General features: G+C 39.9%; 4 protein-coding genes and 3 long non-coding RNA genes across 13 annotated transcripts; 1 reads left to right on the top strand and 6 right to left on the bottom strand.

Annotated features, from left to right (window-relative positions):
* Nucleotides 1–11,111: 11,111 nt before the first annotated feature.
* Nucleotides 11,112–16,915, bottom strand: LOC307019465 (uncharacterized protein). Its single transcript, XM_079650417.1, has 3 exons — nucleotides 16,443–16,915; nucleotides 15,915–16,156; nucleotides 11,112–15,804 (listed from the first exon to the last, which is right to left on the bottom strand). Exons 1-3 carry the CDS (start codon nucleotides 16,891–16,893, stop codon nucleotides 15,625–15,627), a joined length of 873 nt encoding a protein of 290 aa, XP_079506543.1. The 5' UTR covers nucleotides 16,894–16,915; the 3' UTR covers nucleotides 11,112–15,624.
* Nucleotides 16,916–17,128: 213 nt separating this feature from the next.
* LOC307019463 (uncharacterized protein) lies at nucleotides 17,129–21,103 on the bottom strand. 2 transcript variants are annotated; one of them, XM_079650414.1, is made up of 3 exons: nucleotides 20,982–21,103; nucleotides 18,768–19,997; nucleotides 17,129–18,498 (listed from the first exon to the last, which is right to left on the bottom strand). In XM_079650414.1, the coding sequence occupies exons 2-3, from the start codon at nucleotides 19,748–19,750 to the stop codon at nucleotides 18,096–18,098; spliced, it is 1,386 nt and encodes a 461-aa protein (XP_079506540.1). In that variant the 5' UTR covers nucleotides 19,751–19,997; nucleotides 20,982–21,103; the 3' UTR covers nucleotides 17,129–18,095. The 2 variants fall into 2 exon arrangements, with proteins under 2 accessions (XP_079506540.1, XP_079506541.1); XM_079650415.1 differs by lacking the exon at nucleotides 20,982–21,103 and having other exon boundaries at nucleotides 18,768–20,319.
* Nucleotides 21,104–21,533: 430 nt separating this feature from the next.
* On the top strand, nucleotides 21,534–65,248 carry LOC307019462 (uncharacterized protein; the record flags this gene model as incomplete). 6 transcript variants are annotated; one of them, XM_079650412.1, is made up of 8 exons in its annotated part: nucleotides 21,566–21,705; nucleotides 22,298–23,942; nucleotides 24,118–24,211; nucleotides 24,319–24,413; nucleotides 24,730–24,848; nucleotides 51,348–51,419; nucleotides 51,605–51,670; nucleotides 58,365–65,248. In XM_079650412.1, the coding sequence occupies 6 exons, from the start codon at nucleotides 23,750–23,752 to the stop codon at nucleotides 51,620–51,622; spliced, it is 591 nt and encodes a 196-aa protein (XP_079506538.1). In that variant the 3' UTR covers nucleotides 51,623–51,670; nucleotides 58,365–65,248. The 6 variants fall into 6 exon arrangements, with proteins under 6 accessions (XP_079506535.1, XP_079506538.1, XP_079506539.1 ...); XM_079650413.1 differs by having other exon boundaries at nucleotides 58,356–65,248; XM_079650411.1 differs by lacking the exons at nucleotides 51,605–51,670; nucleotides 58,365–65,248 and having other exon boundaries at nucleotides 51,348–51,553.
* Nucleotides 24,936–36,896, bottom strand: LOC307019466. The gene is made up of 2 exons (XR_013802668.1): nucleotides 28,380–36,896; nucleotides 24,936–28,016 (listed from the first exon to the last, which is right to left on the bottom strand). It is a non-coding gene; the product is annotated as an uncharacterized lncRNA (long non-coding RNA).
* Nucleotides 37,550–46,097, bottom strand: LOC307019464 (sentrin-specific protease 2-like). Its single transcript, XM_079650416.1, has 9 exons — nucleotides 45,768–46,097; nucleotides 45,539–45,657; nucleotides 45,218–45,346; nucleotides 45,070–45,135; nucleotides 44,691–44,779; nucleotides 44,481–44,586; nucleotides 44,215–44,323; nucleotides 39,131–39,189; nucleotides 37,550–38,994 (listed from the first exon to the last, which is right to left on the bottom strand). The coding sequence occupies exons 1-9, from the start codon at nucleotides 45,982–45,984 to the stop codon at nucleotides 38,902–38,904; spliced, it is 987 nt and encodes a 328-aa protein (XP_079506542.1). The 5' UTR covers nucleotides 45,985–46,097; the 3' UTR covers nucleotides 37,550–38,901.
* Nucleotides 46,369–47,421, bottom strand: LOC307019628. Its single transcript, XR_013802716.1, has 3 exons — nucleotides 47,198–47,421; nucleotides 46,937–47,043; nucleotides 46,369–46,686 (listed from the first exon to the last, which is right to left on the bottom strand). It is a non-coding gene; the product is annotated as an uncharacterized lncRNA (long non-coding RNA).
* Nucleotides 65,249–65,360: 112 nt separating the features above from the next.
* On the bottom strand, nucleotides 65,361–70,588 carry LOC307019467. The gene is made up of 3 exons (XR_013802669.1): nucleotides 68,918–70,588; nucleotides 67,533–67,585; nucleotides 65,361–66,700 (listed from the first exon to the last, which is right to left on the bottom strand). It is a non-coding gene; the product is annotated as an uncharacterized lncRNA (long non-coding RNA).
* Nucleotides 70,589–71,611: the final 1,023 nt, after the last annotated feature.

Here is a 71,611-nt window from a genome sequence, read left to right as displayed (position 1 = left end):
AAAACACAGGAGGAGGTGTGTGGATGCTTCCCCCAGAGGTCATCTCATTGGGAGAGACCAACACATGGCTTGTCGTACCCGTACTCAGCGCGACGCAACAGAAGAAACCTGGAAACAAAAAGTCTCTTTCAGTTTGACGAAAACCAGATACCTTTTGGTGTCTGGAAAGAACCTGCTCTAAATAACAAGTTTCCTTATCTTATTTCACATCTTGCAGCCAGCACACACACATATTCCCCTTTATGGCTCCTTGTCTCTGTGGCCATCTTCCCCCCTCAGTTGTTAAAGCACCTTTCGTTTCACCTATTCTTGGCATCTTTTAAGATATAGTTGGATTATACAAATATCACATGTGAGTTACCTTAATATCCACAATACCAAGGAAAACATTACTGCTATTCTTGATACAAAGTAATTAAACACACACATATATTTATCATTTAGACTTCCCTAACATTTGACATGCTGGAGATCTTTTAAGAAGAATGTCTCCTCCCCCAGCTCTTCCAATCTACTGGAATGCAGAACTGCTCTCTGTTCATACAGAGTAATAAAACATGTTTTATCTAACCACTGCACAAATGTTGTAGCAATTCAGTACCCACACATGAAAGAACAAAACAAAGAAATCAAACAAAACACACACCCTTATCGTTTCTTAACTAATGCATGCTGGACATGAATCACTAATTAACAGGACTTTAACTGCATTATCTGAAAATGTATCTGGGAATTCCCCTGTTAATTGCAAGGACTATTGATAATTAACAGAGAGACCCGAGGGGCCTCTTCTTGGCATCTGCTAGGCAGAAGTCACTCAATGCAGAAATCACAAGTTTAACACACATTCTATATAAGGTGACATTAAAATGAATATACCAGATTGAACTTTCCTGCCATAACACGTTACTTTAATCCTTCAAATAATTCAAATAATACTTCAGGCATCAGGGACCTGAGGCAATTGTGGCAAGCATGGCATTGTCTGAAGAGCAACAGAGGGCAATTCAGGTGGCTACCACTGGTCAGCGAACCAACCCAAACTGGCATTTGTTCAGGAAAGGAAGGTTGACTGTCAGCAACTTTGGAGCTGTCCTGAGTTCAAAGTGTGTGACTGCTTCCTTTATTGCCAGGATGCTAAGGCAACAACAGGCCCTTGATGGTGTTTTGTCTGTACAGTGGGGGACTATGAATGAATGTGAGGGCGTCAGGGCATTCACCACTGCAACCCAGATGCAGGTCCATGAGTCAGATTTGTGGCTCTCCCTATCAGGATTGTTGGGGGCATCTCCAAATGGTCTGGTAGGGTCTTCCGCTGTGCTGAAGGTAAAGTGTCCCTACGGATTCAGGGAAATGACAATTAGTGAAGCATTGCAAATCAAGGGCTTCTGTGTCAGTAAGGAAGGAGAAACATTCAGCCTGCGTAAGGAACATCCTTACTGGCACCAAGTGCAAGGTCAGCTTCACCTCACTGCAAGGAAGAAGAAATAAAAAAATTGTGAATTGTTTTTAATTTACATTTACTCGCCTTTGCAATGTTGTGGTTGTTAGAGTGTTAGGTTTCCTGTCAGCTCGTCTGTTGGGAAGATATAAAATATTAGTTTCATGTCAACCCTACTTTTATAATTTTTGAATCATAAATCTAGTCACCAAAAGCTAAATGCTAACGTTATGCTATAAACGAACTACAAGCCAGTACAGCAGCAGGGTCGCACGACTTCAACGTCACGCCAACTTAAGATCGTTTCAACTGACTTTGAACACTTTAAATATATTAACATTTTAAACTGTATACCCCGGTTATCTAGGCCCTTTTTGTTTTATGTATACATGTCACATTGTGGGAAACGATATTTCGATATTTCTGGATGTATAACACATGTAGAATTTTTTACAATAAAGCTGAATTTGACTTCGCGTGCTTGCATAATTTAACAAAGCTTTTCATTTTAGCCACACTGAATTTAACTAGAAGTCATGGCTGTGTCAATTACCAGTCTGATATCGTTTTACAAAGATGACAAGAAGAGTGTAGATAGAGGAGAGAACCACTACAAGTCAGGACACGTTACAGTGCAGCCTAGATGAAGGTGTGCTTACAGGTGTTTTCAGGGCTAGCATGAGGGACAAGGTTTATAGTGTCGGTGAGTAGTGATAGCAAGAGTACCGTTAACCTAGAGTTAATTTATTCACATTAATTCCCGTCAACAAATCAATTGTATGTGTCACATGAAATCTTTATTAGGCAAGGCAAGGCAAGTTTATTTATATAGCACTTTTCAACACAAGGCAATTCAAAGTGCTTTACAAAAAATGAAAGACATTCAGAAAATGGCATTTAAAATCAGTCATTAAAAAGAAAAGCCAATAAAATAAACATTAAAAGAAAAAATACATGGATAAAAGCTACAGTGCAGTCTAAGATATGAATAGTTCAATTAAAAGCAGCGACAAAAAGAAAAGTCTTCAGCCTGGATTTAAAAGTAGTAAGAGTTGCAGCGGACCTGCAGGTTTCTGGGAGTTTGTTCCAGATATTTGGAGCATAATAACTGTACACTGCTTTACCACGTTTAGTTCTGACTCTGGGGACAGAAAGCTGACCAGTCCCTGAAGACCTGAGAGATCTGGATGGTTTATCATTTAGCAGGAGGTCAGAAATGCATTTTGGTCCTAAACCATTCAGTGCTTTATAAACAGCAGCAGTATTTTGAAATCTATTCTTTGATACACAGGAAGCTAGTGTAAAGACTTCAGTACTGGAGTGATGTGATCCACTTTCTTAGTGTTGGTAAGGACTCGAGCAGCGGTGTTCTGAATCAGCTGCAGCTTTCGAATAGATTTTTTAGTGAGACCTGTGAAGACACCATTGCAGTAGTCCAGTCTACTGAAGATACAAGCATGGACACGTTTTTCCAAATCCTGCTGTGACATTAGTCTTTTAATCCTAGATATGTTCTTTAGGTGATAGTAAGCTGATTTAGTAACTGTTTTAATGTGACTGTTGAAACCAATAACTAATTTAACCCGCTGACAAGAGAGCCCACCTCAGAAGATGACTGGCTGAGGGACAGACTCGGGGGCAGGTTCTCAGGAATTTCTTGGCTTCTCTCCCCCGAGCCAGAAGATGAACACTACAGCTTGGAAACACTTACTGTTCCTGAAATTATCAAATATGTTGGGCATCAGGGACCTGAGGCAATTGTGGCAAGCATGGCATTGTCTGAAGAGCAACAGAGGGCAATTCAGGTGGCTACCACTGGTCAGCGAACCAACCCAAACTGGCATTTGTTCAGGAAAGGAAGGTTGACTGCCAGCAACTTTGGAGCTGTCCTGAGGTCAAAGCGTGTGACTGCTTCCTTTATTGCCAGGGTGCTAGGGCAACAACAGGCCCTTGATGGTGTTTTGTCTGTACAGTGGGGGACTATGAATGAATGTGAGGGCGTCAGGGCATTCACCACTGCAACTCAGATGCAGGTCCATGAGTCAGATTTGTGGCTCTCCCTATCAGGATTGTTGGGGGCATCTCCAGATGGTCTGGTAGGGTCTTCCGCTGTGCTGGAGGTAAAATTTCCCTACGGAGCCAGGGAAATGACAATTAGTGAAGCATTGCAAATCAAGGGCTTCTGTGTCAGTAAGGAAGGAGAAACATTCAGCCTGCGTAAGGAATATCCTTACTGGCACCAAGTGCAAGGTCAGCTTCACCTCACTGCAAGGAAGAAGAAATAAAAAAATTGTGAATTGTTTTTAATTTACCTTTACTCGCCTTTGCAATGTTGTGGTTGTTAGAGTGTTAGGTTTCCTGTCAGCTCGTCTGTTGGGAAGATATCAAATATTAGTTTCATGGAAGTCACACCGTCACATATACTGTAAGAGCATTAAGACATACAGTACATAGGCTAAAACAAAACATCTAAAGATATAACCTTGCACTTTGATAAGTCTCGTGAACATTTTCACTATTTTGACATTTTTATAAAATTGAACTAAAGAAATAAATGGTAGATTAATCCATATTGAAAATAGGTGTCAGCTGCTACACTAATTATAATAGTTATATTTCTTAATTAATTAAGATAAGATATTACTGTATTGATCCCAATTTGGGAAATGTTTGTGTTGCAGCAGCATAACAAGAAAAACAAAATATAAGTTATTATATATACAAAAGTATGTGAGGGATGGAATATTAAATTGAATATAAATGTAAAATGTACATGTGATTTTACGTCCAAGAGAAGCTATGGAGCAGAGCGTTCTCTGCCAGCCAGAGGTGATTTGTTATTAGTCCAATATGTCAAACTGATTTCCCTGACTACAATCTTTAGTTACATGGTGAAACGTTATGCTGCTTGTACTAATTAGACTTATCATATAAGCCACACAGGTTTTAATAGGATGTATTCATTATCTTTACTTATGTTGCGGTCTTTTCAGCAGCGCCATCTCTAAAACGGCGATACAGTCACAACCCATCATTTACATTTCACTGTGACATGGACAAAAATGTAACGTCAGCTTACCTCATGGCACGAATCCAGACTCTCCTTTGGAAAACATTGGCCCGGAAACGATAGAACAAGCACGTTTCATGCGAAGACCTGTGGCTGCAACCCGGAGCAAAGCAACAAACCATTGCATAGCTAACTAGTAGCGCTAGCTTTAGCTAACGTTAGCTAACGAAACGAACTGCCGAGTAAAATTGGAAAACACTGGTAATTAATTGTTCTATAATTTTTAAAACTACGGTGTTAAAAACGACAATTTCAAAAATACAGATTCTAATGGTCAGATATAGATATACAGATACTAAAGATAGGCAGGTACTTGCTTTCAAGCAGAACACAGGGGAAAACAAACTTAGCGGGAGTGTTTACGTGTTCGGCGTAATGACGTACAACGGCCTCGACAATTTCTGTAGTCCTATTCAGCCACTCGGTAACAACCATCGTTTTTCAGACACGTAAACTCTTCAAAAATCCCCAGTGGGGTCACTGCTGATGTATTTAATGTCGTAGAACAAAACGTGATTTATCTCTTAAATTTTTGTCAACCACAGACCTTATTTCGAGCTATTTTCCAAAACCCTATGGAAAAAATGCATTGCTTTTTGAGGAAGGAACCGGAAGTGCTAAAAATGCTAACTTACTTCCGGGTTTTACGACACGTTACTGCGGTTCTCTATTGTACAACTATTTAAGGTAAGACCATTTTCATGTTTTAAGCTAGTCTAAAGAAAAGTGTTTGGTAAATGAAGTGTGGGCTGGCCGTCTGGTATATTTACTGAATTACGCTGTTTAGCTAACTACATTCAATGACTATGCTAGTTGCTAAGCTAACCTCTGAAACACGGGGCTTATCTCAAGGTAAAGTGTTCGTCCATCTCTCAATAAGTTAAACCAGAGTTGTGTAGGTTTCAAGTTACACTGATATGGATGGAGATTTGCCTTAAAAGTATTTCTGTGACCAGATAAATAATCCGTGTGTAAATGTTTAATGTAAATGTAAGAAATGCAACTCTCCAAACTATTTTGCAAGTATAAAACACCCACAACATTTCGCCATTTTGATTTCAAAATATGCAATTCACCTCAATCGTGTATATCCGATTAGTTATTATTTTTGAGGGGTGGGGGTTGTAAACTGTGTTCGTTATTCTCCCGTCCAGGAGAGAAGCTTTAAAAGGAGACTAAATGGAGTCTCTGTGAAAGTTAAATTGGGTACTTTAATTAAAAAAGGCGCGGGTTGGTCACAAGCATGATATTGTTCAGTCAGACAAACAGCTGTGATCCGCTCCTCGTTAGGGAAGAGAAGAGCCCAGTCTCTCCTCCAGTGCTGTTATATATCCTCTGCTGGCTCCTCCCCGCCAGCCGGCTCGCCTCGTCTCCAATGTCCGTTGTTGCATTTAAACAGAGGATTGGTTCTTTTCACATTCAATATATGCTTAACACGCCTTTTCTCCTCATATTCTCTTTCATCACTTTTCATGCAACACATTCTAAACGCTGTAATCAATACTCTAAAAAATACTTCTCGGCTCGTTTGGTTTCCGGTCATTCCAGATGTTGTCACATGCTACTCTCGTCTGTAAACAATAATGTATTCAAATAAACTGTACCTTCATTTAATATTCAGCATGGTAGTATCTCGACATCTATAGTTGTAGTGTTAAATCAGTAGGCTTCGGTTTGCACCACTCCATATCATTTCGCTACTAAATTCACCTCTTTAGGAAATCGTATATTAGCCACATGCTAAATGCTAACCGTAGATGAAGGATTTTCAGAATAAAAGCTTAACTGCTTGTGAACAAGAATTTCTGTTTTTTCAGTATAAAAGAGCATTAAAACTGACGGCATGTTTAAACTACATTTCCCCATTAAAACATTGATTTTAATTTCTAACAGTCAATCAATCAATCAATCAATGTTTATTTATATAGCCCAATATCACAAATGTTACATTTGTCTCAGTGGACTTCACAGTTTGTACAGAATATCAGTATGACAACACGACACCCTCTGTCCTTAGACCCTCACATCGTACAAGGAAAAACTTCCAGAGAAAACCCCACAGTTTAAAGGGAAAAATGGGAGAAACCTCAGGGAGAGCAACAGAGGAGGGATCCCTCTCCCAGGACGGACAGACGTGCAATAGATGCCGTGAATAAATTGAAAAGATAATACATTTGCAACATAGGTAGTCCAAATGTTTGGAAATGCATGTGTGTATATTAAGAAGATGAATCCACGAGGATATCCATCCAGGACTTATGATCCAGGACCACAGCCACGACTCAAGATCCAGGACTCGCAATCCATGACACAGGACCGCAGGATCATCCATGACTCCGGATCCCGGCGTATATAGACACCAAAAAGAAAGACATTTGGGGAAGCTGGGTTAATCGGAACATGAGAGTACACAGGTATAGACAGAGATAAGGAAAAAGTAAGATGTCCCCCGACAAACTAGGCCTATATCAGCAAAACTAGGGGCTGAATCTAATCAGCCCTAACTATAAGCTTTATCAAAAAGGAAGGTCTTAAGCGCACTCTTAAAAACGGATAGGGTGTCTGCCGTCCGAACACAAACTGGAAGCTGATTCCACAAAAGTGGAGCTTGATAAGAAAAGGCTCTGGCTCCCATTGTACTTTTAGAGACTCTAGGAACAACCAACAACCCTGCATTCTTGGAACGCAATGCCCTAGTAGGACAATAGGGTATAATGAGTTCTTTAAGGTAAGATGGCGCCTGCCCATTAAGGGCTTTGTAGGCGAGAAGAAGAATTTTAAATTCTATCCTGTGTTCTATAGGGAGCCAGTGTAAGGCAGCCAGAACAGGAGTAATGTGGTCCCTTTTCCTAACTCTGGTTAGTACACGAGCTGCAGCATTTTGAATCAGCTTAAGCGACTTGACTGACTTCTTGGTACACCCTGATAATAAGGAGTTACAATAATCCAGCCTTGAAGTAACAAATGCATGGACTAGTTTCTCTGCATCGTTTTGAGGCAAGATATGCCTGATTTTTGCAATGTTACATAGATGGAAGTAGGCGGTCCTTGAAATTGATTTTATGTGGGTGTTAAAGGATAAATCCTGATCAAATATAACACCAAGATTCCTTACAGTCTCACTGGAGGCCAAATTAATGCCATCCATAGTTAATATATCTTTAGATAATTTGTTTCGTAGAGTCTTCGGGCCAAGTACAATAACTTCAGTTTTGGTCGTGTTTAACATCAAAAAATGTAAGGTCATCCACGTTTTTAAGTCCTTGAGGCAGTCTTGAATTTTATTTAGATGATTAATTTCATCAGGCTTGATTGATAAATATAGTTGAGTATCATCCGCATAACAATGAAAGTTTACAGAATGATTCCTTATAATATTGCCAAAAGGAAGCATATATAGGGTGAACAAAATAGGTCCAAGCACTGAGCCCTGTGGCACTCCATGGCTAACTTTGGTTTGCATGGAAGATTCATCGTTGACACGTACAAACTGAGAGCGTTCAGATAAATAGGACCTAAACCAGCCTAAAGCAGTTCCCTGTATGCCAACTAAGTGCTCTAGTCTTTGCAATAGGATATCATGGTCGATAGTATCAAATGCAGCACTAAGATCGAGCAAGACAAGAATAGAGACAAGTCCCTTGTCAGAGGCTATTAGAATGTCATTTGTGACTTTAACCAGAGCTGTCTCTGTGCTATGTTGTGTTCTAAAGCCAGACTGAAAATCTTCAAATAAATCATAGTTTTTTAAGTAATCACACAGCTGTTTTGCGACTGCTTTCTCAAGAATTTTTGAGAGGAACGGAAGATTAGAAATAGGTCTATAGTTGGCTAAAACCTCTGGATCGAGGTTGTGCTTTTTAAGAAGCGGTTTTATCACTGCTACTTTGAATGATTGTGGAACATAGCCTGATAATAAAGACATATTCATAATATTTAATAAAGAAGTGCTAATTAATGGAAAAACTTCTTTTAACAGCTTAGTTGGAATCGGGTCTAAGATACACGTTGATGGTTTAGAAGAGAGAATCATTGAATTTAATTGTTCAAGGTTTATGGCTGAAAAGCATTCTAGTTTACTATCTAGTGTAATATTAGAACTTACGTTTCCGGGAGCTGTTGATAACACTATACTGGTCAAAGGCAAGAGGTCATTGATTTTGTTTCTAAGAGTAACAATTTTATCGTTAAAAAAGCACATAAAATCATTACTACTGAGTGCTATGGGAATAGAAGGCTCAGTCGAGCTGTGGCTCTCTGTCAGCCTGGCTACAGTGCTGAAAAGAAATCTTGCATTATTCTTATTCTCATCTATTAATGAAGAGTAGTATGCTGCTCTCGCTTTACGCAGTGCTTTCTTATATTCATTGAGAGTAATATGCCAAATTAAACGAGATTCTTCAAGTTTAGTGGAACGCCATATCCTTTCAAGTTGTCTCGACTTTTGTTTTATTTTGCGGGTTTCGGCATTATGCCATGGAGCTAATCTATGTTGTTTTATTTTCTTCTTTTTCAAAGGAGCAACAGAGTCTAATTTTATTCGCAGCGCATCTGTAGCACTATCAACAACATGATCAATTTGGGGTGGTGTACATTTTGTATAAGTTTCCTCCCCTACATGCAGACATGCTATCGAGTTAAGTATTGGTGGAATCTCTTCCTTAAATTTGGCTATAGCACTAACAGATAGGTTTCTGCTGCAGGAGCTTTTGGCTAATGCTTTGTAGTCTAGTAACAGTACTTCAAAAGTTACTAAGAAATGGTCGGATAAAGCAGGATTATGCGGTTCGACTAATAGTTGCTCAATTTCAATACCATAAGTCAGAACAAGGTCAAGAGTGTGATTATAGCAGTGGGTTGGTTTATTTACACTCTGACAGAAACCAACAGAATCTAATATAGAGTTAAATGCAACAGTAAGGCTATTTTTATCATCGTCAACATGAATATTAAAGTCACCTACGATAATTACTTTATCTGTTTTAAGTACCAAAGCTGATAAAAACTCAGAGAATTCTGATAAGAATTCTGAATAAGGACCTGATGCACGGTACACTGTAACAAATAAGATTGGCTGCAAAGTTTTCCAGGTCGGATGCGTAAGACTGAAAATGAGGCTTTCAAAGGAGGTATAATTTAATTTTTGTTTAGTATTGATAAGTAAACTTGAGTCAAAGATTGCTGCAACTCCACCTCCTCGGCCCGTGCCTCGGGCAATATGAGTATTGATATGGCTGGGTGGAGTGGCCTCATTTATGCTGACATATTCTTCATGTCTCAACCAAGTTTCAGTGAGACAGCATATATCAATATTATAATCTGATATTAAATCATTTACCAGTATTGCTTTAGATGCTAGAGATCTTATGTTTAAGAGACCACATTTAATCTTCCTGTTTTGTTGCACTGTAGTAGTTGTTACATTTACTTTTATTAGGTTATTATGTATGACACCTCTATTAGGTTTTACCTTAAATTGTCCTTGGGCAGACACACACACCGTTAATATTGGGTATTTTATTGGGGTCGGGATTCCTATGGATGACTGCCTAGGAGAGAGCGCAGAGAAGCGTGTAAGACTGCGACTCTGCCTCCTGGTCTCAACTCCAGTTTGTCATGGATTAAGTCCACAGAGCCCTGAAATGTTTGCCGAAATGAGATTTGCCCCTTCCAAAGTAGGATGAATGCCGTCTCTCTTAATCAGACCAGGTTTTCCCCAGAAGGCTGTCCAATTATTCACGAAGCCCACATTGTTTGCTGGGTTGAATGCAGTAAGCTGTCTGTCTGTTCCGGAGCAAAGCGAACTGCAGACAGGCTCGCGCACAAGCACAATACAGGCTTTCTCGGCCGGTGTTATGCCTTAGATTGTATCCCTGCCGTAAATGGTTAGTGCTAGATCGTATACCTGCTGGGTTTTAGGCGGAAGTGACGTAATCTGCCACCGAGGACAAGAGACGCCCTTTACTTTACTGGCTGCTGCCGTCTTCACACAAATAAACCCCTTACAACCTGTATGATTTAGTTTTCACATGTTTATTGAAATGAATTCGTCCATCTCTTTATATTATAGTATTACATGTATTATTTTCGGTTGTGTATTGAACTTTTTTATTGGATGTTGCGATTTAATTTCTCCAGGAGAGACAAAAATCACTAAAAGATCTGGTGGATATCTGACCAGTATTTCGTCATGGAAGTTAAATCAGAATCATTTCATTTTTCTGTGGAGGAAATGTTGTTTTGTGACAGTTGCTAAATTTGAAAACAAACAAAAATAACATACTTAAAACATAGCTAAATGTATATACACAAGAAGTAAAAGTGTGAATTTCAAGATAATAACAATATAATAAAAAGATGAATGTAACTATAGGAAGTAAAATCAAAAATTGGCAATGCAAAAATAAATAACATAAAACAAACAAGAAATGAAAGCAGAAATGTTCAATATGATTTTAAATAACAATATTTATGTTAAAATAAGAAGTGAAAGTAAAAGAGGGCAATACAACAAAGATATAATAAAATACAATTAAAAGATGTACATTAACATAGGAAGTAAGAATAACAATGTGCAATACAAGATAAATAAAAAGACTAAAAGGATAATGTAACCTTACAGAGTTAAAGTAAAAATGTTGCAATACAAGTTGTAATTAAATAGAATAAAAATATGTATGGATAAATAAGAAGTTAAAGTTAAAATGTGCAATAAAATAACAATATTTAAATAAAAGGTCAAATTCCACATTGAACAATATATAACAACAATATGTGATATAATAATAATAATAAAGATATGAATGCCGAACTGTACAGTTAAATGCTTTACAAAGTTAATTTCAAATTCATGCTGACCCGGAAGTTCAACCTCATAGCTTCTGCAAAGCAGCCTACCCTTTTTGTGAATGGGTGCTTTTGTGGCACGGTTTTCACAGGTAGGTTGGCCATCTCCTTCTTCCTTTTCTTAGGTGTGAACGTCAGAGGAAGGCTCTGATCATGTGGAGTGTGTAGCTTCACATCTTCCAAGATCTCAGTCAGTGGGTCATTTAACGTTTTAAGGTAATCTTCATCTTGCAGATGGTATGTTAAGTCAGTAATCTCATGCAAGAGACTGGCACATTCCCTTCTTTGTTTAACCTTTCTTGGTCTTTTCCTTTCGGGCAAAGCGTTACATGGTGACTGCATTTCCACTGATACCGGTGTATATGTATGATCTGTGATGTCTGATCTGCCGCTGCTATCCCTCTCACAAGAAGTCTGTCCCAGACATGCATTATCCAGGGAGAAGAGGGGTTTATCCCTGTAATTAGATGCCAGTTTCTCCCAACCCCATTCATGCACATGATTAAAAACAGCACATAAGTGCTTTCAGGGCAACTTGTGCTTTGCCCAGTCTTTGCAGGTGCACGATGGCATGATGATACTTTCACCAACGTTGATGTTGTGCTGTGTGCAAGGATGACTTTGGCTTTTGACATGGAACATGCCATTGCCCTTTGCAACAACGTCATTCGCTTCATAAAACTGGGCTTCTGTAAGCCTTGACATCACATGGTCTGCTACACTTCTTGGTCTGTCTTTTAAGAAGTTTGGCATGTTCTCATTGCACCTTCTGTAGAATTAGGAGTACTTGACGTTCAGTTCAATGTACCTTCAATAAGAGAAGAGAACAATATCTTAGTTCAATCAGGAGAGACGTGATGTATGAAATACATGTTTATTATCGGGTCACATTATATAAATGAAACATAATGATGACAGTTTATAACAAGTGAATGAAATGGTGTTTGGCGATTAGGCCCAGGTTTGGTAGGATGTCATTCGGGAAGGGAATAACCGTTTCCGATGAACCCCCCCGGGTCTAGACACTGGTGGTGGTGATAAGTGGTTAGGTCCGGTTGGAAGGGAGAAGGTTGAGCTTGGCCCTGACTTGGAAGCAGGAGGCAAAGGGGTGGAGGAGGGTTGCGCCTTGACACCTGGAAGACAGCTGATGGAAAAGGGGAGAGCATATATAGAGGGATTAACAGGTGCGATAATTAGGCTTGTGAACGGAGGGAAGGGATAGGTTAGCTTGAGGAGTGGCGCTCCCTATCATTTAGTGAAGGGAGCGAGTATTGCCATGACGTGCAATACGAAGTGATAGGTCTTCCTGCCTGAACTTGCGCTGAGCTTAATTTCAATCAGGAGAGACGTGATGTATGAAATACATGTTTATTATCGGGTCACATTATATAAATGAAACATAATGATGACAGTTTATAACAAGTGAATGAAGTGGTGTTTGGCGATTAGGCCCAGGTTTGGTAGGATGTCATTCGGGAAGGGAAGAACCGTTTCCGATGAACCCCCAAAAGAAGTGAAAGTATGAAGTACTGAACGTGATGAAATCTTACCTTGTGGGATGCAGTGGAAATCTATGGATGAAATGAGAGGTTAATACATGTGGGGATTTAGACATACTGATGCCTCCTAGGCATCCTCCCTGGACGTACAGGGCTTCCTGGACGTACAGGGCATCCTGGACATACAGGGCATTCCGGACGTACGGGGCGTCCTGGACGTACGGAGCATCCTGGACGTACAGGGCATCCTGGACGCACAGGGCATCCTGGATATGCAGGGCTTCCCGGACGTACGGGGCATCCCAGACGTACGGGGCATCCCGGACGTACAGGGCATCCTGGACGTACAGGGCGTCCTGGACATACAGGGCATCCCGGACGAACGGGGCATCCCGGACGAACGGGGCATCCTGGACGTACAGGGCAACCTGACTTCGCAGGGACACATTTTATACAGACCCGAAGGTTACAACCTGGACGTACAGGGTTAGACATGCAAGGATAAACATGAGCCGCGGGGTGAATATACGTGCTGACATACTAAGAACCACCACCAGTTATATGCCTACGTACCAATTTTAAGGTTGGAGAGACCTTTGGATAGCCAGCACGGCACTGAGGTCCGGACGAATGTAGGATGAGAAGCGGTTGTTGTAGGGAAGAAGAATAATTACCTTGATTGCGGCAAGTTTGCTGCACCTATCCTGAACGAGCCCTGAAATGCTCTTAAGACACCACCACCAGTTATATGCATGTTTACCATAGACAAGCTGGAGAGATCTTGGATAGCCGGCACGAGCCGATGCCCGGCGAAGAGGGAGATGTAGACAATGTAATGCGGCTGTTAGCTTGAGTACAATGATGCATCAATATCATACCCTGCTTAACATAAGCCATGTGAGCATGAAACCAAATATATGTGTGCAATATGAGCAGCATGACATTTTGTTGTAAAACAAACACACGGCGCACCGCGCACGCGAGTAAACGTGCATCGCTTTCTGGCTCCGTAATCACGCCAATGCACGTGCAATTTAAGTATCAGGTTCCGACTGGTCACAACAATTAAATATCACTCTTAAAACAAATATGAACATTTATCTATTTTGGGGTGCACGTTTTGCTGTTTGCTTTCCTTATTTCTTTATGTTAAAAACTGGTTGCCACTGATGGCAACCAAAGTCCAAGAAGTGGTTGACATTTTTCTGAATGGTTGCCAATGGCCAATGGCAACCTGGCAACCGTTATTATCAAGCCCTGATATAGGACTAGCTTAATTAGCAGTTTAATTACATGATGATAGAAGACAGTCTAATCACCCAACCAGCACTGATGTGCTGGTTGGGTGATTATCTTTCTCCCTGAAAGAAACCCCCAAAAAACCACAGATGGGCAGCATGAAGCTTGAAACTGCGGTACTTACATTGTGACGGGTAGTAGTTACCCGAACTGCATAACTCCATGCTGTAACGCGTTACACCTGACGCTGCCTGAAACTCACCTTAACCCTGAACTAAAGGCAACAATGCATAAACGAACTTCTCTCTCCTTATTCTTCTTCTCTTTCCTCCTCTCTTTTCTTTCTTTTTTCTTTCTTCCGTTCTTTTCTTTTTCTCTCTCCTTTTTTCTTCGTTCTTCTCTTCTTTTGCTTTTCTCTTCCTTGTTCTTCTTCTTTTTTCTCTCTTCTCTTCTTTCTTTTTTTTGTTATCTCTCTCTTCTTTTCCGTTCTCTCTCTTTTTCTCTCCTCCTCTTCTTTCCTTTCTCTTTTCCCTTTTGCTCTTCTTCTTCTCTCTCTTTTCTTTTCTTCCTCTCTTTTCTTTTCTTGCCTGTTTTAGCGGTGAGGCGCAGGGAAAGGAGGCAAGCCTGCTGTGCACTGAACCTGCTAGCCGTCTATGACGCATTTAGTGTCCAATACTGGCTACTGAGCCGGGAGGAGAAGTAGCTTCGATGGGATGTAGCTTAAGCCCTGCCTGCCTGCAAGAGGGGTTGTAGTTGAAGCCAGAAATGGGTGAAGCTTCGCGAGCGATGAGGGCCCGTTCCGCGTGAAGCCGGAAGCGCCGCATTAGAGCGGCCCTGATGCCAGTGATGCTCTCGAGAGAGACTGAAGGTGTGCGTCAATTGTTTGCCTGAAGTAGCCCCTTTCCATTAAGCCGGAGGAACTTCTGTGGAGCCCGATGTCCTTGTCTTTTCCTTCCGCGTCCGGGTTTCCGGGGTGGCCGGCTAGAACCGCTAGCCAACTGGGGAACGCCGCCTGTAGCTTAATCCGCAAGACTGCGGAGCTGATGAATATATACCTGGAGCTGGGACGAAGCCCTGCTGCTGCTTGCGCGTTGACACCTGGAAGACAGCTGATGGAAAAGGGGAGAGCATATATAGAGGGATTAACAGGTGCGATAATTAGGCTTGTGAATGGAGGGAAGTGATAGGTTAGCTTGAGGAATGGCGCTCCCTATCATTTAGTGAAAGGAGCGAGTATTGCCATGACGTGCAATACGAAGTGATAGGTCTTCCTGCCTGAACTTGCGCTGAGCTTCATAAGTCTCTCTGTGACAGTTTGCTTTCTCTGACCTATAGATATGGTATTTGATAATACAATCGTCTCAGAAACATGCAACAATGAACAACATCAAACAAATATGTTGGAAACAAAGCTATCGAACATTACATTTATATATAAAAATGTGTGTTGGTGTGTATGTATGTATGTATGTATGTATATATATATATATATATAAAAATATGTATAATCATAGTAATTATTTTTTAGCTCACTTCCGATATGTCCTTGGTAGGAAGTCAGTTACCAACACAGTGAGCATTTCACTGAGGCTGCAGTTCTTATAACCTTCAAGATGAGAATAATTTAGGGTTTCATTTTGTCTTTCCACCCCATTGTTGGTGTAGATGGCCACCTTGAGATCTTCATCCCGAAACACGTGCACCCATCTCTACACAAGACAAAAAAAGACAAAAACAATTCAAAGGAAGACTCTTCAAATTCAACACATTATATAATAAATATATAAAAGTAAATATAATATTTCAACTTGATACACACCTTAGCCTCTGGGAGCCACTTATTTGAAAACCACGCCCTCACTTTGTCATTGTCTTTCCAGACTTTGGCCTCCTGCAGGTTGCAAAGGCGTGTGCTGAACTCCTCTGAAGTAGAAGCAGATGCAATGCTTCTCAGAAGCGGTAGGAGACTGTCTTGTGCGTTGCTCACTCCATGATCTTTCTTCCTGCACCATTCAACCCAAGCTTTCTCCCTATGGAAGTCGCAGAGAAGCACCTTCGAACCTGGATAAAATATAAGAGATATATTACCTGCACCATGTTTTCATTTTATTTTGTCGCGTTGCTATTACATAGTATACGCAACAAAAGATAGGCCTGCTTTTTATACATCTGTCTGTCAGTGGAGGTGATGACTTTATTATATTTTGAAGTAGATTGTTGCCTACATTTGCATGTAAATTATTATATTTTGGAAGTTGGTGGAATACTATGTAAAATGTATCCTTTTTTTTAATTAACGTTTCATATTCTGTGAATTAACAGATTTCTACAGCTACTGCAATTTCACCTTGAAACTCTTCCTCCAGGGCACCAATCTCTACCTCTGAGAAATCAACGATAAAGTGGCTAGGGCTCCAGTCAGGGTTCCACTCCTTAAACACCTGGAGGGCTTCTGCTGTTGTCTCACTCTGGGTCACAAAGAGGCCAACCACTGCATAGCACACATTTGTACGCACACATAGGAAAAAGAGGGGAACAGAGTAACGACACGTCCGGTAAGTAGCATCAAGCAGGCACATCTGTTCTCCATACAGGTGGAGAAGCCTTCGCTGCCAGGCTGTCTGGTAACAAAACAGCAGCTTTGTGACAGTTCCGTCCTCCTGTAGCTGGCATGGCCTGTACTTGATTTTGCAGTCATCAACTAACCATCTGGGGGTCAGAAGCTGTGAATGAAAGTGTAACTGGACATTATCATCATGTAGCCTCATGACCCAAACATTAGGAACATTTGTTGTCATATCAGGGCAAAAACAGTTTTGAAGTTTTAGTTGCATTTTGAAAAATGGTCATACCCTGCATATGAACCAAATACTGATACTTTTTTTGCTTACTTACACATGAATTCAGAGGACAATGTATCATGTAAAAAACTGACCATGCTTGGTGAAGTCACAAACTCTGTAAGTTTTGCATTAACCACCCACAAAAATGTGCATGGCTAGAATAATATTAATACTATTCTAATCTCAGTATATTACCTGCAGATTGACCTTGTCATTTTTGGATTCACGTATTCCCTTCTTCGTTCTTGATAAGATATTCCTGATATCCTTGTCTGTGGGGTAAAACCTTCGACGTGTTCGTGGAGGTGGCTGCTCCCCCCGGAACAGCTAGTCATTTACAAAATTGAACAGGTGACGTCTAATCTCACTGAGCTTTCTGGCACCAGCCATGGTGAGCTTCACTATTTGTTGTTCAACTCTGGAATCCATCGGTTCACGCAGTTCAGCTACCTGTACATAGGGTTGCCAACTCCCAGAGTTTCAAATAAGGGACACATCTTGGCAGCGCGGCAAAACCCCCCATTTTTGGGTTAAACCCCTCAATTCCAGTCTAAATTTTGTGTCAAACACCCAAAGTGTGAGGTTATAGTTAGGTTATAGACATGAGACATGAGAAACAGATTATCGTTCAATCATTTATTTTTTCAAATGTGCAAAACAGTTGTCTTTAAATAACTAAATAAATCAGTGCAAAACACACCTTCTGAACAAAAACATAAATATACACCTTCTGAACAAAACACATAAATATAAACCTTCTGAACAAAAAACTGTGTGTTTGAGATGTAGTGCAAACATATTTGGCCTCTTTGAAAGAAAAAATAGATTAGTGCAAAACACACCTTCTGAATAAAAAACATAAATATACACCTTCTGAACAAAAAACAGTGTGTTTGAGATGTAGTGCAAACATATTTGGCCTCTTTGAAAGAAAAAAGTAGATTAGTGCAAAATCGTAAACTAAAGAAAAACACACCACCTGTGTGTGTGTGTGTGTGTGTGTGTGTGTGTGTGTGTGTGTGTTTGTGTGTGTGTGTGTGTGTGTGTGTGTGTGTGTGTGTGTGTGTGTGTGTGTGTGCACATTAAAGCAGAAAAAAAATACTATTGGCAAACCCCAAAACTGCCTATGGAACAACCAGAGACGATGTCACACAACCCTATTTCTTCCACTTGTATTTTTGTTGGCCTTTTGCAGCAGCAAGGAGTTGTCTATCCACCAGAGATGCAGTGTAAAACTCTGAGCAAGACTCTTCATAATTGAGAGTGACAATCAGCTCACTCTTAATTAGTTCAACAGAGCATCTGTTCCGCACATCTGACCATTTATTTTTCATCAAAGAAAAGACCCTCTCCACGTACCCAGTAGAGGAAGGGATGCTGAGGACAAAGGACACCACAGCCAGAATGTTTGGAAGGTCAGCTGCCCGGCCCCTGAGAACTGCTACCCACCTCTCAGCTGTTCCCTTCAGCTCCCAATCATCCTTTGACTTTGTGAGGTGATCGAGGAGGCTGTTTGCCGTAACACACTCATCAAAGAGCTCATCCATGGAGAGGTTGAGCCTGCGAATAGAGATGAAACTGGAATTCAGTTCAGTAGCATTATTAAAAACTACTGAGACACTTGTTGAATTCATTTGATAAAATGTTATATTAAAAACAACACATAAAAGCCCCGTGCATTTGTTTGCATTTAAATAAGACATGATTTGTATGATGAGAAGTATTTATGTATAATTTTGTTTTTTATTAATACAAGACAAAAGTGGTGTGCATAATATGCCAGTATAAAGGGAATAAGTACAAAGTGGTACAGTGTGTGAGTTACATACCTGGCAACTAGGTGTAGCTTCTCAATGATCTTTTCCATGTCTTCATATGAGATGTTCCCAGATGTCAGACAGAGTGGCTGCAGGTAAAAGAGCCAGTTTTCCTGAGAGAATGTGAACCACTTCTGCAGATAAGTGATGGCAGTGTTTAAGAAGGCTGTAAACTCTTCCCTGGCAAGGTTAGCTTCAGATGGAATGAGACGCCGAAGCTTTTGTTTGGTGAGGTAGCCATAGAACTGATCATCTCTTCTCTTGATTAGTTTTCTCAGAAAAGAGTCCATGATGGCATATAGGTCAGCAGATGTGGTGGCATCCCTCTCCAGTTTTTTGACCGACTCTTCAAAAAGCATCAGGACATTGTTGCAGAAGAGGAGATACACCTCTGCAAGATCAGCCTCCTCTTCAACCCCAGCTGCATCTTCTGGCAACCTCAGCAACTCTCGCAGCCGCCTTGGACATTCATCACCGAGGCTGATGAAATATGACTTCAGCGCAGTCCAGTTCTCCAACAAGCGGCTGATTGCAGGGTTGAGTGACAGCCATCTGGTCACCACATGGCGCAGAATGTCATGGAACTCTACATCCAGAAACTCACAGAACTCCTTCAGGGTCTCTCTCCTTTTGGCAGAGATGGAAAAGTGACCGTACACCTTCAGGACAATATTTTCCACATCAATTGACAGCTTATCCAAGGCATGTTTCACGGTGTTATGGACCACATGTGCATGGCAGTTGCCACGGAGGATCTCGCTGTTGGACTCCTTCAATTTTGTGAAGACAGAGTTATGGATGCCATAATTGACATTTGCATTGTCTGCACTGAATGCAGACACATGATCCAAAGTTAGACCCATTTTGTCCAGAGAACTTTGGATTGAACTGGCTATCCCTGCAGCAGACTCATCTGCATTTTCAACAAAGTCGATCAGCCTTTTAACAATGCCCTTCTCTGGATTGAAAAACTGCACAGCCTCTATTTGAGGCATCAGTTTGTAGAGAAAACTGGAGCGGCTTCACTTCACTCTTCAAATGGCTGAGTACCTCTTCAACTGCCTTTGGTGCCAGGACATCAGTGACCACTGCCTCAGCTTTTGTCTTCCCACACGACATCTTTTTTGCGATTGAGGAGTCACTTAGTGTTTGCAGGGTCAATTTGAATGCACAATCAGATGAGTTATAGCTCAAATTATGTTTGACCGTGTGATAAACATGGGCTACCTCAGCAGCAGTTACCTGTAAAAGAAAAAGAAAATATCACTATACATATAATCATTGTAATATAATATTATATATAATATCAAATACTACCTGATATGTATTACACATGTATATACTAGCTGTTTGAGTGTGTATAGGTTGTATATAGTATGCATTATTTTTTATTATGAACAGAGGTGGGTAGTAATGAGTTACATTTACTTGAGTAGCTTTTTGGATAAATTGTACTTTGAAGAGTAGTTTTAATGAAAAATACTTTTTACTTTTACTTAAGTAATATTGTTCTAAAATAAGAATACGGTTGGCTGCTCTACCCACCTCTTGAATACAATATATATATATATATATATATATATATATATATATATATATATATATATATATATATATATATTCCTTCCCTCCCTCCTTGCTTCTTTCCTTTCTTAAATCTGTACTTCATTCATTCCTTCTTTACTTCCATCCTTCCCCCTCTTTCCTTCTTTCCCTCCTTACTTCTTTCCATCTTCCACTCCTTCCTTCCTACCTTACTTGCTTATTTCCTTCCTTCAATCTTTCCTCCTTCCTTCCTTCTTTCCCTAGCTCCTTCTGACCTCCCTTCACTCCTCCCTCCATCCTTCAGTCCTTCCTTTCCCTTGGTGTCCTCTATAGTGGACACAATTAATTTCTGGGTCTCCGGAGGTGAATAGTAGTTTTAATGAAAAATACTTCTTACTTTTACTTGAGTAATATTGTTTTAAAACAACAATACTCTTACTTGAGTACACTTTTGGCTACTCTACCACCTCTGATTATGAATAAATATTAGTCATTACATCTACTTGCATCATTATATGATTAAGTTGATCATATATTGTTTAAAAAATATCACAGTGTATCAGTGTTGGGGTACTTAATTACATTGAACATTTAGCAATATGAAATTGACCAAACAAAATGTTTGTAAATGTAGGTTTAATTTAAATTCATATACAAAATTAACATCCTTATTTGACATACCAAGTTAGCCTCTGGAGTTGCTGGACGAACGAGGAACTGTGTCAAGGCTCCCTGGCTTCTCCTTTGCTTCTCTGTTTTCATGTGGTTTTCACCTGCAGCATGTTGTTTAACGTCAGTTAGTCCTCCGTGACTAACTGAAAATTGTCGGCGGCAGACAGTACAATTTGCCTTGTGCACATCGTCCCTTACGCTTTCTAGCCACACGTATTCTTTTTCCCACTCAGTTCTGTAGTAACTCTTTCTTTTCGTCTTTTTCTTCGGCGGAGGAGGAGGAGAAAAGTTGTTTTTTGCATCACTTTCGGACTCTGAGGAGGTAGTTTTGTTTGTGCTTGTCGTCGGCAGCATCTTCCATGTTGGGCAGGACGAGCAGCATGGAGGTGAAACGGTTGCTAAGATACGATACGTTATAGTGATTGGCTCCTCTGCTGCATGACTATGAGTATTGACCAATGAGCTGAGCGTGCATGCTGCTGCTCCCACAGCTCAAGATAGCCCCCCCTGCTTGTGTGTGTGTGGCTCTGAGAGGTGCGCACGCAGTCCTCAAGAGAGCGAATGACTGAGAATCACCATAACGAGCGGTCATTCTTCCACCACCCCAAAATACGGGACAAGGTGCGTCCCGTATCAGTTCATTACGGGACAGGTACTTACGTTTCCAAAAACGGGACAATCCCGTATTTTACGGGACAGTTGGCAACCCTACCTGTACATGACGTTGAACAGGGTAATTATAGATGTTTAAATCTGTCTAAAAAAAGTCCTCTTTGTACAGCACAAATTGTACCTCACATCTTGTTTCTTACAGCAGCTAAAGGAATAGATGTTGCATGGTTATCTCTCCAACAGTTGGATGGTTTTGATGGTCACTTTCTGGGGTGAAGCATGTGTGGTATTCCATGACTACTTCAACTGTTGAAGGATCAGCTGCAACTACAGCCTTTAGTGCTGCGGAGAGCTCCCTCCTCTTTGTTTTACTGTTCTCTGCAATCTGGGGAACATAAAAATGACATGGCAATTGGGATCATGACACGAGAGCAATTATAGCATTGAACGCACCTGTGCTGTGCTTGTGCTGTACCTTGAAACCGGGAAATTTCATGACCTGACTGACAGTTATCTGGGCAGGGCAATCCATCTTCTTCGTATTTTGTACAAGATGGCGTCTTGCTTTGAAGACATGGTCTTCAAGCTAAGAGAAAAAAGGTGTATAGAAATACAATATTAATTTATGTAGACATTTTCAAGGTCTGTAGTATAGTGGGACATTATGTCATTACCCCTGCATCTGTACTGTTTGTGTCTATTTATTTTTGCAGATATACCATCCCCTGTTAAAATAAGTAAAGAGGAAGAATTTGGTGCCAGGTCATGACCGTGAGCTGGTTGGGTTCTGTAGGTAAACAAAGGAAGGATATCCCCCTTTATTTTGTCTCAGAAGAGGCCATTGAATTGTGTTTCCTATTCCTCTAAAGTTTAAACGACTTATGTATTTACATAATGCTGATTTCTATGTTGTTATGTGTCACAGTGTTATGTGTCATAGAATGCCATAATGCATGTCATATTACGAATAGTTGTTTAATTTTCCTTTACCAATTATTTAAAGTTGTTAATGCATGTCAATTCATAAATATACCGCTTGTTTCTCTTTTTTTGCATGGTACTTCTCCTTTTGCCGAGTATACCTGTCCTTTCCTGGTGCCATCCATATATCTTGGTGCCCACGAGTTGGAATGGCACCCCATCATATGGTACACATTTCAACTGCCAGTATATATTTTTCTCTGGTGAAGGTTTCACGTCTGTATTGAAACATTTGTGACAAAAATATTATTTTATCCATAAAATATACATTAACACTTGGAAAGACACTCGGAATTTGAAATGTCTTAAATAACTTTACGCCTGATAATTCAACCTGTTGCTGAATGTACACTAAAGTTTCACGTATTTTTCGCTTTTATCAATCTATGGGTTATGTAGAAAGCTGAAATTACCAACCTATAATTCAGTTGTTGTAGGCATTAAAACACTGAACACCAAAATAAACATGTTAGTGGTGTGAACGCTTGTGAACTGTCAACAGGAGGGCGGGGGAGCCTCGCTGCGGGGAAACTGTGGACCTCTGTCAGCCGTTTAAAAGATGAATAAATTAACGGCTCGAACCGAGCCGGCCGGCGCCGGCCCGCTGATGACCGGCCGTTCTGTAAGCCCCTTATACGACTTAGCTACTTATATACATACATACTTATACTTAGCCTATATACTTACACTTATACATTATTATACGTATATACTTATTTGATTACTGACACAATGTAGGCCACTTGGTCATCGTTGTTTCTTACATTTCCGATCTAACCTTACAAAGGTACTATTTTCCCCGAAAACCTGTTCCTTTTTGTACACAATATACTTTGTGATCGTTGTTTCTTCCACGTCTGCGCTTCCTCAAAATCCTTCAGTGTTTGAAATATTTTATGTGAAAGCATCCTGTTTGTTGCGCTTTGGCATCCTTGACATACTTGTCTGTCTGTTGTCTGTTGGAGCGCGAGCGCAACAAAAGTTGCCGTCTCATCCACGACCACTATTACGTCACTTCCGCCGCATAAAACCCAGCAGGTATAGACCCTTTTACAGCCGACGTCATCAAAAAGTTGCGCGCGCATGTGGGCAACGGAAGTGGTGTTGTTTTCAAGCAGTTCTGAATGACAAAGACGAGGTAGCAACTGGTTAGCAAGCATTTACAAACTGTACCCAGCATCAACATGTCTGGTTGTTGCGTATACGGTTGTACGAATCGCTATTCCACCGGCGGACTAAAGTTTTATAGGATTCCGAGAGGACCACGACCATTTCAGAGCAACCGGCGGCGTCTGTGGCTGCAGGCGATTAAACGTGTGGACTGGAATGAGGACATAATCAAAAATGCTCGCGTCTGCAGCGCCCACTTTATATCAGGTAATGAGGTTATCTAGCCTACTCTTTGATTTTACGGGAGAGCCTTGTTTACATTAGTGATTGTCTGTATGATGTAGAATAATAATCAAATGCAGCTAAAGTTTGATAAGCTGGCGTTAGATTTGCCTAGTAGCTTGCTAGGCTAAACAAACGTGTTTGTGTTTTATTTTTGCAGGCAAGGCATCATTGGACTCTAGTAGTCCTGATTTTGTGCCATCTGTGTTCATGTACACAAAACAAAGGCAGAACCCAAATGCAAAGATGGACAGGTAAGATTAGAGTTGACATCCTCTCAGTCGAGCATAAGCTTTGGTGCCTACAGCTGCTGTTCTGAGATATGGATTAGTCTAACTATGAATTTCTGCTGTTACTGTAGGTACCATAGGAAAAGGAGGAGAGCTGACACTGCAGCAAATCAACGTGTTACTTCTGAAACTCCAGAACAAGAATGCAGCATGGATCATTGTCCTGGTATGAATATATGAATATATCATCTTACAATTAACTGATTGATTGTCAGGGTTCCCACCCTCACTGAAAGAGTCAATGTGCTCCTAGTGTGTGTGTGCTCCAATTGCTATGTATTTATGTGTGTGATGTGTACACTGGCCCCTGGATGGGTCAAATGCAGAGGAAAAATCTCCCCCTGGGATCGATAATGTATCTTCTCTTCTGTCATGGAAAAGTTTTGAAAATTCATTGGTAAAAATGTGTGAGAACCCCTGAATTGTGAACTTGTTTGCATTGGTTGCAGCACATGCTAATTTTTCACTTTTCTATATTAAAGCTGAAGAGGATATCCCAGTTCCAAAGAGAGAGTACGATGATCTGAACCTGAGATACAGTCAACTTCAGGAGGAATATGTCAACCTGCGACAGGAGTTTGACACACTACGAGCAGAAAATGTAAAGCTGAAAGAAGAGCTGCAAAAATCTACATTCTCCTACACCACTGTTAAGTGCAATATTGGACAATTGATTTTTCTCAAAGGACTGACCTCTGTGGTCTTTGAGTGGCTGATTACAAAAATGATGGGCAGCGTAGAAAGAATTCACAACAAACTTACAGTAGAGGACCACCTATTGATTATATTGATGAAATTAAGGTTGGGCCTATGTAATACTGACTTGGCTTATAGATTTCAGGTATCAAAAACCACCTTATCAAATATTTTGCGGAGCTGGGTCCCTGCTATGGCCTTGGTCCTCAAGCCACTCATTAAATGGCCAAGTAAGGGTGCAGTACTTAAAAATATGCCAAAAATATTCAAGCGCAACTTTAGAAGATGCCGGTGCATAATAGATTGCACAGAAATGTTTATAGCTAGACCCAGTAATCTGACTTCCAGGGCCCAGACATGGTCAAACTATAAACACAACAACACCATTAAATATTCGATCGGCATCACTCCAGCTGGTGCAATTTCCTTTCTGTCTCCTGGGTGGGGTGGACGGGTTTCAGACAAGCAGATCACTAAGGAGTCAGGTTTCCTCAAACCTTTGGAGCCTAGGGATGAGGTTTTAGCAGACAGAGGATTTCTCATCAGAGATGAGCTTGCGGCCTATGGTGCAACCCTTCGTATCCCTCATTTCACAAAAGGAAAGAAGCAGCTTTCTGCACAGGAAGTGGACACATCTAGACAACTTTCTCGTGTGAGGATCCATGTAGAGCGAGTTATTGGTCGGTGGAAAAACTTTAAGATTTTACAAACATTTATTCCTTTGTCGCAGGTTGACATACTAGATGATGTTGTTATTGTATGTGGTGCCCTCACAAACCTCTGTAAGAGTGTTGTTCCCAAATGAGTTACACATAACCATGTATGACTTATAAAGTGATTTTACATTTGTAAAACATGTATATAGGCCTACTGTACTTAAAACTTAATGCATTTTAATAAACCTCCCCACATTGGCTGCCACTGGTGTGTCTAATGGTCCTTTCCCCCCCAGATTATCTCAACAATTCAGAGTGCAGTATCACATTTATTTGTAATGCTGTTACTAACAGAGTTTCATTCCATTCAGGTGCCATTAAAGTGCCACTAAACATTAACAACATAGAAAGTAGGAGTATGTACAATATATTAGAATCAAACTGGTTCTGTATGTTGTAAACAGTAAATAATAATTTTAGGTCGCAAATTATCTCTATGGATACATATATAGCATTACAGAATAAAACTTAAAATATCTTGTTGCACTGAAGTGCATCTAGACACAGCTGTCAATAACAACATCAAATGTAAAGAAAAGGCTGATGATGAATTCATTGTTTCAACTGTAATGTAACTTTAACAACCAGGGAAAGACAATCCATAACCGACATCTAACACCATATCTGGTCTCCTATCACAATACAATACATTATATTGCCCACTCCTACATGAAGGCATTCAAGCCTCAACTCTGACATTTCCTACATAACCATGTTGCTGTCTTCCTTATTATGTGTGCACAACTGTAGTGAATGTGGTTGTTGCATTTGACACAGATAATCATTTTACCAAAATCTGGTCTTTCACAGTATTCGCAGGCTCTCTGTGACACCAAGACAGGATCATGTCTTCTTGTCAGTGATTCAGGCAACACACTCGAGCTAAAGAACTCATGTGCTTTTGGCAAAGCCTCCTGCAGAAACTCTTCATTTCTTAGGATACGTTGCACAATGAACTTCTCCTTAGTCCACAACACAAAGTCACAGTAGCTAACACCACACACAAACATGTGAAGTTGAGTTTGATAGTAGTATGTGTGTGAATGTTTCAAAGAGAATGACTTGTCCAGACAAAACTGCTTGTCTTCTGTACATCCTTGAAGGCTATTCCTGTATTTGTAGGGACATTTGATCTCTACCACCCCTTTGCCACAGCAGGTACATCTTGCTATCCCATCTGGCGATGATCCAAGGTGTGGCTCAGAAGGTTGCACTACTAAGCCACATGAGCTGATGCTGAAATCTGGATGGCTTTGGGACATAAATGCAGTGTAGGCTTGTCTTGCCGTTTCCTCCATGTTTTGACCCCAGAGCACAGATGGGACATTTAAATCTGTTTTGTTGAACTGCATTATATCATTTAGGTATGTTTTGCTGATCTTGTCAGTTGTGGCTGCATGGTGAAATTTGGTGCTTGTGATCCGACCAGCCCTATAGGGTCTGCCACTCATTTGACCTTGACTGTTTCCGTGTCACAAATTCCAGTTTCTCACATTGTTGAGGTTGTAGTGTAGTTTTTAGTTTGTGAAATGTATCCTCACATTTCACCTTCATTTCCTGTGGTGAGAGTTCCCGGAGTGTTGCATCAAATAAAGCAGTCAAGGGCTCAGGTAAGTCTGGATGCTCTTCTGAATCAGTGTCAGACGATGCAGTGTCCGTGTCACTGTTTTCCAGGCTCGTCAGCACCTGGGTACACATCCAGCAGTTCCCGGATGTCATCATCTGTCAACACTGATAATAGAGCAACAAAAAGACACAATTAGTGTGCTGCATAATGTTCACATTTTAAGAATAATGACTGAATTATTCTAAAACCAGACCAGTTAAGCTGTAGATAACAAACAATCGAATTTCTAGAATCAGTAATCTGAAGACAAAAGGACAGACATATTCAAACTAACATAACAAATGATACTGAAACTATTCAAACTGAGCGTGTATGTTTACAAAAATTCATGATGCCACGTTGGTCTGTAGGCCTTTTCATCTCTGCATCACCAAGTAACACCTTTCTCAGGCTACATTATGGTGTCAAGACACTGAGGAGAAATCCTGAGAATTAATTAAATGCACTATGGCAAAAGGAAACTTATCTAGGCTCTGTCAACTATTACATGCCTCTGGGTGTGATACTATTCTTCCTAGCAGATGTTGAAGCTGCTGGAAGTTGCCTGCCAAGCCTCTTTGGTTTGTGGAAGCTGATTTCCCTCAATGGAGCTGGTCTGACTTCTTTCCTGCTGATGTCTTTCCACATGCACAATCCAGAAGTAACCGCTGCTTTCTCTGTCCTTCCCATCCTAACATAGAGCTCAACTTTGAATAATATTGCAGCTGCATGGCTGCAGCATGACCCAAGCCTGAAAATTCACAAAATCTTAATAAACATACTGGGCTTGAAAGTAACATTTGCTCTCAGACAAATCTCGGCTCTGGCTATGAAGTAGGTAAACATCTAACTTACTAGACATGTGAGTATCCTAAGCTTAATCAGGTTTTGAATGTAACTGAATGATATTGGCTGCTGACATTTTGAACCCTGTTGTCGCTGTGTTGTTGTTCATGAACATGTTAGTTTCAAACCCTGGTTATGATGAGAAAGTTACAGGGCAAGGCATACGATTTTTGATATGGAAAGGAGATTAATAGCGAGCTGAAAGGACAGTAACACACCCCTGAACTGTTACCTACAAGCCCACAACACCAAATAATAGGCTACTTACCCCGCCATACAGGTGCAATTCGCTGTGAGGACGTAGTTTTCTCGTTGGTTGATTATGACCCAAGCCTCATACATCGTTGTCTTGTGTCCTTGTCTTTGACTAGGGAGAATTTCTGATCTCAAAATACAAAACTCTGAGTCTATGTCATGGTATTTGACGTTCTGTACATGACCACAGACAACGTATTCGTAAGCATCCACTGACTTATAGGCTCGTAATTTCTCTCTGGTGTACACGCTCGGTTTCTCAATTAAATAGGTATATATTGTTAACTGTGTTCGTTATTCTCCCGTCCAGGAGAGAAGCTTTAAAAGGAGACTAAATGGAGTCTCTGTGAAAGTTCAATTGGGTACTTTAATTAAAAAAGGCGCGGGTTGGTCACAAGCATGATATTGTTCAGTCAGACAAACAGCTGTGATCCACTCCTCGATAGGGAAGAGAAGAGAATGGATCTCTCCTCCGGTGCTGTTATATATCCTCTGCTGGCTCCTCCCCGCCAGCCGGCTCGCCTCGTCTCCAATGTCCGTTATTGCATTTAAACAGAGGATAGGTTCTTTTCACATTCAATATATGCTTAACATGCCGTTTCTCCTCATATTCTCTTTCATCACTTTTCATTTAACACATTCTAAACGCTGTAATCAATACTCTAAAAAATACTTCTCGGCTCGTTTGGTTTCCGGTCATTCCGGATGTTGTCACATGTTACTCTCGCCTGTAAACAATAATGTATTCAAATAAACTGTACCTTCATTTAATATTCAGCATGGTAGTATCTCGACATCTATAGTTGTAGTGTTAAATCAGTAGCTTCGGTTTGCACCACTCCATATCATTTCGCTACTAAATTCACCTCTTCAGGAAATCGTATATTAGCCACATGCTAAATGCTAACCGTAGATGAAGGATTTTCAGAATAAAAGCTTAACTGCTTGTGCACAAGAATTTCTGGTTTTTCAGTATAAAAGAGCATTAAAACTGACGGCATGTTTAAACTACATTTCCCCATTAAAACATTGATTTTAATTTCTAACAGTCCCTCCTTACACACCTAAAAGGTGTGTATAATACTCAAATCAATGAGTTCTTCATCTGAACTTTGCATATTACATATCTCATATTAACAAACATACAATCAAATGGAATGGTTTTACAGCCGGCTTTACAAAAATACAAAATAAATTATTGTCTGTGTTCAAACATAAACGTTTTCCCTTGTGCATAACTTCTAGTGTTTACATTCAATATCATTCTTCAAAATAGCAGCAATGGCTTGGTATCAGAACATTTCTTCGTCCCTCCTTTCACAGAAACCGTTCTCATACCACGCTCAGTGTTAAGGCACTTATTTTTACAAAGTGAAAAGAAACAAACCATTTTAGAATAGCAATGATTTTTACAACATGAGATCCACCATATTAGAATAGTATAAAGTAATAAAGAATAAAATAAAATATCTTGGATTGGCAAAGTAAATTGAAAAATAAAAATAAACTATCTTGGAATAGTGTTAAGTAAATTGAAATGGATTCACTCCATTTTAGCATTTTATTTTGCTCACTTCTTCACATGATTTCATAATGTAAAGAATCACATCAGCTGGACATTCATTGATCAATCTCATCTCCGAACATCCATATCATTTAAACTAACTCATCATTGTCATCAACATCTGTATACGGGGGTTGGTCGTCTTGTTCTGCTAGCATTTGTAATTATCTCCTCATGAGAAATTTACCCTCCCTCCTTTCATATCATTTAAGGTATGAAAGTAATATGTTCTCTAGAAGGGGCCGTCGTGATCAATCGGTACGTTCTACTCTGGGGTACGGCATTCTAAACAGTCATTTCTGGGAGAAGATTTTGGTCAGTTACAACAGTTGTAGAGTTTCATCACGTAAAAGTTCCTACTCAGTAACTTTGGGTGGTCTGTTCTAATGCAGTGATAAAGTCCCTGAAATGGTGTGAGAACCAGTGGAATATCAATAACTCATTATACTAATTTATTTTCAATTCTTGTCTACTTAAATAGCTATGCTAACCCCTTTAACAGTGTGTGGAACCTTGGGTGCTAGAGCATGTGATAATTACTCCCTCCTTTAACAAGAATTTAAAACAGAAGTCATTTCATTAATGGTTTGCAGTTCAATTCAGGAATTTACACCAATGGCAGATATGTTTCTCCTTTAAATAACATCTCTAAAAGTCAGGTCATCACTGATTGAATGGATGACCTTTAGGAGCTGGTGGCGCTTGTCTTTTAAAACTCATACTCTGGTGCCGTGCGCTCCCTCTGAAGCTGCAAGTAAGATTTAAAACATCTGCAGGGTGGATCGAGCGACCCCTTCTCCCTGAACGATATTTGTTGTAAAATATGCACCATCACAATGAGTGATCCAAGGCCCCCCATGTATTACTCCCAATTATATTAGTTTTTTTAATTAAAATGTGCAATCTCTCTTTTGTCTTTTTAAAACTCTACATCTTGGACAAAAAACAAATGTTATTTCCACCTTAATCTTCCCTCCTGAGGTAATAACCATGCTACAATGGAGAAATCAATACTCTAGATTGGAATACTATCTTTGGCTTGGTACTAGCTCTACCTTTAACATTTTCCATACAAATAAAGATTTGTCTGCTTTTATAGAGTGGTTACTAAAACCATCCCTTTAAACTGTAGGTCTATACTATAACAAGTTAAATCTTACCCAAATTCACACATGAATAAAACAACTCTTAAAGAATAATTTGTTCATATGATGAAAAGATTGAATAATATGTTCTACCCTCAGTGTGTTTTTAGGGTTATTTAAAAGTTTTCTCTTTCTTTCTTTATAAATTAACCAATTGATTAATTCATGGCTAATAAATCTTTTTCTTTCCGTATTTCTCGTTGGTGAATAAGTGTGTTTATGTGTAAACTCACTCACTCCCGTTTTCCTTCTCTCCCCCTCTGGTTGTCAAGCCACGACCCCCTCACGTTCTGCCGGACCATGCCAACTCCTCCGTCCTGTCCTCTTCTCCGTCCACCTTCTCCTCAGTCCATCCGCTCTTGGATCCTTCCGCTGTAACTCTTTTCAGTGTCCCATCTGCTTTGCTTTTCATCTCCTCCTTTACAGTCTCTACTTTGTTGCATGGAGGGCGTATTCCACTCTCATGTCCCACACTCTGCTCTTGTGTCCAAATCTTGTGGCTCAGCTTGGAACTTCATGTCCTGTGGGGGACCGATGAGAGTGTGCCTTTTTATGTCACCTGTAGTTCTGGATTCCTCAGGTGGAGATGGTTCAGCTCTGCTTCTCTGTCTGTTCGATGGAGGAGGAGGAGTCTTCCGTGGTGAGGTCTTTTGTCTGCTTGGAAGTTGGGGTCGTAGCGTTCTGACAGGCGGAGAGATAGAGAGAGAGAGATCTCGGGACGCATTATCTATAGTTAATTCTAACACACTGAGGTAAAATAAATCCAATCTTTCCCACTCTATTTTCCTAACCATACTATCTTTCTTTGATGTTAAATGTCATCCAAGCCCAGTTAATGTTTTCTAATAATTGTACCATATCCCTAAACATTGTTTTCACCCACTGTAACATGTTTACTCCAATTAACTCTTTCAGGAAACCACTTTCTTCCATAAATTTAAATACCTAGTTGCTTCAAGCACCACATATTTCACACACTATAAAGGAACGTCTCCATATTTTCTCCATCACTTTAAATCTCACTGTTATTTAGAACATAAGTAACTTTGGTGACTGGACATATCTGCAATGTCGCCACTGTCTGCTAGGAAATTTTGTTCATAGAGTTTGTACGTACAAAGCTGTACTTTTGGGTTAGTAGCCTGTTTCAACTGTAATCATTTTCAATAATTGTGCTCAGGTCACCGGTCGGTTGTTCATAAACTTAACAGGGGGTGTTTCTGCTTCAGACTAAAACATGGATCCAGTGTATTTAGAGATTCCCCTAATCTGTTAATCCCCATCACTTACATATCCCGATCACTTAAACCCATCTCATCATTTGATACAAGAACTGCATATAGGGGGGTGAATCATCTTGATTATAACCGCCTCTTGTTTGGGAACGAGTATTTCTAACTCCTCCTCTTGTTGCTCAGCTGATCTTTTGGCTCTGAGGATAAGTGAAAGTCTGTGAAACACAGCTGGAGTCTTGTTAGTGATGTGGGCATTCTCTATGAGTGAACTAATGGTTCCATGTTTTACTTGATATTGTACTCCCCTTCCAACCAACAAGGTGCCAAGTGTAATGAGCACAATCAACAATGCTATTCTGACTCTTATCCCTAGGGGACCCCACAATTGGTTTGGCTTTGTTCTCGTCATCATCTCTATTTTATCCCTGGTTGTGTCCGTTACAGAATTTAAATAATGAGTCCAAAAATAACATACAAATAATTGGACTCTTTTTCAGATGTAAAACAAAAAAATAGGTTTTCACATTAATGTACAATCTATAAAAATCTATAGACAATTTGTCTTTTGAGCTGTTTCTATCTTTATCTTATTTCTATTTATTGTTTTGTTCCAGCTCTGCCAAATCAGTCCTAACTCCCAATAATGTTCTGGAAGTTGCCAGTGAAGGGTGACAATGTGTGAGGTGGTGTCAATTTGCTCCTTTTTCTTTACCTTTAAACCGGAGCGCGTGTGAAGTTTGTTACAACCTTTCACGCTTCCGTCCACCGGGGATGAGCCCACTGTCTTTTGTGAACTTTCACCCTCACCCAATCACCTGGCCGAACAGGAGTCTCTTCTGGTGTCTCGTCTGGTATCTCTGTAGTTTTCCTAGCCTGCTGTGTAGACAAAACTTGCATAATATTACTCAAGAGTTCTGACATATTCATCCACTTCTATTTGTCTAATATCTAAAACTGGACCACTCCCTCCTTGGAGAAGGCCCAAGCTTCGGCATACCTCTTGTTGTTTTATGACCTATTGTTGACTACATGTTATTATTTATTAACTACAACGTCACTGAAATCAACATATCTGTATAATCATGACACTCCCTCCTTTGAGCATAAAATGCTCAATTAATATTGTAATGATTACCGTATTATGAACAGGACATGGAAATCCCACAACGTTGCATTAAATAAATATAAATTCTCCGTGTACCCACAAGGCGTACAAAAATATCATATGATGTATGGCTTTCTGATGGCATAAATGCATATTCACAAAACATTTCCCATTAGCACTTCTAATAGTTTACTTGTTTCAATAATGGCTTTTGTCATGGTATTATGCATCATCGTTGCTGCGAAAAACAATACCCCTGGTGTCGCTAATGCGTCTCAATAACTCTAGGATTAGAAGATTGGTTGACACTGCTGAACTAACATATGATAAAATAATCTTTCTCCAAACTGGAGGGAAAATATGAACTATTCTCACAGAGAGTGACCTGCATGAAGGGCTGGTGCCCCTCACTCAAACGAGATATTGCCTTACGCACTACACTATAAATCAGTAAAGTTACTCAAGAATAAATAAATAAAGACTGATTCTTGAAACTGTTGTAAAAACCCTACAACTTCTTCATCCAAGCTCTCAATCAGTGTTATGTTATTTAATCTGCGGCTCATGCCTTAAAACAGATACTTCAGACCGATTATAAAATTGTGTTTATGAGAAAAATGTAATCTGACTCCATAAATCACATAATTGTTTGATTAAAAACTGCACTTCTGGCTAAGAATAAATGAAGTTCCCCTTTAAACACAGCCCCGGTCTTCTGACGGGGTCTATCTATGTACTGGCTGGAAAATGTTGGGCCAGTCTCTGTCGCTCCGTCACATCTTGACCTCACTAGTTGTGTGGACACAATAGTTTTCTGTGTGGGGGAACAACATCACTTGTAATCTGTATCCTTCTCATAATTACAAAAATAGTCTGCTAAATGTTCTACTCTGCTACTTCTAATTGGTGGATGCTCTGTGTAAATGCAAATTCAAAGCAAAAGGAGCAAATTGAATTTGCATTTCACGAAATGGCGATTGCCCTCTCTTTGTTTTTCCACATGTGGGGTGTAAACAAGATGGCACCCGATTATTTCGCACTCTGACCTGTAGACAAAGAGATTTGTCCATGCGGCTCTCAGGTGGGAGTTTAAACAATGGCGAGGTGATCTTTAAACGAACCGTAACAAAGTAAACCACTGGTGTGGTATTATAAACCCTGAAATACAAGCCAAAACAACACTTAGTTTAAAATAACAACATTTCTATCTAGTTTACTATGAAAAAAATGGGCTTTATCTTATTGATATCATCACTTAAAGTTAGGAACCCTTACGCACTAGCTATAAACCTGTTCACGTAATATTTGACTTTATAGTCGACTATGGGCTTTATCTTATTGATATCATCACTTAAAGTTAGGAACCCTTACGCACTAGCTATAAACCTGTTCACGTAATATTTGACTTTATAGTCGACTATGGTTAACTGTTGCTATTTGGACACGCCAAACCGGGACTAATATGGAGACCTATCAGCCACTTATAATAGACCGTCGTCTTATTACTGCACTGCTGTTGTAATTCCGATTACCGTAACCCACCCGCAATATCTTTTTTAAACAGAATAGTTTTAACTACTGATAAAGGCTTAGACCTTAACCAAGCCTTTCTTGAAAAGGACTTTCTTTAAAGCACTGACTTCGGTCTTAACCCTGAGTTGATTCACTATGCCCCGCTGGTTTTCACTTACTCGGCCCTTAACCGATTCGCTATGTCTCCAGATCTTAACAAAAAATCGTCAAATGGGCTATATACCCTTACGTCATAGGCTAAATAACTATTAACGTAACAAGAGACACCTATGTGAAAGCAGCAAGGCACCTATCCGAAGTACAATGTCCACACACTATATATTTAAAATTCAACACCCACACGTGGTTAATAGCATGCAGGGTTAATGGAACAAAAGAAAGTGTGAACTCACCCTGCTTGTGACAAAACAACGCCTCGTGGTTTTAGAGTGATTATTTTATCAATTTGGGTTGTTTTAACATTAAAATGCACAGCTATTTTCAGGATCAGCCGGCTGCCGTCAAACACACAAATCTAACTTTGCCTAGTTTAACTAGTGAATAATCTTTGTCATAACAGGCATCTTCTTACCGATTGATTTGAGCTCTTGTGTGTCGAATGGCTGCAAGCGTCTCCAGGAAACAGCCGGTTGGTTTTCTCTCCTCGGTCAGCGAGATCACGTCAGGGAACTCACCAGATTGTTAACTGTGTTCGTTATTCTCCCGACCAGGAGAGAAGCTTTAAAAGGAGACTAAATGGAGTCTCTGTGAAAGTTCAATTGGGTACTTTAATTAAAAAAGGCGCGGGTTGGTCACAAGCATGATATTGTTCAGTCAGACAAACAGCTATGATCCGCTCCTCGATAGGGAAGAGAAGAGAATGGATCTCTCCTCCGGTGCTGTTATATATCCTCTGCTGGCTCCTCCCCGCCAGCCGGCTCGCCTCGTCTCCAATGTCCGTTATTGCATTTAAACAGAGGATAGGTTCTTTTCACATTCAATATATGCTTAACACGCCGTTTCTCCTCATATTCTCTTTCATCACTTTTCATTTAACACATTCTAAACGCTGTAATCAATACTCTAAAAAATACTTCTCGGCTCGTTTGGTTTCCGGTCATTCCAGATGTTGTCACATGCTACTCTCGTCTGTAAACAATAATGTATTCAAATAAACTGTACCTTCATTTAATATTCAGCATGGTAGTATCTCGACATCTATAGTTGTAGTGTTAAATCAGTAGCTTCGGTTTGCACCACTCCATATCATTTCGCTACTAAATTCACCTCTTCAGGAAATCGTATATTAGCCACATGCTAAATGCTAACCGTAGATGAAGGATTTTCAGAATAAAAGCTTAACTGCTTGTGCACAAGAATTTCTGGTTTTTCAGTATAAAAGAGCATTAAAACTGACGGCATGTTTAAAGTACATTTCCCCATTAAAACATTGATTTTAATTTCTAACAATATATCTGGCCACTGTATATTCGGCCACTTGCTAACGTCTTCAACCCACTCATCAATAGAACACGGATCTGGAAGTCGGACACCATTTGTCAAAGTCAACTTGTTAAGGTAACATTCACGATCTTTAGTTGATAATCCCCTTGCGTAGCTTGACAAGCTGTTTATCTCTGCCATCCTTCTGTTGCCACAATGCGCGCGCATACGTTCTACGTCATCATTGTGTACAAACACAAAAAGGGTCTATACGATCTAGAACTAACCCTGCCGTAGATTGTATCCCTGTTCCCTGCGAACGTGACGTCATCGCCTGTATTGAGCGTTCGTCTAGTTTAATAAGCTTTTTTCTCTCTTTTGAATTATATATTTCCCATCAGATTAAACAGCAAACAGCTGTGCATACAATTGCGAGGAGGCTCGTTTTAAGGACACTTTTCAGATAATCACAATCTTCGTATTGGAACAAACTTCCGTTTTTGAGTGTAGTCCCACTCTGCTATGTTCCTCCTTCCTACAGAACGGACAATGACAGGATAATATGTCATTTGTCAGTATAGTACTATTTCTGTTTAAGTGTCTGATAACCACGAATAATAAGCAATGATATGACAGTAATGATATAACATATGCCAGACACTGTGTTATTTTCAAGCAAGCCTAAAAGATAATGTCACTCACTTTAATTGCTCCTTTGAATGTAATTTTCCTCTGTGGTTTCCTACTCAACACATGTTTGTTTTGTAATGCCACTCATATTTTATTTTTTATTGTATTTTAAGGTGACATTGAATGCTTTGAAAGGTGCCCTAAAATAAAGTGTATTATTGATCTTATATATGTGCCTATATCACACTATTAATGCTCCTTATTTTAGATTTGGTTTTTCCTGGTGTCAATAGGGAAGATCTGCACTGTTCTCTACATAACATGTTCAGCAAAGCGGGTATTTCTCCTGCCAGATATGGCACCCCCCCTACAACTTTCTCCAGGAGAGTCACAACGTCACCAAAATCACACTGGTGTTGGCTGTTCCCCTCTAGATTGTGCTCACCAAAGCACTTTACTCTGGGCCCAGCAGATGAAAAACTAAAGAGGGGGTTCCAAATCCGGCAGAACAGGTGTTGTAGCTGCCGGATTTGGCACCCCCCCTACAACTTTGTCCAGGAGAGTCACAACGTCACCAAATTCACACTGGTGTTGGCTGTTCCCCTCTAGATTGTGCTCACCTAAGCAATTTACTCTGGGCCCAGCAGGTGAAAAACTAAAGAGGGGGTTCCAAATCCGTCAGAGCAGGTGTTGTAGCTGCCGGATTTGGCACCCCCCCTACAACTTTGTCCAGGAGAGTCACAACGTCACCAAAATCACACTGGTGTTGGCTGTTGGCCGAAGACTCATGGTAAACTCTGCAGGCATGCTTTAACAGAGGCAAGGCATGTAGACATCTTATTTTTATATAACCACACTGGCTGACTAAGAGCACTTTCTTATTGAGAGCAATAGCCCGCTGAAGCAAATGTTGGAAAATAAATACATATAACACACATTCACATAAACACCAACATTCATGCATAAACTGACTCACACACACTTAGTTTTCAAAGTTGTCACAGGCACCCGTGGGGCCAATTCGAAGAGACATAAACTCAGGAATCATTAAGGATGCAATATGGCGCCTATGTTAATCACAAGCCTTCGTCCTTTCCATTGAAAATGAGCCACTGGGCAACGGGGATGTAGGGACGGTTTGTTATTCACAATCTGTTCAAGGAAGCAACATTTTATAGGTCATTTTCAGAAGAGTCGGATAAACTGGAGACTGTGAGAGCAGGCTTTTACAATTTTCCAAATTGCAACGCTGTAATATATTATAAGCTCCACTTCTACCGTAAAGGCGTTGATCTGACATTTAATTTTAAACAGTTCAACTGCATTTCTATTCGGGCTGTGCAGCAATACAACATGAAACAACCTGATGAGAGTCCTTTACTCAATGGACAATAGGGCACTTATTTCTTTACCCGACACTCTTTTAGAACATGGAGAAACATTATCATTTTCGTTGTCTGGCTGAGACACTTGTGGCCCTTATTTTAAGCACTATTATTCTATAATATTAGCATTGTATGTCTAGAAAATCTATGGTAAAAGCTTGAAATTCAAAACATGGTTGTACAATTGTTGCTTCGTAAGGTAGAACTTTAACCAGAAAGAATGACAGGTAGAGAAACATTAAGTGTAGAGAAAACGTTAACTATGTTGTCCATTAAATATAATATATGCAATTGTTTTCTTGGGCCCATACACACAGGCATGCATGTTTAGCGTTTTTTTAGTGGCTCCCTCTCAACACCTCCCTACAGAAGCCTGCTGACGTCTCCCTTCAAAACCACATCCCTAAACTCAAACAATCAATATACAATACATAACATCTGAGTAAAACCAGCTGAGTTATTACAGAAAACACCTGGATGACCTGGACAGTTTATGCATTGCAGGTGTTGGGGATTTCACATGCATCCACCACAAATGTATGATCTGTGTGTAGGTGGTCTGCCAAGACATTCATGGTGGAACCACCGGTTACACACATCACAGGTGATCTATGAAAAAAACAATTGCATTGTGTTTAATATTTTCAGTTCATACCATAATGATAGAAGGGAAAAACATCATTTTTGTTGTTTCAGTTTTCAACAAATCTATCATTAACATGATTGTATGTCAATATAATTTTACCCAGTATGTGTACTCGTCCCTCTGGCCAGCACAATAGCAACAGTTAGCGCTAAGGTAATCTGTTAACAAAAACAGTTGGCACAAGAAATGACAATCAATATATATGCAGTACATATTTTACTGAATCAACAACCTATTTTGCTGTGAGATACGAGTTAATTTTTTATTGCAGTTGTATATTTCAAATCTTGTCTAAACTACGCTTTTCTGTGTATCCTTAAAAAAAAATGCATTTACAGATGTAGCGATTCATTTCAGACAGTTTGAAACGCGAGGGCCGTGATTGGTACGTGATCTGCCCTCGCTCAAGGGAAAACCTCCAGCTTGACTTGAGACCGCCCCCGTGATAGATAAATGTAATTATAATGAAGCCAGCTGCAATGGATCATTGATCCACCAGGGGGTGCAGTGGGGTTCCACACTGGAGCTCATGTGAAATAAAGTCAGATACAGTACGCTGGATGTACAGCGGAACTTTGTTAAGATCCATATGTCACGGATATCATACTCTGTGCTAAATAAGAGACATGTAATCATTTACAAAACATCACCATGTTGTTATTTAACAAAATAATGTTGTTTGTCGGAAAAAACGAACGGGAGGAAATGCCCGGCTCTCGATTTTTAATCCTAATTTAAATCATCATCTTCACCACGATCATTTATGTTTATGTTCACCGAATTGAAATGAAATCACTGACACATATGAATATACTGTATTCAACTTCATTAAAACGTTATTAACGTGCCTAAACTCAGTAATTCACTAAAAACATTTATACTTTAATGGAGCCTCGTCGGCAGATCAGAATCCCAAAGTGTAGCAGAGGGATCCTGATCTGGATGACCGGTGTTATTTTCCCCATAAGGAACAAGTCGCTGCAAATTATCCCGCTTATTACATGGCCACATTCTCAACAAAGTAACGACATGACTCCCAATATTAATTTAAATGCTTTTATGGATTTAGAAAATGTTTTTATTGATTTAAAAATTAGTTGTATTGATTTAAATTGACATGCATCCGCTAAGAAAAATAGTCCGTTGTTACTGTTTTTTAAACAGTGTGAATGAAACGGCAGCTCTCTCCCCCCTCCCCCCCTGATCTTTCTTCTCCAGCAGCTAAATTAACTGTAGGTTACTCTGAGTGACCAAAGACTGTATGTGACAAGTTTACAGTTAGTGACGTAACAACACCATAAAAGCTGGTGGGTTGAAAGCAATACGGGAGGTAAAAATAACTACAATAATTGTGATTTATTTATTGTGGCTTTTATGTTTTTAGGTATAAAATGTTATGTAATTCAGGCTTATAGTTCATCCTTCTCTAAAAGCCTTCAACAATGACAATATTCATAGTAATTTAATAAATCCTTCCAACACACATTGTAAAAAATAGCCTACTGTAAGTTAAGAAATCATTCCAATATGTACATCTTCTGATGTAACAACAATAACATTATAAATAGTAACATAGCTGAACATGGTATTGCACATTTAGCTTTTAGTGTTACTGACCTGAGATGTTTTTATTACATGAATTAAGGTGACTGAGGCTTTGGGATGCAAACTCATCTGTATGAAAAAGGTGACAAGGATCCGAGCCCCCGGCTCCCCCACCCCACGGAATATCGACTTTAAAATGAGGAATGACAGAGGATTTTAGCAGTCAGAACAACTAAAGCAGCAGTGTTAATAATAAAAGAAACGCCAAAGAGTCACATCTAATAGAAATATATAAAAGCATTTATTTTAATTGTGTAGCAGTCCGTTTATAATTTTGGCAGCACTGTTGAGCATTTTGAAAATGTATTTTCATGCCTCTGTGCAAGGCTTAGTCTTTCTATCTTTATAGCCACATGGTGTAAAGTAACTAAGTTCATAAACTCAACAAGTACTATACTTGGGCACAATTTTGAGATACTTGTACTTTATTTAAGTATTTCAATGTTTTGCTACTTTGTTCTTCTACTCCACTACAGTTCAGAGGTACATGGTGTACTTCTACTCCACTCCATGTATTTAATACCTTTAGTTACTTCACAGATGTGGATGAATGATGTGAAATATAATCAAGTGTTAAATCAGACTTTAGTTCCACTTGGAGTAAATCCACAAGCTACCCTGCAGTATACAAAGTCATTCAAACTAGCTGCACCTTTACCAGCTTTGAGAACACTTTCATGATCAATCATTATAAAACATATCATATATGTTATTCTGAAATGGACCAATCTGCACAATGACTACTTTTACTGTCGCTACTTTCACAATATTTTGATGATAATACTTTTCTACTTTTACTTGAGGAACATTTTGAATGCAGGACTTTTACTGTAACAGAGTATTCCTATACTCTGGTACTATTACTTTTACTCAAGTACAAGATCTGAGTACTTCTACTTTTACTCAAGTACAAGATCTGAGTACTTTTACTTTTACTCGAGTACAAGACCTGAGTGCTTCTACTTTTACTCAAGTAGCTACAAGATCTGATTACTTCTACTTTTATTCTAGTACAAGATCTGAGTGCTTCTACTTTTACTCAAGTACAATATATATATATATATATATATAACACCTCTGCTTATAGCCTATGAAAAAAACTATTAGAAATAGAAGGCTAAAGCTAACGTTAGCAGATAGTGACAATGTATGCTAGCTAGCTAGCTCAACGATTCCTTAAATAATATTGCCACAGAAAAACTTTTCAGTTCACATCACGCTCTGCCGCTCCGACAGGGAGCTCTGCTCTGAACACCTGAACGGCCCGTTCTAACAGCTGTTCACCAGCGGTCTAGTCTGTGCCACAGTGACTCCGGACGCACAGTTAATATTAACGAACGCACCTGTAGGTAATGTAGCTGCTGAAGCTAGACCATCATCTCGGAGCAGCAGAGCCTTATTATACATCCATGAGAGCAGAGCCAACAGGCAGGAAGACTCGGGCACACAGCTCGCACTTCATTATAATATATAAAAAAAGAACACCATGCGTGTCATGATGGCACATAACAGCTCACGGCCGCAGATTACTCCGGGTCCCAGACCCCCCCATACCCCAAAAATATTTTCATTGCAGATCTACATGAATCACACAAACGACCTATTTTGGATTCAAAACGGCGAAATTTCGCCGAAAGGTGACAAGTTTGCACCTAACATCTGAAACGATGTAACAACATAATACACTTTGTGGGGATGCAGCTATGGATGTGAGGAGTGAGGGACACGGATTAGAACGGGTGTGTCGTCTGGCAGGACAGGAGAGTGTGTGCACCAGTCTGCCTTGATCCATGAATTCATGTCTGTGACACTCACTGCTGCCCACAGCTGTTTTATAGAAGGAAAACCTCCTTCACTTCATGAAAGTGTTTTAACCACACACACACACACACACACACACACACACACACACACACACACACACACACACACACACACACACACACACACACACACACACACACACACACACACACACACACACACACACACACACACACACACACACACACACACACACACACACACACACACACACACTTGACATGAAATCACTGACAAATATGAATATACTGTATTCAACTTCATTAAAACGTTATTGACGTGCCTAAACTCAGTAATTCACTAAAAATATTTATATTTTAATGGAGCCTCGTCGGCAGATCAGGATCCCAAAGCGTAGCGGAGGGATCTTGATCTTGAAAAATAGTCCGTTGTTACCGTTTTTTAAACAGTCTGAATGAAACGGCAGCTCTCAGCTGTGTATTTACACAACTAATGGCCCATCAACCACAGCTCTCTCCCCCCCTCCCCCCTGATCTTTCTTCTCCAGCAGCTAAATTAACTGTAGGTTACTCTGAGTGACAAGCTTACAGTTAGACACAACATTGTCATTGCAAGTGACCCTCAGTTAGTTGACTTTTATGTTCAACTGCTAAATTCGTTACTGATAAAAAAAAAGGGCTTCTACTGTACCTAATTACCTTAACACTAGAACCGCCAGAGGTTTTTGTATAGGCCTACCTAAACCTGTCAAATCCCGCTATTAGAATGCAATTTTTAACAACATAGGGTGCTACATAACACACTTTCAGGAAAAGTCACGGACCTGGAGACTTTAATATTTGATTGAAAAAAAGTTACATTGCACACACATAACACACATCACACAAATTGACCCGATTGGCGGTTCTAGTATTAAATAAACTCACTAATTAATGAAACCAGTTCAATACGCATTATTCTTATTCTTATCATTCTTTATGAGCGCAGAAATAGTCTTAAAATCAGATCTGTTTTTTAAATGAAATCTGATGGCAGGCAGTTAGCTCTGATCACCTATGATAAATGTGCCGCACCTAATCGCTGGCCATTCAGCCACAGAGCTCCCTCTATACAAATCAAGCTGTAGACGGTGTGAAAGCACCTATTGTTTTAAATAATGGTCGGAATGTGACCTGTGAGCCTTCTGAATTACCGTGGGACAGCACATTCTAAACTAAAATGTTCAATCAATAAAGTAACATCTTATCTTATCTTAATAATATCTTCATATTAATAATAATAATAAATCATACAGTATGTGTCCGAAAGGGAGCAGGAGGAAGCAAGCACAAAAATATACAAAAAATATACTGCATATTAAAGCAAACGATTGTAAAGGTAGAAGTATGAGCATAACAAATAAAGAAGTGTAATGTAAACATTTACATTATTATTATGATTATTTAATATATAAAGAGTATAGATTATTGAATTACAAGATTAGATATACTTTAGTTGATCTAAAATATTGATGTGTTCAAATGCTCTTCAAAATACAACTGAAAGTCCATGAAACTTTTCTTTCTGTATTTGTGAATGAATCGCCATCTCCTGGTTAAAACCTGAAATTGAAAATCTGGCAACGCCCTCTTGGAAAATAGTGGGAGGGCTTAACATTCCTCTATACTGGTTTTAGGCAGGTCGTAGGCAGGAAGCTGTAAACTGGAGTCCGAAATTAAGTGCTACATATGTAGACAAATACATTTAGGGAAACATTTTATTTACAATACATCTGCTAGCAAGAGTAAACATACCAGTGTGTTGGATCAGGGTTGTGGCTATGTTCCATCTGTGCTCTGCAATAGCCTGTTTGGTTGTTGCGAAGGAGATGTGTTCTTCTGCGCTCAAAATGTTTTCAGCAAACTTCAGTGAAATGAGAGGAAATGTTTTAAAAAATATTATTGCAAAGAAAATTGAGTCAATAGAGTTATGTTTATCAAGGAAGACGGAAATATGTGTACGTTAGCCGTTTACATGTAAGCTCTTTTAAAGCAAAGTGTAACTTGGTTTTGTAGCTTACCTTTAAGGCAAACACCCCACATGAGGTGCCATCTGGTTGCTGGGGGTGAGGGGGTGAGTTGCGCTTCAACCTTGAAATGTTGCATCCTTTACTTTTCAAGAACCTTCTAAGTTGTGGAAAGAATATATAATTGTGATATTTACATCCGTTTTATTCTATCTACAATGTATAGTAGATGGTGACAGCTGAAAAACAGTACTTCAAATCTACCTTGTTATCTCCGTGCACCTTTTCACTTTGAAAGCGGACTCCCCTAATGGATCCAATAACTGGCACCTCTTTTGGCCTTGATACATAACCTATACAATCATGTCATGAGAGTAGAAAGAGAATATGTTAAAAAGTATGCATTGTGGAAAATCTCTCTACCACTCCAACCACCCTCACCACCCTAAATATTCTTCATGCATTATATTCGTTTTTCTAAAAGAACAGTACGATGTATAATAGTACTTATTGCATATGTGATATTAATTAATTATTAAGACAGAACAAAGAACGAGAGGAAAGAAAAAAATGTATTTTATTTTATTTTACTCACAGGGAGATTACAGGAATTTGTATTTACTAATGCCTTGATTCCACTCACCGTTAATGTCCAGTGGTGGTGATCATTGACGATCCCCAAGATGACATCATAGTCCAATGGATCAATCTGAAATATATATTTAAAAAACACTTTACAACTTTGTTTCACTTATTGACATGGCTGGGATAGTTAATTATCAGCAACTAACTTTGAGCCTTGATGTGCCTTTGTTCCAAATGTTTGACATTTCAAATGTGTCAATAAAGGTGGCTCTCTGTCTTCTGGGGTTCTCCTTGTTGAAGTCCTTGACTTTGACAGCAAGGTATGCATTTATTACCTGTAACAAAATAGTATAAAAGAGGTTCATCAATGTTATAAAAGGACAGCAAGGAAGATGTATTGCACCTACAATGCCTGTTAATGCACTATGGGCATATGTACATGTTTTTAATATAAAGAATAACATTTAAGACCAACACATTCTGTATAAGTGCCATTCATTTAATTTAAAATGCTGAATAGATCATACCTCACTCTCAAGCTCCATGTCATGACCAATTTGCTTTATGTCCCAGTAGTACATTTTATAAGGACCTATTATGGACACCAGAACATGGCTCTCATTCCCTGCCCAAGCGTCTTTCAAAACTGCAAGAACAATACAAAAAAAAGGCAACATATGAATAACATGAATAAATACCACTAGCCCGTAAAGCATTCCAAGTAGGAGAACAAGCAGGTGTGTAAACATTTCTTACTTTTCTCTGGTAGAGTCTGGATCTGGGCGCTTGTAGCTACTGCAGGTCCTGGGGCAGGCAGCACTGGTGAGGATGCAGGTGTAGTAGCTACTGCAGGTCCTGGGGCAGGTGGCACTGGTGAGGATGCAGGTGTAGCAGCTACTGCAGGTCCTGGGGCAGGCGGCACTGGTGAGGATGCAGGTTCTCCAGCAAACACAATGACCGATGGTCTTGTCATTGGTTTTTTAACATCCTTAATTTTCGGAGGGATTCTTGGGCCCTCCTCTTTACAATGTTTTAAGTGGTCTATATTGACCTTATGTATGAGGGCCCCTTTTTCCCCCTGCAGGTCTGCACTTTTTTCTTGAAGGCTTTTGATTGAAAATGGACCAAGAAAATTGGGCTCCAACTTGCCTCCCTTCCTCTGCTGGCTGCGCTTGTTCTGCCTCCAAACTTTGTCGCCAACCTTAAAAATGGTCTTACCACTAGACTTCAGGCGTTGCCTTGTTTTTTCCTGGGCCCTTGTCACATTCTCCCTGGCTTCCTTCAGGGTGTCTTCCAGGTGCAGGATTTCCTCAGTCAAAGTATCTTGGCCCACAACATCCTCCACACTACCATCAACCTTTGCAAAAAGTTGTAGAAATACATTACTCAAAGTGACAAACTAGTATATTACAGAAAATATATTTCATAAAAAAGGTCAAGGTAAAAAGGTAAGAATGCACACATAGCCTAGATTAGATTGGACTCAATGTATATAGGTTAACCAACGATGTAGTGGTCTGGCACCTCTGATGGGTAGCGAGCTTCTCTCCCAAACATGAGGAAATAGGGAGAAAATGTTGTTGTCATCTGCTTTTTTGTCCGAAGACCAAACGTTACGGCATCAAGGTTCTCGTCCCACGTCTCTGGCCCTTGTCCGACCAATTTGCTGAGCGCTCTGAAAAAAAGAAAAACAATGATCAGATGAGATTGAAGTAGCTATAATTCTGACATGTAGACACAGAGGTTTTTTATAACATTCTATTTATATTGAATAAGCTGCATTATCTTTTTAAACTTACAAAATATGTGTTCATAACAATTAAAGTTAAGCAAAACTTAAATAAATATTTAATCTTTATGACAGGTACTTCTTGCTGCTTCTAATAATGGAACACGGCATGAATCAACACAGACTCTCTGCTCACCTCTGTATTGTACCATTCATCCTCTCAACCAATCCATTGGTCTGAGGATGATATGGTGAACACAGACTTCTTTTTATCTGGAGAACCTCACAGACCCTGGTATTGATCTGAAAATTGGTGGAACAAAACATGAAATGACTTCCTCAAAACTAATTATAATTGCATGGTGTGAAATAAATTAAAATGTCTTAAATAAGACTTAAATTAAGTAAACATAGATTATTTATGACAGATGTTAAGCCTTTATTAAGAAACACTTACGGCATTGACAAATTCTCTGCCTTGATCTGTGAGGATTTTTTTGGTGCTTCAAATTGATAGAAGAACTTCAGAATGCACCCGGTCATTTCTTCCGCTGATTTAGTCCTGAGAGGGTATGCCTGTGCCTATTTGGTCATGTAGTCAATCATGACACAGACATATAGGGTACCCATTTTTGGTAATTGCCAGCTTCCCAATCAGATCCATCCCGATTAGTTCAAAGGGTTGTGTGACCTACGAAAGACAACAACGGAAAGACCATGAAGTATTATATTTGCAGAGGGTAACTCGAGGATGTGATAATTAGATATTAACATGAGTATCACAATAATAGGTTAGAGGATTCTTTATAATCATCCTATCAAGCTGTTATACTGCAAATGAATAATATGTAGGTCTTTATTTTAACTAAATATACATACTGGAACATATACATACCTTCATTGGGGTGTACTCCACCTCCTGTTTAATGACAATGGCACCGGCCTGGCATACAGTACATTGTGCAACCTTAATGCGGGAAAATGGTCATGTTATCATACCATTTCAATAGTTATTGGTACATTTCCTTGATGTTTTAATTTATCATCTCAACATAACAATTTAAGGTGAAAGAAATTCAACATAAGCATCAATTCCTCTCACATTTCTGCACTACCATTGTAACCCATACGGTTGATAAAGCATCATTAATTGTAACAGATGTATGTGGGCTGAAGTAGTTATGTGGATATGAGAAGAGTTTGCGATAATGAAGGTTGCTCACCAATTGATCTATGTCTTTGCACATTCTGGGCCAGAAAAAGCGTTTGGAGATGGCATCTCTGGTTTTTTTTGGCCAAAGTGTGCACCTGTAGGGCTTGCATTAAAGTCTATGAAGACTTTGCCCGCTTCCTCCGAACCACAGACCACTTTGATCTTCTGGGATTTACCTGTTGCTTTCACAAATAAATCTCCTCCTGTTCCATCAACACAGATTAATTATGTTATTGTACTGTTACAGTTATTTTTACATTGCTAACACACAACAATTACACAAACAGCAACATTATTTAAAGACACACTCAAAGAGCAAAACCTCAGCTCAAGTCTTAAAAACTCTTTAAGCAAAGCACTGCACACAGTTCTCTAAGTAAGACACATATTCTCTTGTTTGCCACTTTGTAAACACTGCCATTACAATTGCTACACACATAAATCAATAAAAAAATGCACATGCCAAATGACCAAAAACACAGAACTGCTTTATTGTTGACTCATCAATCAGGATATAAGCACTGTCAAAATACTAAATGTAAGAACTAACAGCGAGAGGAAGAGCTAGATGGAGATTTAGTGATTGAGGAGTTGTTTTCAGCATGGAGCTGTATGAGCATCAGCTCTGTGTTCATGCCTCTTCTACAGGCAGTGGAAGAGAGGGAGCTATCCTCTGTGATGGTGAGCATGTGCTGGAGCCACACATCTAGACTACAAATGAAAATAAGATTTTATTTGAATTAAAAAATCTTTATATTTTTACCTCCAACTTACTTTCTATTTACTGTATTTGAAAAGAGGCATATTTTAGTTCACACAACTCTCTCTGTGCATGCATGCATGGTGGTGCGTTTTGTTCAAACAGTATATTTGTGTTTCGCAGTCTGCGTGATCGGCGTGTATGGATGGCCCTGAGTGTAATCATAACTGACTAAAACCGTACCCAAAATTAAGAAACGACTATTCAATACACAACACAATAGTTTATAATACAGTAGGCCTATATGTACATTTCTCACCTTTGGTTTCTTATTTCAGGGACCGTCGTCGGATTACATTTCTCTGCATTTTCGAGGCAGCCTCGGGATACTTGCCTTTTGTAATGTATTTTAATATTTCGCAAACTACATTTTGATCCATTTCTGCTTGCAAAATTAGGTGAAAAGGTCACAACTTTCTTCTACAAACTCTGGTACTTGCTGTCACTTTAAAACCATACTGTAATATTACTGCAATACTGTAATGTTACTGTACAATGTACAGTAACATTACAGTATTGCAGCACTATGTACATAGTGCTGCTGCATTGTGGGAATATGATCCTTAGGCGGGAAATGTAGCAAAAACATACTAAACTATTACAGCAATACTCTAATGTTACTGTAAAATGTACAACAACATTACAGCAATACTGTAAATAGTGCTGTAATGTTACAGTAACTTTTTTTATTACTTTACAATACTTTGGGGTGGCATATCAGGAGCAAGAGGAGAGAACCGCTGTGTCCTTTAACGGATTATTTAGATCTATTCACGTTATTATTGCCGTTTTTTTCCCTCAAAAGTCTGTATTTTATTTCGAGATAAAGAGAGTGAGCGAGCGGTTGTATGTGTGGTTTTGAAGTGAAACGAAGCAGCTGCAAAATTAACGAAATGGAAATGATGTCGAAATGGATGGTGTCGCTTGAAGGTAGAGTCATCTGCACTCTGCCGAACGAGGCCAACTTTGTGGATGCATTCACGGTCTTCTTTGGGTTCTTCTTTGTACTCAATATCCAGTACCAAGAGGAGGCCTCAACAATCCTGGAGTTCATTCAGAGGCAAGTTCTAAACTCACGATAACATGGAGCTTAGGAACTGTCTTTTTCCAGTAATACTGGGTAGTTGAAAGAATGAACTTGTTTAGGATGATTCTGTGAGCTGCAGCTGACCACGCCCCCATGCAGGAGAGGGGAGATTGCTTTGAGATCAGCTGCTGGGCTGTCAGAAGAGGTGGAGGAAAAGAGATCTCCATCCTCCGTGTTTTATTCTTATATGATTAGAGTCGTTAGAGTCGTTTTGGTGACGTTGTGACTCTCCCGGACAAAGTTGTAGGGGGGGTGCCAAATCTGGCAGCTACAACACCTGCTCTGCCGGATTTGGAACCCCCTCTTTAGTTTTTCACCTGCTGGGTCCAGAGTAAATTGCTTAGGTGAGCACAATCTAGAGGGGAACAGCCAACACCAGTGTGATTTTGGTGACGTTGTAACTCTCCTGGACAAAGTTGTAGGGGGGGTGCCATATCTGGCAGGAGAAATACCCGCTCTGCTGAACATGTTATGTAGAGAACAGTGCGGATCTTCCGTATTGACACCAGGAAAAACCTAATCTAAAATAAGGAGCATTAATAGTGTGATATAGGCACATATATAAGATCAATAATACACTTTATTTTAGGGCACCTTTCAAAGCATTCAATGTCACCTTAAAATACAATAAAAAATAAAATATGAGTGGCATTACAAAACAAACATGTGTTGAGTAGGAAACCACAGAGGAAAATTACATTCAAAGGAGCAATTAAAGTGAGTGACATTATCTTTTAGGCTTGCTTGAAAATAACACAGTGTCTGGCACATGTTATATCATTACTGTCATATCATTGCTTACTATTCGTGGTTATCAGACACTTAAACAGAAATAGGACTATACTGACAAATGACATATTATCCTGTCATTGTCCGTTCTGTAGGAAGGAGGAACATAGCAGAGTGGGACTACACTCAAAAACGGAAGTTTGTTCCAATACGAAGATTGTGATTATCTGAAAAGTGTACTTAAAACGAGCCTCCTCGCAATTGTATGCACAGCCGGTTGCTGTTTAATCTGATGGGAAATATATCCTTCAAAAGAGAGAAAAAAGCTTATTAAACTAGACGAACGCTCAATACAGGCGATGACGTCATGTTTGCGCGTCCCCGCGAACAGGGATACAATCTACGGCAGGGCTTCAATCTACGGCATAACACCGGCACATTTCGATAACATGTTTATAAAAGCACGGGTAACGGGCCAAACCAACACATTCTCACTCGTCACATATTAACGATCGGTCAGGGCCCCTTCACGTCACCTTATTTCGCACTGGAAATGAAATTTGTGTGTGTTATTGCAGATGCGTTTGTTAGTGGTCAAATCTTTATTTGCATTTGAGAAAAATGTATGACATTAACAAATACACTATTACGCAACTATTATTTATCTATGCTCACAAATCAAAATCATTAGGGGCCGGGCAATATGGCCTGTAGATTACATTTGCACTGTTTTAGCACATTTTACATTTGAGCAAGTGTACCTTTTTTAAATGGACCCTAATGTGCATGTTTTATTTGTGTTTGTCTTTCAAACAAAGGAGCAAGCATTCCTTCAAAAGAAGGAGCTCAACAGGCGGCACAACATGGTGAAAGTGATGTCCAGGTCTCTGGTAAGAGAACTTTTTAACCACCTCAAGACCCAATTTTTAACATTATTGTTTAATCTGCTAAGTACTTTCTAAATTCATCTGACATACTGTCTCCAAATACCTAAAAAAGAATCATGATTAAGCCTTTACCTGTTTTGCTGAGAGTGGAACTGTCAGATAATGAATCATTTGTTCTTTCCTTGCAGAAGAACCTGATGTTCTGACATCACTGCAGAAACGCTCAGATGAGCCGAAAGGCCCTAAGACACCAGGTACATTCTTTCTCATTTTTGTTTTCTTCTGCTTTTGTTTAGCAACTTTCAGTTACAATCAGTTACATTAAACTAAATAATTGTATTGCGATTATGTTTCAAATAGCTCAATTGGCAGGGCCAGTATAATGCCAAAACATTTTACAAATATAACAAGCATCTGTACATATATATATTTATATTTTTGAACAAAAGCAGAACAACACGTTTTCTTTTCAAGGAAAACAATCTACTGTTTTGAAAATGAACAAGCACATTTCATTTACATTATAAAGACTAAAATAAAAGATGTGAGACTTAGGCCCAATCCCAAATCACCCCCTACACACTCCCCCTCCGTTTTCGCGTTCGCGCGGAGGGTCCGCCATATTAAGTGCTGTTCCAAACCAACGAGTGTGGAGCGGTATGGAGGGGAGTGGGCTATCAAGCCCTCAAACAGCGAGTCTGCAGCGGTGCTGACTGGAGACCGGTCTCTACCTGACCGGAGTCACGCTGTGTGTGTCCTTCAGGAAACAAGCTGTTTACAAGTAGTTCCAGCAAACATCCACTGATAAACCGCGATGTTAACAACCTCATATCGTCAACTTCTTAAACTAATGGCCTAAGTCATATTTGAAAGTTTTTCAAAAAACTGAAAAAACTGAACCAAATATAGAATATATGATATATATTAATTATTTCACACAAAAAGGTTATGACAATATATGACTATTGACATACAAATAACACTGTCTGTCAATTGTGTAAAATAAGAGGATTAGATGACTTAGGCCAATTTACGAACATGTTGTTGTGACTTAGGCAATTTGAAACCTGACTTAGGCCTTATTACTTCTGGAGTAAGTGAGTTAGGCAAAACAGTGCACTTCTCTTTTCTGCATTGCTGTGACAGACCATGGGGCTGGGTCAGCCACTAACAGTTTAAAATGCTAGAAGACCATACAGAGACTCAGAGGGCAGTTTGGGTTGGTCATTTAATTCAATATAGCAAACTCAAAAGGTACAACTTAAATCACTCTTAGCTAAATAAAACAAAAGGCAAGTAAATCAAACGCTGAGGAGGCATGTGCCTCTCCTCACTACTCCCTCCAGCTCTTCTTTGCTGTGTTTTGAATTGCAGCTAACCCTTTTCCATTTAAAGGTCCCATGTCATGGTCATTTCTACTGATCATAATTCCATTGTTGAGGTCTACTAGAGTAGATTTACATTGTTCAATGTTCAGAACTCACATTGGTTTTCTCACACAGCATATCTGTATAGTATGTGTATTCACTCTCTGTCCTACACGCCTTGTTGGAGCTCCTGCCCCCCCTCCCTATGAGCCCACTGTGCTCTGAAGGATTATTTGAATTATTTGAAGTATTAAAGTAACGTGTTATGGCAGGAAAGTTCAATCTGGTATATTCATTTTAATGTCACCTTATATATATTCATGTGTGGTAAATTTGAAGGGACAAAGTATATTTTCCCTCCCCAATATATTGAGGTGAAGTCTTTGTGTTTAGAGAGGGATGTGAGCAGGGGACATCCTTATTTGGGGAGAGCTCCAAAACTCTGGAATGTTTCCCTCATAAAAGAAGAGGGTGCGTTACACATGCTTAGGGCAAATGTGTATGTTTTCATTGCAGTAAATATATGTGCTGCATGATTACTGTTCAACTATACCTCTGTTTTTATTCTTTCATGTGCGGGTACTAAATGGCTACAAACATTGTGGAGAAATTAGCTTAAACATGTTTTATTACTCTATATGAAATGGAAGCAGCTTTTATGACAGGGACGAGAGAGCTGGGGGAGGGGACATTGTTCTTAAGATTTTCAGCATGTCAATTATCAGGGAAATCTACTTGTTTTCAATAGATGTGTGTGGTTAATTACTTTGTATTAATAATAACAGTATGTGTAAAGGAAGCTGGAAATATACAATGTGAAACCTTTTATTTGAAGTAAAGATGTGAACAATAGCTCAAATGGCTGGAAGGGCTGTAGGACAAATGAGTGTGTTCTCTATATTGGGCCTGTGTGAAGTTTGACTATTTGAAAAGCATCTCTAATACTGCTTAAGAGCATAGGTAATGTGTTCCTCGTTATTATTGATATGAAAGTAATTTACATGTATTACGTATATTTAGCCAACTATAACAACTATATCTTAAAACATACTTTTAACTTGTGTGTGGTAACCTGAGGGGGGGAAGATGGACACAGGGACAAAGGGCCATAGAGGAGATGTGTGTGTGCTGGCTGCAAGATGTGAAATAAGATAAGGAAACTTGTTGTTTAGAGCAGGTTCGTGTTTCCTGGTTTCTTCTGCTGTGTCGCACTGATTGGGTGCGACAGGCCATGTGTTGGTCTCTCCCAATAAGATGACCTCTGGGGGAAAGCACGCACACACCTCCTCCTGTGTTTTAGTATGAAAGCCTGTGTTTTCCTTTGGTTCGATCTCTTTTTCTTCAGGCTGACCAGAGAGTAAGACAGGAGAAAGAGCAGGAAGTACTTCCTTTGTATTTGTGTTGTTACTTTGTATCATTAAAACAAGATTATTGTTTAACTTGCATTCTGGTGTTTCTTAATCCCTTCCTTTTTACGAATTTACCCAGCTTACCAAACGACACGCGGAGACGAGGTTGGTTTTAAACATCCTCCTAATCTCCAACAAATGGTGACGTGTCTGAGTGGGGTGTTTCGGGGAAGAGACCACCAGCAGCAAGCGGACGAAGAAGTCCAGGGATAGCACCTCGGCCTTTTCTGACAACTAAAAACAGAGCTCTGTAGAATACAAGGTAAGCAGATACCAAAATCTGTGATTTGACCCTATTCCAAATTTTAGAAGTTGTCGGAAGAGTGTACACAGTGTTTTTATAGTAACAATACAAATACGTGTTTTAGTTGTAAAGTAGGATATTGAGTTCCTGCAGCCGGAAGGGTATTGAAGTCCCTGGCTTAAAAAGTGGAGGTATAGAGTCCCCACAGTTATACTGTCTGGAGTAGTTAAATGGTAGTATTAAGTCTCCATATAAGACTGACTCAAAATAACAAATCCAAAGCTCGACGGGGCTGGAGATGAGTTATTTATGTTATAAGTGATCCAAAGGAGAGTAACGCAAACTTCAGAAAGTCATTCTGAAGTGTCCGGGCCTCACTATATCCTGTGTTGTGTTGGGGTTGAATCTATAAAGCCAAACGTCACGATAAAGAGTTCTGTAAGCCTGGGTTACGACTCCATGTCAGCGTCACATTGTTGAAAGACGGTGTTGAAGCGCGCTGAGAGGCTTGCTAAACTTGTTGGAATAAACATCGGACAATAAAAGCTGAATAGACTGTACGGGGAATTTTTTCTGTGAATATTTACCAATAACAAAGACAGTAAGTCAGATGAATAGATACGAAGTCATAATGAAGGGAGAATTTGAACAAGAGGAGCGTGAGTTAAGAGCTTACGAGAAACAGTGGGTTCAAGCAGAAAAATTGAATAAAAGGATAGCAGAAGTGTTAATTGTTGAAAGAGGCCCCCCTTCGAGGCTGAGAGCTGCAGCGGGGGAGAGAGAGGGGGGTGTCAGTATTTGTCTGTGAGAGTTCCCCCCCCTTTTTCCTCTCGAGAGCAGCAGCGGCCCGGAGGGTGTCTGCTTGCTTTTTCTCAGTGATCTGAAGTTGGAGTGAAATACATAGAAAATTAACAGATCAAGGTGTGATTTGAAGTGGTAGATATATTGAAATAAATAAGAAACAATGATTTGCTGCTATTTAAACATAGTCTTTGAGAACTGATTGATACCGTTGCATTGCGTTGTGGATTTCATGGTATTTGTCTTAACTATAATGTACCTACATGCATGTGGTTTCTTTGTCCCAGTTCATTTTAAAGTCAGCCGCCTCATGGCTAAATCTATTTGACCCCATGAGGTCAAGAGTCATTCTGTTAGACCGCCATCTTGTGAAAGACAAATCATTGTTCTTTTGTCACATTTTGAATTAGAAAAGAGTTCATTTTGCTAGATCAATTTATCTATAAATGTTGTAGTGGGAGTTTTGTGTTTGCTAACATTTTTAGGAACGACAACACCAGGAGATGAGTAAACTCAAGAATCCGTGGAGTGTAAATACATTGAGAAAAACACATTTTTATACTCTAACTGTTTGCACATCATAGACAGGGAATTTAGACAATATAAATAAATATTCACCAAAAGTAATAAGTATAATGGAAAGTAGACATAGGCCTACACTTGAGTCAAATTATATTACTGTGATCTGATCAGTGTGCTCTGCACGGTTTACTATTGTTCTAAGTAACAGTGGGATTTAAAATATTGGAGAAAGTATGGAGATGTTCTTTCATAGTGTGTGAAATATGTGATGCTTGAAACAGGTATTTCAATTTATAAAAGAAAATGGTTTCCTGAAAGAGTCAGGTTGGGGGTAGATATGTAACAATGGATGTAACCATTTTTAGAGGGAGTTTTTGTAATATCATTAGTAGACATTAATGGTGTTGTTTAGATGGCATTTAGCAACTAAGACAGATAGTATGAGTAGAAAGAGACAGAGTGGAAAGGGTTGGATTGATTTAATCTCAGTGTGCTAGGTTTCTTATGGATAATGCGTCCCGGGACCGGGACTCCCCCTCTGAGTTAGAAAGGCTACGACCCCGTCCCCCCAAGCAGACAAAAGACCTAACCCAACAGGAGGCTCCTCCTTCTCCATCAAACAGACAGAGAACCAGAGCTGAACCCTCTCTACCTGAGGCATCCAGAACCAAACCGCTTGCTGACATTCAGAAATACTCTCATCAGTCCCTCAGACAGGGCATGAAGCTGAGCCACGAGATTTGGCCCAGGAGCAGAGTGGGGGACATGAGAGCAGAATCCGCCCTCCATGAAGCAGCAGAGAGACTGTAAAGGAGGAGATGAAATGCAAAGCAGTGCAAAGAACAGTGGCATGATGTGGGCTGCAGATGCGACTGGGCCAAAGGCTGTCTAAAACAGTTGCAGCGGATGGATTCAAGAGCTGATGGACTGAAGAGAAGACAGAATCAGAGGAGTTGGCATAGTCGATTTGAAGTGAGGAGGTCGGGGTCACGGCTTAAGACAACCAGGGGAGGAGAAAAGGAAAACGGGAATGAGTGAGTTTACACATAAACACACCTATTCACAAAACGCACATAGAAGACACCACATTTAAAGAACTTGAATTGACTTGATAAATAAGTAAAGATAAAAAGAGGTATTAACCATGAAATAATCTATTGGTAAATTCAAAATAGCAGTAAAGAGGAAACTATTAATGTAAAATGAGAAAATCATCCTAAAAACACACTGAGGGTTAAAGGGGGAGACATGAGGGAAATATGCACTACACTTTAAGCAGGGGGTGTTTTGGAGTAGCACAGTGTAGAACCATATTCTTCAATCTTTCCATCATATTAATAAATTATTCTTCAAGAGATTTGTATTCATGTTTGAATAAATTAGTGATCTCATTTGTTACAATATTGATTTCACCATTGTGGCATAGTTATTACCATAGGAGGGCTTTAGGATGAAACTGTTTTTAATCCTTGATAAAGTAAAGGGTGATGGTTGCATGTTCGGACACCGAAGGTTCCACACACTGCTAAAGAGTTTAACATTGTTTTTAAGTAGACCAGAATTGAAGATAAATGAGTATAATGAGCTATGAAATGCAGAGCTACATAGATCCTAGTAATGTTTTGACTTAAGATAATAGTTATGTACACAAGTTTCTGAATTAGATTTATTAGAAATTTTAATACTACTTAGGTGTAAATAAATTGCAGTAGTAGTAGTACTATTATGAAGTGAGTTTTGTACCAAGTTGCAGGAAATGTGGGAAGCAGCCGTCCCGATGACAAGTTAGAGATATCTGACTTAAAGTGGTAATCGTGAATTGATAAATGATGGCACTCCATATATGACTGATTTTTGTAGAAAGAGGATACTGGCCTTTGCTGAAATATCAAAGTTTCTGCAGAGCACGACACATGGCCAATGAAACTGAGACCAAATGACCTTTGACCCTGACTGACAGTGTGACTTGAGAAAAGCACTATCAATGACTGACTCTGGGGCTGACCAAACTTGACTTTAAAACCTGACAGTGTGAGTGTGAATGGAATGCCGGCATGTGATCAGTGTAACTGCATGATTCTAAAACAATAACTAACCGAGCATGTCTTTGGACGAACATATTATTTTGGAGCTCCAAGGGAAACATAGGTTTCCTAAAAATTCTGCAAAAGGGGGAAACCACATGTGACCCGTTTCTAATTCCCACAGGAGTTGGCGGTTTGCAAATGTAAAACTCAAACTAAAGTCTAAAGATTCTGTTTCTTTTAGGACTGCCAGCTGGAAATGAACACTTATTTTCCCTGGAGTGTTTACTGTGAAAAATGATGGATGTACTTTTGTGAATGATGTTTGGTATTTTCTTATAAACACTGGTTACCTGAAGGTGTTTATTCCCATACAGGATTTTGTTACACATCTGTACATGTGTAAAAAGGGGGAGTGTGGGATTTTTTCATTTAGGGACTGGAAGAAACCTGCCGTCCCAACTCAGATGTTCAATCTGACCATTGATTGACAGTTTTAGATTTAACCTGCTCCATATCTGGGGATAAGATACTGTTTGATTAATGTTGACATGTTTCTAATATTGATTGAGTTATAACAGGTAACACAGATGCAGAATCAGTGGCCAAGGGGCTACTGCGAGAGATGTCATTCCAGAAGGGAGTACCAGATAAGTTGACCTGTGATAATGAAACAATTTTGTAATATTTCAACAGGTATTAAAATAACTGAGGTTTGAACTGTAGAAAGAACATATTACAGTTAAGCTAAAACATAGTAATGTAATGAGATTTAATTTAGACAACATCTTGTAACTAGCCTGGTAAAGAAGTAAAAGCCATAGACTTTATTGAGGTAACATACATTTAATTTAAATTCATAATAGAAAGACATTTGATGACAGTATGTTGGATTTCTGTATTCATTTTTCAGCTTGATAATATCCAAGCAGTGACAGGTAGAAGCAGTCTCACCACGAAATCATTCACTTTGTCAGTATCATGATTTTAGTTATTTTTAATCCATAACATTAGTGTGTTTCTTTACCAGAGACATTAGCAGTTCATATTATATTTAGATTTTAAATAGGATCTCAAGGATTTCATTTATAATAACACAGATGCTTGTCAGAAATTCAGAGCTATTCAAATATGTTATTTAGTTCACCTGAAGATGTTGGGGTTTATTTTGTTGACACAGGCCAAGTATTAAGATTCTGAACACACACACACTGGCAGATAGGAGGTCTGCAACTAATTTAGAAAACCTGTTCACAGACAGCTGTTGTTTTAAGACACCCCACCAACAGGCTCCAAGCAGCCTACCAGTGGTGGGTCAAACACCTGAGGGCCCAGAAGCCCTGAGTGTAGACTAGAGGGGTGGGTATCAGATTTCTCCACACAGGTTCCTGACGCCAAAAGGGGGACCCGAGGAGCAGGAGGCCGACACAGCGGAGTTCGTCTGGCTGAAGGTCGTCAGGCCTACGTGGCTCAACCCCAGGTTCTCCGGCCTCTACTGAGTGACCCAGAGGACATCTCATGCCGTCCGCCGAGGAGCAAAGGGGGACATCTGGTACTACTGGAGCCAGTGTGCGGCGAGGAAATCACCTGGAAGGACCCAGACACATCAGGATGGACCTGGCTATCATCAACGAGGACATCCCTACAGCAGACGACTCGGAAGCTGTCATCAGCGGACTGGAGGAGAAGGACCTCGCGGATATCCTTACAGCAGACGACTCGGAAGCTGGGCTGGGGGACTTCTCGAGGCAGCAGAGGAGTCTACTTCTCTCTGATCAGATTCATCAGTTCCACCTTTGAAGGAAAGGCCGCATCTCCCCCTCCCTATCAGCTGCCCTTGTTGGCGTATTCCTTTGAGGGGGAGGGGGGCCCTGAGGATTCAACAACACGCACGGATGCTGCTTTCTGGCACTCAGGCAACCACTCTGATAGTTCCTTCACTGACATGAAAAGTTGTGTTCTGTTCCCAAAGGTTTAAGGTTGGGGGATAGACACAGTAGCAAAGAATGACAGTAGTTGTGTTTCAAATGTCTTATATGTGTTGGTCTCGTGGGGCGAGACCAAAAGGGGGAATTGAAGGATTATTTGAATTATTTGAAGTATTAAAGTAACGTGTTATGGCAGGAAAGTTCAATCTGGTATATTCATTTTAATGTCACCTTATATATATTCATGTGTGGTAAATTTGAAGGGACAAAGTATATTTTCCCTCCCCAATATATTGAGGTGAAGTCTTTGTGTTTAGAGAGGGATGTGAGCAGGGGACATCCTTATTTGGGGAGAGCTCCAAAACTCTGGAATGTTTCCCTCATAAAAGAAGAGGGTGCGTTACACATGCTTAGGGCAAATGTGTGTGTTTTCATTGCAGTAAATATATGTGCTGCATGATTACTGTTCAACTATACCTCTGTTTTTATTCTTTCATGTGCGGGTACTAAATGGCTACAAACATTGTGGAGAAATTAGCTTAAACATGTTTTATTACTCTATATGAAATGGAAGCAGCTTTTATGACAGGGACGAGAGAGCTGGGGGAGGGGACATTCTTCTTAAGATTTTCAGCATGTCAATTATCAGGGAAATCTACTTGTTTTCAATAGATGTGTGTGGTTAATTACTTTGTATTAATAATAACAGTATGTGTAAAGGAAGCTGGAAATATACAATGTGAAACCTTTTATTTGAAGTAAAGACGTGAACAATAGCTCAAATGGCTGGAAGGGCTGTAGGACAAATGAGTGTGTTCTCTATATTGGGCCTGTGTGAAGTTTGACTATTTGAAAAGCATCTCTAATACTGCTTAAAGGCCCAGTGAAGTGTGCACCTGTGCATGATCTGTTATGCTAATACGTATAGTAATGACCAAAATTGTCCATTGGAACCCATATCAAAAAATGTTGGAATAGCAACAAATTTGACGAGTTTTGAATTTTCCGGGGAAATCTGCAGTCGACCTTCGCCTTCGTGGGCGTGGCTTGCGATCTACTTCGTGACGTCACGAGATGGACGCCGCTGCACTGTTTACATTCACCACCGTTCGTTTTTTCTCTTTTTCAAAGTCGAATTTCTCAACGTTTTTGAGCTAGTATTTTCCTGGAAAGTGTGTCGGAGTCGACTGGAAGTGATTGCCAATCGAGAAAACCTGACAATGGAGGCGACAGTGAAGAAAGAGGGATGAAAAACACAGGGGAAACGATGCATTGCCGCTGGCTGTAGTAATGTCAAGTCTGCCGAAGTGGCGATGTTTCTGTTCCCAAAAGATGAAGGTGAGCCTGGCTGGTGTCATTGTTTCGTAGATTATTTGATTGATCATGATAAATAAAGGCCAGTGGTCGATTCGAGAGAGAGAGAAAGAGAGACTGACAGAGTTACAGGGTTGTTGTTAGCATCTGGTGCTAGCTCGGAGCTAACGGAGATTAGCTGTTTCAACAATAAGGAGAGGGAGAGTGCTCTCTTGTGGGACTGAGAGAGATAACGTCAGCTCAGGGAGGTAAACTGTAGCCTAAGTTATCTCAGTGGGTTTGGTCATCTATGTAAACAAATATTTCCATCTATGTAATATTAGTTGTATAAAATAGGTTAAGAAATCATTCCAATGTTTTTTGATTTTTGAAATATATGTTTCATATGAGTGTTGAGAGCTGTATCCATAAATCTCTTAATGTTGCCCTCAAAGTGCACCAGATTGATCACTTTCCTCATCTATCCTGTCCGAAAAGCTGTCCAAATCAATCATTTCTCTCACACTAGTATCACTTTCCAGAGTCTCCGCCATGTTTACAATCGCAACTGGGTACATCTTGTGACGTCACAGCCACTATCGTCTGCAACTTCCGTTAGGCTCAGACGGCAAAATTAATAATTCATTAATTCATTAATTATGAATTATTAAAAATTATTTTAGCCATGAACAGGCACAATGATATGTAAGGAATGAAACTGCCATTTCATTTTGGTGCAAAAACATGCACTTCACTGGGCCTTTAAGAGCATAGGTAATGTGTTCCTCGTTATTATTGATATGAAAGTAATTTACATGTATTACGTATATTTAGCCAACTATAACAACTATATCTTAAAACATACTTTTAACTTGTGTGTGGTAACCTGAGGGGGGGAAGATGGACACAGGGACAAAGGGCCATAGAGGAGATGTGTGTGTGCTGGCTGCAAGATGTGAAATAAGATAAGGAAACTTGTTGTTTAGAGCAGGTTCGTGTTTCCGGGTTTCTTCTGCTGTGTCGCACTGATTGGGTGCGACAGGCCATGTGTTGGTCTCTCCCAATAAGATGACCTCTGGGGGAAAGCACGCACACACCTCCTCCTGTGTTTTAGTATGAAAGCCTGTGTTTTCCTTTGGTTCGATCTCTTTTTCTTCAGGCTGACCAGAGAGTAAGACAGGAGAAAGAGCAGGAAGTACTTCCTTTGTATTTGTGTTGTTACTTTGTATCATTAAAACAAGATTATTGTTTAACTTGCATTCTGGTGTTTCTTAATCCCTTCCTTTTTACGAATTTACCCAGTTTACCAAACGACACGCGGAGACGAGGTTGGTTTTAAACATCCTCCTAATCTCCAACAGCTCTGATGTGTGATTATGTGTTACAATGGAGTTTGTTAGCAACCAGAAATGTGAAACAGATGAGAATGCTGCGTGGGGTCTGGGTGCCGTGTTGGCGAGACGTTGCAGGGCTCGCTGCTCCGCCCTTTGAGACTCGAGGAGCCGACAGTGTGAGCTGGATTACTGGTGTCGTTTCCTGGTTGCTGCGTGGGGTCTGCGAGACAGCGAGACACGGCGAAACTCAGCCCGAACTCAGCCTGAGCACACACACGTGAGTGTGTGGCGAACTGTGAGTGGAGATCCACACAGCTGCGGCTGAGTGTGCTGGCGAAACTCAGCGGAGTATTGCGGCTGAGAAAATATAAGGCTTGAGTGTGTGTGTGTGTGTGTGTGTGTGTGTGTGTGTGTGTGTGTGTGTGTGTGTGTGTGTGTGTGTGTGTGTGTGTGTGTGTGTGTGTGTGTGTGTGTGTGTGTGTGTGTGCGTGTGCGTGGGGGGGGGGTGTGTGTGTGTGTGTGAGGAGCTCCACGGATTGGTCCATTTGGACCTGGGTAAGATTACATCACTATACTCAGGAAGAAAAAAATGGAAAAATCTCCAACGAGGCGTTCAGGGGCAGCATAGACAGGCACTCAACGGGCATTGCATGTTTCATGGACTGAAGGTCCTGAAACCTCCTCGCCTTGATTGGCAGAGCATCAACTTCAGCAGTTGCAGCTGCCTGTTGATATTCCCGATGTAGTTGGGAGATGGTTGTGCCTGGGTGAAGGAACTTATTGTCTTTGTAGGTCGCTGTGCTTCTGCAGTAGTGCGAATCAACAGTGGGCAGATCCTTCAACCAGTCCTTAAGGAAATCTGTGACAGCAGTTTCCAGCTTTGCATGTTGGCCACTCTTAGGTGGAGATGTAGTCTGCCACTTGTTCGTCATGGTCGATGGTGTCTTTGTTCAGCGAGGGTAATGGTTCTTTCAGGGATACCAATTGTAGAAGAAAAAAAGCTTCGCACACTTTAAGATTCGTTCCATCCTGAAGTTTCAGTTGGTAGGAAAATGATGAACTGCGCCTGGATCCCTCACCAACTTTCTTTCTTACATGGCAACCTTTGTGACCAAAGTGGTGACGTATGTTCTTCCCAGTTGTCCATTGACCAAACTTTCTGAAATATTCACTGCCTCTGCTCTTCTGTAATGGATTGACAGTCTCGAGTCGTGACTCGTTGACAGAACTTCGAATTGCAGGGAAGGCCCATAGCCTTTGCAGTTATTTCTTTGCCACCTTTGGCCTTCTATGCCATTTCTTTGAGACGTTTCTTTCTGTATTCATTTTGCTTCCATGTTTCTGGGCTGAGGTATTTATGTTGTTTCCTTTTGACCGTATTGTTTTCATACACAACCTCTAGATGAGGACCATAATGTTCTGAAGTTGCTGCCAGACTGTCTTCTTTTTCACGGACAGAGGACTCATCAGAGGATGGATTGTAGTTTGGGTCTATGATAACATCATCATCATCATTATCATCATCATCTGTGTCTTCTTCATGGTGTGGACGGGTCTGCTTGGCATCTTCAGCAACACTCTTCTTCAATGACAGTGTTTAAGTTATTGTCTGCTCCATCTGATACAGGGTCTTGGCCTGGTACATGCTGCTCCATCTATTTAACAACGGTCTCATTTTCATTGGATGATTCCTGATTGGTGTCTGAAAAGTTAAGTGCATCTCCTACCAAAAAGGAGTAGGCGTACGGTCACAACTGTGTGATCATTATGAAAAACATTTTTGTAATTGCACTGTGGTATTAATACATTAAAGCTATTTTGATGAATATTATTTGGACAAATTCAATTAAAAAAACTTTTAATCTTTCCTAATAAGATGGAAATGTAATGTGGAAAAAGGAGACAATATTAACAATTGAAATGTACTTTTCCTAATTCATAATTATGCAGTAATTGTAACCGTTAGTTCTGAAAGGTTAGATTAGTTTTTGGATTTGTCTTTTTTTTTCCCAGAGGGAAATGTGTGCATGCTTCATGGAGCTACAGTAACTACATTAGCTGCAGTAACTATAGTACCTACAGTAGCTTCGGTAGCTACAGTAACCATACATTGTGAAAGTAAAAGACTAAATAACTACACAACATTTATAGCCTAGCCTATAGTATAATATAGTATAACATCACTTACCAACAGGGGATAAGCCCTGAACCATGAAAATAACTTAATTTATCTGTTAGTTTTTCTTTTTCTTGAAGCAGCCATTTTGTAAAGCTTGTAAAATGGCCTAAGTCACAAGACAATGTGACTTAAGCCATTATCTTTTTTAAATATATGGCCTAAGTCACACTCTTGACATAGGCCATTATACTATCAGGGTAGGGACAGCATTAACCTTTCAATAAGGATGTAGGCAATTTTACCAGAGGTGGCCAGCATCAAGAAGAGATGATTTAGGCAAAAAAAACATTTTCTCCAAAATATGACTTAGGCCATTAGTTTAAGAAGGTGACGATATGTTTTTAACTTAGGATCATACCTGTGTTTAGTCTAGAAAAAGGTAAATGTGTGCATTTTATTATAAAGTTGTGTATATTTACAGACTGTTGCAAAAACTAAGAAGCTTGTAAACATCAGGTTTAAAACTAAAAGAGCTTTGAAACACAATGAAAGATGTTTGGAGTTTTATTTGAGTTATTAATTTACATTTTTGTAAAATAGATGCTGATTTGAAACCGTTGTTACATACAGTTACGGCATTTCCTGTTTCTGCCGGAGAGAGGCGAGGCCGTCCCAAAGCTTGCCGCTGTATTTATACCCTTAACCCTTAATGGAGGGAACTTCATTCAGCTGCGAGTGTGGCTACAGACGGAGTTCACTCCGTCACGGAGGGGTAGGGTCGAGGGGGTGATTTGGGATTGGGCCATAGTGTGGTGTGTGAAGTGCTTCCTCCACACAGTCATATAGATAATATAACACTACGGCTACGGCTGAACTAATGGAGGATTCAGAAGGTATGAACATCACTTCAGTTTATTGCTGGGACACTTTGATATCTGTTAGCATGATGAATCAAAGCTAATGCTAAGGTGATTTCTTCTCTCCTTGTAGAAGAAGTCGACCTTCTGACCTCCACCAAGAGACGCTCGCAGCAGCCAAAGAGGGCTGAGACGGCAGGTACATTTCATGTACTCACAACAGGATTATATCCAATATCCATAATATGAATAGACACAATCTATAGAGAATCACATTTAAGAAGTCAAGATGTCTATTTCTGCTTGACCTGCCCTTTAGCAAGGCACTAACTTCTATTTAAGATTTATTTTGTCATAAATCTATATTTACTTTATTTAAATCTGTGTTTTGATGCTTACAGAGGACAGAGATAACGGTTGTTAGAGATTGTTATACTACCAAGCTGCCACCAAGCACATACACTCAAAACCACAATTCATCCATAAATAATATAAATTAATTTGCTGGACTGAATGATTGTTCCAACAGTGAGGAAGACCTCTTTTACATTTGTGATTTCTGTTTCAGGTGCAGGCCTTGGACCTCTAAAGAAAAAGCAGCAGTCCGGCGCCAACTCGGCCGGTTCATCACACTACAAAGGGTGCCTGGAAAAGAACTGTGTAACGGCTCTGGAGGCAGAACCTGTGCTGTGCAGTCGGAGCTGGAAGGACGTGAAGAATCAAGTTTACAATTCCATTACTGCCCAAAAAATAAAACTACTGTAGTTAATTTCAGAAGTTGAAGGAGATGAGAGAGAGGAGTGAGGGGAGAGGAGTTGGTGGAGAGATTTGAGGGGAGATGAAAGAGGAGAGGAGTGAGGGGAGGGTGGTGAGAGGAGAGAGAGAGAGAGAAGAGGGCAGTGGGAGAGGAGAGAGAGGAGGGTAGTCGGTGAGGAGAGGAGAGAGAGGAGGGTAGTGGGTGAGGAGAGGAGAGAGAGGAGGGTAGTGGGTGAGGAGAGGAGAGGAGTGAGGGGAGAGGAGTTGGTGGAGTGATTGTATGAAAATGTTATATGACATTAAAGATGCCATCTTGGTGAGTGAAACTAAACTCTTCTGAAATTGTAATAACTAAACAATGGAATAATCAAGAATATTACTATTGTCAATCAATTAATGTGATATCAACCATTAGGGTTGGGTACTGTTTGGGTTTTTTCCGATACCGCTCCTTAACCTATACTTTTTTCGTTCTTTTTTTAAAACTCCGGTCGAAGAAAAAAAATGCTTTTTTAAAAAGAAAGATGTTTTATTTGAACTTGAACAACATATTAAGTGTAAACAAAGTAAACTTAAATATATAAAATAAATAAATACATCTTGTGCCTGGACGGGACCTGGAGCTTCATACTGTTGGAGAGGTAGAAAGGACAGAGGGACAAGTAAAGAAAGAGACAGACATTCTTCATTGCACTGTACTTACTACAGAAATAAACTTCTCTTTAAACACAGAATTTCATACATTTACCACAAATGAATTAACACTTTTAGAATGTAATCACTGATACTAACAATGTTGTAATTGGACACATCATAATACACCGAGTAAAATGGAGATTTCAGACTATTTATACCAATGATCTACTATTTCATATACCCGAAAAGTCATATGACCATATTTAGCGAGGACTTATACAAAACAGGCTCACATATACAGTATATTTTTCTACACAAATACATCAGATGATAGTACCCTTGTGCATTATGACTGCATCATGTTGCTGACCAAATGGTTAAAATTACAAAGAATGACGGTAACATTCTGAGCTAAGCAAATGCTAGCAGAGTTGATAGCCTCCTAGGAGTGATTATGATTTAGGTCCATCTTTTCACATTGCCCAATATTTCCAGTCATGCCTGGTTGTGATGTGACACTGTAGTTTTTTGAAAACCATACAGAGACCTCATAGCCCAAATGAAGGCCCTGTTAACCATGAGTAAGCAGACACAGACACACAAGGGTATACAATCACGGCATAGTGCTTAGCGACATATAGAAACCATACAGTGACCTCATATACCAAGTAAGTCCCTCTAAACCATGACTAAGCAAACACATACGCACACAAGGTTAATGCAATCATATTTTACATCTTCATGAAACAGCAGGAGTATATCACATCATGTCATGTTAAAGCACTTCATGGGGGGCCACAATTAAAGTGTTAGTATACTGACAAACCTCATTTTGAGGAGCAGCAGGACAGACATCTTGTGCCTGGACGGGACCTGGAGCTTCATACGGTTGGAGAGGTAGAAAGGACAGGGACAAGTAAAGAAAGAGACAGACATTCTTCATTGCACTGTACTTACTACATAAATAAACTTCTCTTTAAACACAGAATTTCATACATTTACCACAAATGAATTACACTTTTAGAATGTAATCACTGATACTAACAATGTCGTAAACATCATACTACAAATGGAGATTTCAGACCATTTATACCAATGATCTACTATTTCACATACCCGAAAAGTCATATGACCATATTTAGCGAGGACTTCTACAAAACAGGTTCACATATACAGTATATCAATTTTGTTGTTTGCAATCCGCCAAAAAACTGAGAGAAGAAGAAGAAGAAGAAGCCAATTCCGAGCTGTCCGACTTCAGGCAAGCTTTTTGAGACCTCCCCCGGCTGTGATAGGCTATTCTCGTCTTTCTAGGCGAGCCGCAGCTCGTCTCAAACAAGCCTACTGACTTTATGAAGAAGATCGCAGGAAATGACGACAGAACAGCTAAAACATCTCACACACCGTGTCAGATTTTGGTTATTTTGGGGAGGTCGAGATAAATCATATTGTTTGGTGGATGCAGTTTGAACCAGAGTAGCAGCATGGAGGTCGGGTCGTCACCAAAATAAATAAATAAGTGGTCCGAAAAAGGTTAATGACAAAAAAATACACATAGCCTTCCTCAGGCAGTGTGTTTGTACCGGGGACAGGAGACACCCCCTTGATGAGAAACTCTAAGAAATGATCGGGGAAGCCCTCCGGAGTGGAGTCATGACGACTGGATCTGAATTATTTTTGTTGTATTTGGTGGTTTGTGTCCCAGCTGTCGATCAGCTGTGCGCAGCGTCTCCGCTGCAGCCTGTGCATCTCAACCCCCCCCCCCCCCAGTTAAAGGAAATAAAACTAATGTGTTGCGTAATATTAGCTGTACAATTTACCACATGGTGTTCTTAGTTTCCATACCTCCTGTGGTTATGTTTTTGTGTGCACTGAGGAGTCTCAAACAGGCGTTTGTTAAATCATTTTAAGATTGGCTTTAATCAATTTGTGAAAATGAATTTTCCACATATTTCTCTCCATTCTTCCTTCTGCCAACGGTGTCGCAGTTTCTCGTCTCTCCCGTGTTTGTGCTTAGTGCGTACGCATGGGTTAGAGTTTGCGTGGAGGACCGCACGTTCTCCCATCAAGTTAGTATTTTATAAATCACAAACATTGGGTTGAAACTGGCGTACGCCATTTTTTGAGCGTATATCACTTTATAAATGAGGCCCCAGAACATTCTTTATCACATAACAGAGGTTAAACAAGTTAACAGAAAACAAATCTTACCTTTGCTGGCATTGATGTGCTCCCATCTCAAATTGTCCTTATCTTTTTCCATTCGGATTTGACGTTCTGCTTCTTGGCAGGGGTTAAGTCCTCTTGTACTCCTCATCATGCTGACTAACAAATATTATGACAAATCAGTCTCCACGGACACAATATAATAATATTAATATGTGTAATATTGTAATCTGTTCACACAAATACAGCATTATTGACAAATATTCGCCACTTTATTAAGAACTAATATCTGGGGGCATTTTTACTGCCGTCTCTTCTATAAGCACACATCTATCTATCTATCTAAGGGTGATTATTTGACACAAAGAAAAATATTGAACGGTGAAATGTCACTTTAAAATAACCTCATGAATTTAAAAGCTTTGTATTTTTCTTTAAAAGCAGAATCCTCATTTACCAATTAAGTTAAAATGATGACAAACCTAACTTTGCTGCCCTCACTGTTTTCGTGACTGAAGTTTCAATAATAAAATAAGTGATAAAGTATTATGTAGCTTATAAAATAATGTATAATGTATAGCCTTATGTTAAAATTGACGTTAAAGTTCTGCTTTGACAGTCGAGGCAGAGGGAAATTATGGACAGTTGGACACGATCAAATACATAAGTTAACGTTCACTTTATTCAGTTGTGTATATCTATCAGACATATCGTTTTTAATGTATAAAATATGAACGACTTACTTCACTATGTTCCATTATCCAGGCGCCTGTTGAAGATCCAGGATGATAATAATGCCGTCATTTGCGGGTAACACTCAGACGCGGTGGCGAGGTCTCTTAGTATGACGTATTCTTACATGCGCGAGGCTGACATTTGGCGTCATTTTGTGTCTAATATGGCGGGGGAATGTGTAACATTTGGCGGAATTTTGATCATTTATTAATTTAGAAATCAACACACACACACACTGTGTGAGAGAGCGTGAGTGTCTGTGTGTGAGAGAGAGTCTCTCTCTCTCTCTCTCTCTCTCTCTCTCTCGATGATGAATGATCAAGAGAAGAGAGAGAGAAGAGAGAGAGAGAAGAGTGAGAGAAGAGAGAGAGAAGAGAGAGAGCAATGTAACCTCCTAATGTAATGTATAACTCCTTTGAAAATGTTCAAAAAGTGCTCAAACTTCACATGTGTGCTAACAGTCCAGCCGTGAAGACATCTACGGGAAAGTTTTGAGATTTCTTCAAATGCCGTTGCCATGGCAACACAATGCTCACCATGAAACATGGTTCTCATAACTTCAGTGAAAATGCTCAAAATGGCCCAAAACTTCACAGGTTTGGTAACGATGCAGCCATCAACACATCTCAGCGTATTATGGGATGTCATCAAATGCCGTTGGCATGGCGACAGATAATTCACCATCAAGTTAGTTCAAAAGTTTGCAGTTCAAATATTCCGCTGCTTTCCCAAACCTTTTTACTTTCTTTTCTCATCTTAATACAAATTCATTCACTACTACCTATATCTGATATTTAACTCCTTCAGCCTATTTTCAGCTGCAGAAACCATTCAACTATTACATTATTCAGCTATTTCAGGACATCAAGGCTACACATGTTGTTGTTTATACCTTTTTTTAAACCTTTTCTTTTAAATATTAAGCTTTTTCTACATTTTTGTAGCTAAAAGCAGCTACCATTCAGCTAATAACATATTCAGCTTTTTCTGCATTTTCAGCTAAATTCAGCCATAAATGTTCACAGTTTACAGCCTTCGCACACATTTTCTGCAGGAAATGCATTTTCTAGTTTCCTTTTTAGAAGCACTGCTTAGCTAAATGGTTCTGGGCCTGGTAATTAGAGCATTGCTTACCAAATGCCACTGTCGTGGTTTGTGCTTCGAGCCGCGGCGCTTACAGCTGAATGTCCCTTCTTCGACCGCTGTGTAGGCCGCGTCTGTGTGCGCCATTTTGCCTTGGCTGGAGACCGCACTAACTGCTGCACCATCACTCACGTTAGCCGCGCCCGCCATCTCGCTGAAAGTCCTGACGTGCATTTGGGACAGCTCGCTTGCATGGCAGATTTGTATAGCTGCTTCACATGTCAGCTCCGTTTCCCTTAGCAGCCTTTCTCTGACCTTTTTATCCTCCACACTTCTATCGCCTGTGGGCCTGCTATAGTTAGCAGTAGCGCTACCTTCCTAGCATCCGGCTTAGTTTCCAGTCCTATGGCCGTGATGTAAAGCTGGAACTGCTGCTTGAAGGTCTGCCAGTTGCTGCCGACATTTCCCGAAAGTTTTAGCGTCTCCGGTGGCTTTAATGAGTCCATGTCGCTTGTCACAACTCCTCACTTAATATGTTTTCATTTTACTTCATAATTTACTCCTGGTACCATGTTTTGTTTGTTGGTCTATTAATTAACTGACTCGTGCTCCGTGCTAAAGTCTTAGCCAAGTTTAATCAAGAGCTCTTGTTCAGGTTGTGGATTTAAACATAGATCAAAACTATGTGGCGAAACCTTGTGGTAGGAGTGTGTATCTAATCAACACAACAATGAGCTGTCATGTGGGTATATTAATGCTGCCCATTATGGATACAAGCGATTTTCACCCATTTAGTAATTACATATTTTAAATTTGTACACACCAATTTGTTTCCTACTGTTACAAAAAGGTTCGATGAAAAAACTAGGAACTAAATAAGATGGCTAGAGTCACAAAAAATGTATCCTTAGGTGCTTTTAT

The sequence above is a fragment of the Notothenia rossii genome (genome assembly GCF_949606895.1).
Source record: "Notothenia rossii genome assembly, chromosome: 9".
Lineage (NCBI taxonomy): Eukaryota > Metazoa > Chordata > Actinopteri > Perciformes > Nototheniidae > Notothenia > Notothenia rossii.
This window is presented reverse-complemented; position numbering and strand designations above follow the sequence as displayed.

Excerpts from the sequence above, each read along its gene's own strand:
- LOC307019465 (XM_079650417.1), bottom strand. The coding sequence starts at position 16,893 with ATGACAACAAATGTTCCTAATGTTTGGGTCATGAGGCTACATGATGAT. Across the intron at positions 16,157-16,442 it reads CCTGGAGGAAGAGTTTCAAG|GTTCGAAGGTGCTTCTCTGC; the intron begins GTGAAATTGCAG and ends TATTTTATCCAG. Across the intron at positions 15,805-15,914 it reads AGTGGCTCCCAGAGGCTAAG|AGATGGGTGCACGTGTTTCG; the intron begins GTGTGTATCAAG and ends TGTCTTGTGTAG.
- LOC307019463 (XM_079650414.1), bottom strand. The coding sequence starts at position 19,750 with ATGCCTCAAATAGAGGCTGTGCAGTTTTTCAATCCAGAGAAGGGCATT. Across the intron at positions 18,499-18,767 it reads AAGCTACACCTAGTTGCCAG|GCTCAACCTCTCCATGGATG; the intron begins GTATGTAACTCA and ends CTCTATTCGCAG.
- LOC307019464 (XM_079650416.1), bottom strand. The coding sequence starts at position 45,984 with ATGACAAGACCATCGGTCATTGTGTTTGCTGGAGAACCTGCATCCTCA. Across the intron at positions 45,347-45,538 it reads ACATGGAGCTTGAGAGTGAG|GTAATAAATGCATACCTTGC; the intron begins GTATGATCTATT and ends ATTTTGTTACAG. Across the intron at positions 38,995-39,130 it reads GGGACGAGTACACATACTGG|ATCACCTGTGATGTGTGTAA; the intron begins GTAAAATTATAT and ends TTTTTTTCATAG.